Consider the following 72,089-nt stretch of genomic DNA (forward strand, 5'->3'; position numbering starts at 1 on the left):
ACGCATCGAGTAAAAGGGAGGAGCTCGGGAGCGAGCAAGGGAGGAAATCGCCAGGGAGGAGCTCGGGAGCGAGCAGGGAGGAAAACGCCGGGGAAGACCTCGGGAGCGGCAGGAGGAAATCGCCATGGAAGAGCTCGGGAGCGAGCAGGGAGGGGTGGGGAGCGAGCACGGAGGAGGTGGGTAGCGAGCGGGAGGTGGGACACGTAACGGTTCGCTGTCTCGTAGGAAGTTCACACGCGCGCGGGAGCGGGACGCGAGCGGGACGTGAGACGAGAAAATATGAAGACTCACCGGAAGTTCGCATGCAATAAGTTAGGAAGTTCATAAAGGGTTCGAGAATAGTTATTCTCGAACCGGTTCGAGAATAGCAGACCTATATATATATATATATATATATATATATATATCCAAATTGAGTGACCCATATGATTATGTAATCACTACATCCATCAGCTGCATGGATAGTTTATTTATAACTGCCAATAATATTAGTATCGAAACGTAATTCCACTTATACCAATAGGGTATGCTACATCATACTCCCTCCATTTCAATCTATAATGCCTATAGATTTTCTGAGTTTGTTTCATAATATAAGAAAAAAGTATGGCGGGGATACACGGGATGGAGGGATCGGGAGAAAATCAGGGGATTTTCTTTAACGACAGAGAGTTTTCTGAGATTTTGTTTTGACTTTCCTTATTTCTCTCCTATTTCTGGGATCGTGGATGGACTCGTTAGGGGGTTTTGTGTTAAAAAGATGACTTGCGCTAATTACCGTGCAGAAAATTTATAGGCATTATAGATTGAAACGGAGGGAGTATATTATTGATGTCGGGTCTCTGCGTGAACCCTTGTGCTACAAGCCTCGCTTTTTCACCACTTCATTGTTTTTTTTGTTGTTAACAAAAAGTTATTTGTCTTCCAGAGGGAAGATGCTTATGAGGAGTAGGTATTTCGATGGTAAATACCTATCTTGTTGAGCGAGTGCTATTCTTATTCAATCGCATCCTTCTAGTTGAACCAACATATGAGTGCATTAGGCACTCTGCCATGAACTTTGGTTCAGGGCCCTAAAAGTTTTAGCAATTTTAAGAATAAATATTTGTCGACAAAATGTAGTCTTTGTTGTATGATTCTGTTGAACCGATAAGATTTGTGAAAATATGATTAAAATATTTTAACTCCTCGTGATTTCCCATAACAATGGAGTCAAGGTGTTTCGATGTCCCAACACTTAAAAATTATGTGCACATTTGTGCTGAGTTTGGATGATGAGCATCCACTATTGAGCTACATTTACTTGTTGAGGATGTAATTACCTCTGTTCCGCGGAAGCATGTGAGAATTTATATCTCATGTGGCCAATTTTGTTCCCCTTTTGTTCTCATTTCGGGAGGCAAGTGGTTACATTAGGTACCTTCAATCTTTTGGCACATTGCTTGCATGTATAATATGATTTTGTGACATATTTGTCACGAGTAAATGTATGTGGCAGATTTGCAATGTGTTGCAAATTTATGATTGAACTTCTCGTTCAATTTTTCAAGTACGTGAATATGAGGACTGAAAGCCTATGAAATCTATATATCATTTATCGGCATTCTTTGTGGTACTAATCTCCCCCTAATGCCGAAAATGTCCTTATTGCAAATACAATCAACGTACGGGCTATCAATAACTCCCTTGTTAGGGCTTTAGGCCTTGTTTACTTCTCTCGTATTTTTCTTCCCAATGGGTATGGGGATGGGAGGGGATTTGGTGTTCACCCAATCCCCTCAAATACCCTTCCCCAAAAATACACTAGTATGATGGAGAGTTTTTGATTTAGGCAAAAAATATGGGGATGGGAGGGGATGGGAGGGGATATCTCTGGATTATGTCGTTCAAAACCGGAGAAGTAAACGGACTAGTGGGGATTTTTCGGGATACGAAATAATCCCCTCCCATCCCCATAAATACCCTAGAAGTAAACAAGGCCTTAAGGTATTTGACGGAGAAACAATTATACCTCAGTTATTTCTCACATAGATCCCAAATAAATGTGAGGGCCCATAATGTACGTTGGGGTGGTGATATCGGTATATAACCGAATTATCGCAGATGGGAAATACCTGTTTGATTTTCACGTACTTGCTGCAGGGGGAAGCAGTATGATAAGCAACTGTTGTGATCTGGATCAGATCTACGGCGTGTAATACGTACCGTATGTGTCCAACAAGATGTTGGCATGTTAAAAGTCTGACAAAGTGGTCATTTAGTTAGTTTTATTCTTTTGATAAAGAATTTAGATACACCATTCTAGGTATGTACAAGAGGTACTTAGTAAAATCACAAATGCTTGTGAAAATGATAGTTGATTTGGTTTAACCAATATGTTATGATATTTGCTCTTATTTTGATAATTTGAGCATTTAATTTAGCAAAATCATGGGTTTGTGGAGATTAGAGACTCACATAAGACCATCCATTAGGGTGTCTATGAATACCATAAAATAATTATACGACCCAGATATTTGTGGAATAGTTCACATGTATCTTCTTGAGTAAGTTCAAGAAATTTTAGCGGGGTGTGAGAGACTTAAAAAAAACATTCACATCACACAATAGGTGCTCATAAAATCTGATGATTTGAGAATTTGTGCAACTTTTAAGTTGTGACCAACAAAAGTTTTACTAATTTGTTTTTCCGCATTATCCCTATAATGGGTGATCAAGGCGATTATGAAAAATCTTAGATTCATCAAAATCTAAAAAATTAGTTTCTACGCAACAAAGTTTAGTATGAATTTAGTTCATATATTGAAATGTCATGTATGAGAAACATGATACTAATGAACAACATACCACATGTAGTAGTATAATTATAGGCAAAGTGACATATTGGGATAGTTATGAGATTGAGCGAGGTCACCAAAATGTCTTGGGAATTTTATTCCACAAGTAATTTATTATTTCGAAGGAGTAAATCTCCTACCAGACTATACTTATGGTTTCTTTCTGATGAAGATTACCAATCTGCAAATTTTGGTGCTTATTAAAGTGAGCTTCAAAGTTATCCCGTTGAACTCATATTATTTGATGAATTTGTGGCATATCCCAACCAATGATTTGGGAATTGGAAATGCATATGTATGATGATTCATACAATAAAAGATTTGATAAAACTTGATAGTTATCTTATCCCTTTTAATAAGGTCCACTTTGTTTCAATTTGTTATGTTTACATCCACTTTACATTGATTTCTTGTGGTTCATTTTTTGACCATTGAGATTCTTAGTAGTTTGAGTACTAATATGAATTTCAGGTAACGGTATATCACCCGCAGGGTGTATCATATGACTCTTCATAAGAAGATATGATATATTATTATCCTGAAATAAATATGATAATTTATTGTATTATCATCAAAAGAGAACGTAAAGTGATTTGGAAGTTTTGAATCAGATCTTTATATCAACTGTCTGATCACAAAATATCAACTTGGAATTGATTTTGTAGACACCAGAAAGAAAAAACTATAATATACTAGAAATACTCAAAAATGTTTGAGAAACTATTAACGTTGTGTTTACATCATATATCTCCTCGATGGAGATTTTAAGAGAAATGGATACTTAACCAATTTCTCTCATCTGGTGTGAATTTAGTGAATTCCATTAATGGATATTCTAGCCATGTGCTGCAATATGATATTATCATGCAACTTATTTACTATGATAGTAAATTAAAATTGATGAAAATGCTTCCAATGATTATTTGAATGGCCGAGGTAATTTCGTAATGACCATAGGGTAGACATTCAACATTGAGACATTAAATGATACTTATGTCATTGCTTTGGACTTCATCCCCAAAGTGATGGGAGATGTTACATTCACCGCCAAAACATAGATCTCTATTTTGACAATGGTTATTCATGGTGAATATAATTATCACCATATGATGTTGAACCTATAGTAGTTTTGTGAAAAACTCAATCAATATTATGTATGCTGGACTTTGTCTTGATAGACATATCACACAACAATGTTATTCCATGATGCATGCTCCATAGTTTTGTCTAATACCATGGTGAAAGAAGCAAGAATTAATCATGCATGAATTGTTTTTACTATGATAGTGAATTACATTTTCGTAAACAACAAATATGCTCTTGATGAACAATTTGAATATTAAGCTGATGCTTTTATGTCGTATAAGTGTGTGAACCTTAACTGTAAGTTAAACATTGTAGATAATCTTCACACTTATGGAGTACATCTCTCATTAATAATGGTGGATAATCAAATATTAAATTTGAAGTAGTCACATATTTTATTGGCAATTGTATCTCTTTTTTTTTAAAAAAAAAGGGTTGCTGTACGAAATTGCATGTTATACAAAAATGTTAGAGGCATATATATATATAACATTATAGAATTCCCATAGAATTTAGGGATATTCAAAATATGAGGGCTTCATGTGGTACTTTCACATGATGTAAAATGGTACGTTATTATTATATGCAATTAGTAAGACCATAGAATCTAATACGTATATTAGTTGTGAAGCTAGAGACTTGAATGCAAATCCCAGAACCTGATGGCTCGTTTGTAACATATGATAAGTTAGAGGACTAAGCTCCCAAGTTCAATTCAGTCTAAGGTTTGACCCAGGAACTACACGGATATTTTCATGAATTACCGAATCTGACTGAAAGTAAAACCTGCCGAAGAGATAGGGTTTCTATCTCTTCCACACTCTTCCAAACTGGTACAGATTGAGGAATTTTTCCCCAGCACCGCTGGGAGCGTGGGAGGAGCAAGCCATGTCGTGCTCTTACTGCTCTGGCCATTGGCCACTGGCCCGCGGATCGCCTTTGGCAGCCGCGCTTCTTGGAGCCGCGCCGGGAGGTCACTGTCGCGGCCGCCGCCGTCGGTAGCCGGTGAGCTTTACCGCGCGTGGCCAAGAGAAGGGGTGGTCGCGGGTTGCGCGCCGCCGAAGGCAGGAGCAGCGCTAGGAGTCACCTTCGTGTCGTGAGGATCCAGGCAGAGGGCAGTGGCTGCGAGCACCGCCTCGCTGCGAGGATCAAGCCGAAGGTTGCAAGGCATGCCGCCGTTGAAGGTCCTGGTCGTGCGCGCGCCGAGGGCGCATCCGCGTGGGCCACCGGCCGCTTTGGGTCGCCTTTGTCGTGCTAAGGCGGCCACCTGCCAGTAGCCGTGCCACGAGGAACCGCCGCAGGGAGGAGAGCAGCGCCGGACTTCGGTTACCTTGCCGTGCAGGTGTGTTGTCGACGAGACGACGACGCCGCCTCGCCCGCAGTGGTTTCTTCCTTTTCTCTTCTTTTCTTCAGTCGTGTGAATGTCGCTATGTACTTCCAGAGGAGACGCATGGGGATGGTGCCGGCCTCCACCACAGGCCGATGTCTATGTGATGGAGCCAGGAGGAGCAGCGCCGAGGAATGGCGTGGGGCAGGGCCGCGGGCGGCGCCGTGCTCCGAGGATTCGACCATCGTCACTCGTCCCGTGCTTTCGGTTCTTCCGTTCCTCTTCGTGCTCTCGGTAGAGGCAGTGCTGATAATGTGTTTGAGAACTAATGATTGAGAGAATCAAGTGATGTTTCATTGATGATTGTTGGGGGTATATATACCCACCGAACAGACGCCTATAAGGCGGTTACAAAGACATCCTTTCGGGATTACAGCGATTGGACAAAAGTAACTACCTACTTAGATTATGATATAAGCTAATCTTAATAACTGCCTAGTTAGTTTAGTATCAAAGCTATCCTATTTCTAACACCTTTTACGTTCTTCATATTTCTTCTTCACATCTTGTTGTTTCCTTTACCGTACATAGGTTCCTTCGTGGACACTATTGCCGAAGACCAGCGTGTTGTTGCAAGAGCCGAAATTCTTCTTCGACTTGCTCAACAAAACGATACTGACTTCTGGGCTGACACATACCGCACTCGACAAATTGTGCGATTCCAAGACCGCGCAGCCCAGGTTCGAGATTATCTTGACTTCTGCACGGCCATGGTGTACAATGCTATGTTTCCTCGGAATCCCCAGCCTGCGAATCTTCCTGACTTGATGAACAAATTCAAGAATGTCCATCGAATTCATGGCTTTGTGAAGGCTCAGCTGATGGTCGGCGCCATGTTTCCTTTGATCTGACTGAAAATTTGCCACCTGAAGCTAGATCTGGACAATGTTATCAACGTCTGCTACTCCAAGTTGAAACAAAGGAGAAAAAACGTCGACAAGCTTAACGATGCGGTGACACCATTGCTAAAAAGATGATTGAAGAGCTTCTAAGGGTGGATGCTGCTTTCTTCCAAGAATACTGAATGTACAAAGACGTCGCCTAGAGGGGGGTGAATAGGCGGGTTATAAAAACTTCTACTTGAGAGCTAAACTAGGCGGAATAAAACTACTAAGTGTTTACTAGTTTAGCTCAAAGCCTATCAACTAGGGGTTTGCCTAAGTGCACCAACAACCTATGCTAGCATGATGAGGCAAATAAGGTGATAACAAGCTAGATATAGAACATCAAGCATGATAGATATCACAATGTAAAGCGCATAGGTAAAGGAGCTCGGGTTGAGAAGTAACCGGTGTACGAGGAGACGACGATGTATCCCGAAGTTCACACCCAAGGGTGCTACGTCTCCGTTGGAGCGGTGTGGAGGCACGAGGCACTCCAATGAGCCACTAGGGCCACCGTATTCTCCTCGAGCCTTTCCACCAATGGGAAAGCCTCGATCCACTAAGGGACCCTTGAGGGTGGTCACCGAACCCGTACAAGCTTGGGCAAACTCCCAAGTATCAAGCTTGAGGCAACTCTACAACACGGAGGCTCTCAAGTACAAGGCCACAAGAGGCTACAACACGCCACACCGACAACAAAGCTACAAAGACTCCAACGCGCCACAACCAACTCCAAAACCACAAAGGCTACCACACTCCACAAAGGCAACAACGCCACAAAGGTCTATTTGCCAACACTTATTCATGTTCTATTTGCTTCAAACTATTATTGTAATTTGCAGAAAACAATGTTGTAATTAGTCGACTTATTATTTTGTGTTTGAAACTATTCTTTGCTGGTGTTTTATGATAGATAGAAGGAAAAATTTGCTACAGAACACCGTTATTTTTTGGCATTTGCTGAAACACACCGCTTGATTGTGTCTTTGCCAGGTACCATTACAATTTTGTGGCATATTTGCCACAACACACCACCTACCTAAAAACGGAAAGTTTTGCACTTTTGCCTAGGATGACTGGTTTTTATGATAAATGGCAAAACTTTTCCTTTTTGGCTAGGTGGTGTGTTATGCAAATGTGTCATAAAATTGTAATGGTACAAGGCAAAGACACAATCAGACGGTGTGTTTCAGCAAATGGCTAAAAATAACGGTGTCCTGTGACAAATTTTCCCTAGATAGAATGATTATGTGAATGTAAACTGTTATTGTGTGTTCTAGCAAATGTGTCACAAAATCCTGTTTTGAGGGTTTGAAAGCCGAGGCGCAGATCAGTGCCCTCAAACCAACTCTCAAGTTTGAGCGCACTGATCTACACCAGCTGTTTTGGGTGCTCTAAGGTTGAGGGTCCATTCCCACGAAGCAAGTAGTAGTCACCACCAGGACTCAGCGGGGCGCTAATCACCATCACCCCACGGCGGCGCAGGTAAAAAATATATGCCTCAGCCCACAGGAATTGAGCTCAAACTAAAAAGACATGCAGACCGGATCAGCCGATTTGATGTCCACAGCCCGACCCAAACAGACCAAAACAGACAACTGATGTCCGAAAAGAGGCCACTGGATATGCCTAAGTTAGAACAGGAATACAATGCAGATAAAACAGCAACGTACGATGTTCATTCACACAAAGTGTAGTGTCATATCCCAAAGTTAGAACAGGAATACAACGATCCAGCAAACCAGAGCCAAACATGTCTTTTAGACACCATCGACTCAACATCTGAATATTTGTGACAACATAGACTAGTTGACTGAACTTTTCATGACAGCATCAATAATTCGTCAACCTTGTGCTTACCACTGCCCCGAATAGAAATCCTGCAGAAGAAGACTGGACTGTCACACAGAAGTTCAAGCCTTAATAAACAGATCAACCAAATAATTTCGAAGGAAAAACGGACTGGCTAATTGGTTATAGGAGACACAATAGCAAACAGAAATACAGTTATCTAATGGAGCCATGAGTCTATTACAACAAAATCAAGTCAAATATATGTAAGTTAAAAATTGGTTGATGGCAAAGCTATATCCAACAAATTAAACTTTTGTATAACTCTACTTCACAATTATTCCAATCGAACAGTCCGCCAGAACTTAAGCTATAAACTACATGTTTATATCCATATGAGCGTAGAGGTTGAATCACAAGTGAAATGAACCTGATTACATCTTTACCAGTTAAAGTTATACCAACTAAATACACAAAGACACAACAAAAGCATAAACCCAAAAGTAGGACCTAGTTGGATCCTGGATTTTTTAAACCATCACCAAGCCGAAGTATTAATTGTCAACAAAGATCATTAAAGAATTATAGAATAGTAAATCAAAGAGTAAAAAGGTTTTTGGTTGGTAAACATCAACTTAGATTAGCACAACTATAGCCTAGGCAAGTAAAGTGGGGCCTCAGCTTGAAAAATAATTGCATTAACAACATCCGGAACATAAACAAAACCTCTATTTATAAGACCATCCAACTAGGCACAAGATATGTTCAAACGAAGAGTTTTAACCTTGATGTTTTGCCAAGACTCCTTTAAAAAAGTGTATCCTACTTTGCATGCATTGAAACAACATAATAAATAGAAATATACCTCAATTTCTTCCACTAGTCTTTTTGCTTCAGCGCAGCTTCTGAAGTGATCACGAACAGGCTGAAAGAAAATGGTAGGACCCATTAAAGATAATAGGCCCATTCAAAAATAACTTAATACGCAAAAGAAAAAGGATAGTACTAAGGGCATCTCCAGCGGCGCGACGCAAACGGATGTTACGGACGTTGAGCGACCGTTTGCGTGACCGGAAATGCGTCTGGGCCATGCTCCAGCGAGGCGACGCAAAGTGACCGGGCCATCCGCGGAGACGTAAACCTGGCCCAAATATGCGCCTCGGATGCGTATCTGCGGACGCTGCGCGGATGCAGAAAGTGTCCGCTCGCGTTTGGCGGACGTTTTGCCCGCCTAGCAGTGATCCAGAGTCGATGTGTCTTCTCCGCCAGTATTGGCGCCGAGGCGTCGCTTCAGCAGTCTGCGGCCGCGAAAATGGCGATGCTTCGCGTGGCGCGCGGCCGTCGCCTACCTCTGCGCACGTAATAATGGCGATGCCACACGTGGCGCGGCCGTCGCCCTGCCTCCGACCTATATAAACAAGGGCGCGAGCATCTCATCTCCTCCCCACTAAACCCTAGCCGCCGCATAACCTCCACCGTAGCGCCGCTGCCGCTCAGCCTCCACCATGAGCAGCGCCGGCCGCGGCCAGGCTGCCGCACCTCCACCTCCCCCCGGCCTCGAGCTCCGACGAGGAGTTCGACGACGACGACAGCATCAACGACCTCCTCGACCCGGTCAAGGACGCCGTGGCCCTGGCTCTCGCTGAGGAGGAAGCAGAGGAGGAGCGGGCGGCCCATGCGGCGGTCGACGCCGAGCTGGCGCAGGCTGGCGGCCGCCGCAGCCGCAAAGGACTCCGACTCCAAGATATCATGGTCTTCCGATGACCCTGATGCGCCTACGCAGGAGGAGAGGACGGCTGAGCAGAGGGCTATCGTCGAGTCTTCCGAGACGCTTAAGGACGACACCGCGAACGCGAGGCTGGAGCCATAGCAGCCACACGGGAGGCGGCGGAGAAGCAAGCGAGGGAGCGACGCAACGACGGGGCTGGCCCGTCAGGAAGCAAGTAGTCTAGGCTTCTAGATCTACTTTGTATAGTTTTTATGCATTTAAATGTACTACTTTTTATGTTTTTAAATATGTTGCAAATCTAAAAATGGGTCGCCCCGGTGGGAGCACACCCAGACGCAAACGGACGCGCGGACAAAATATGTCCGCGGGGCGACGCAAACGGACGCTCTCGACCACTTTTGGGCGTCCGAAATGCATCACCCCGTTGGAGATGCCCTTAGCTACTTGTCCTGAATGCACTCATCTATACCTAATATAAGAATAAAAACAATAAGGTTTCTCGTCCGATTTTTCTTGCCCGTCACCATCCACCGGAGCTCCTTCACTACGCCGGAGGCAAGCTGGTCGAACAGGTTCTACTACATGGTCCCGGGCGCATGGATCTGCTCTTATTATCTTGGATTTGGTGGGATACGGATCCATTGAAGATGCTATTTTCCCTATAGATCAGGACCTCCACCTATTCTATTTAGTTCATGCAGCAAAGATTGGGGCCTCCTGTGTTTAAGATCCACTCTAAATACATGTGTGGTACTACCTATTTTCCCGTTAATAGGTGCCAGGTACTAATAACTTTCTCAAACACAAAATGAATTATTTTCTTATGACGCAAAGATAGTTTTGCTGAGCTTGGTTTTTCTAGCACATCAATCATTTATGACCGATATATGAAAACTGCTAGCAGAAGGTGCCTAGAAGAAATTGCTGTATTTATCCACTAGATTAAAGGATGGGTACAAATGTACAATCACATCAGCTATTTTCTCACTAGGATTATGGTTCATTGAGAATTTGCATGGCAATGGTTGGTCGGATGGTTAGTTGAGGGATTTCAAACTAAAAGGGAGTATTAAGTTTATTCTATCATATTCTGCAAGACTAATGCGGTCCGACCCCTCCCTAGACCCGCGCAAAGCGGGAGCTTCATGCACCGGGCTGCCCTTTTTTATTCTGCAAGACTAATGCGGTCCAACCCCTCCCCAGACCCGCGCAAAGCGGGAGCTTCATGCACCGGGCTGCCCTTTTTTTATTCTGTAAGACTAATGCGGTCCGACCCCTCCCAGACCCGCGCAAAGCGGGAGCTTCATGCACCGGGCTGCCCTTTTTTATTCTGCAAGACTAATGCGGTCCTGGGTTCGCAGCTGCCCTTTTCTTACATTCGTTATATTCTATGTTTTACAATATTTGTAGGATCATGAACACCATATCGATTGATTTTACATCCATTGAAACGCACGGGCAGTTTTTGCTAATGTAACTAAATAAATTAGTTATTTGACAGACGGATCTATTCACTGTTTCCTGCTTCCATGTATCTCTTCCCTACCACAGCACGCATTTTTCCAAGAGTACGACCAAGACATACCACATTTTTATAGAAGGCAGAATTTGAGTACAAGAAGACTACGACTCACTACGAACAACGAATGTAGTGCGAACTCCACAATAGGGCTAGTCGGAAGACAGCCACCACCAACACAACTACACAGCAGAACAAGCTTGTCCTAGACTCACGTCCAAAGATCAACCGTTACCCTGTCTTCCCTTATCGACTTACCATCCACCCTTGATGTCGTAAAGGAGGTGGCGAGTAGATGAAGGGACTTGACAAGACCCGACAAAGGCACCATCTTGGACTCACCAGCGATAACGTACATTGCGTTGCTGAAGATAAATCTTGGACAACAGTGATCACCGAAGGAACGCAGCATGGGACCTCCAAGCCGTGTCTCAAAGCCCAATGCTCCAAATAGAGGAACGACGCCAAGGACACTGCCATCATGACCTAACTCCAAATCTAGGCTTTCGCCTGGAGACAACTACCAACACTAAGAGAGAGTGAGGGGATACCGACAAAACTCGGCGATGCCTCCAAGGAGGGGGGACAAGATTTTCATCTCCATTGCCGTTCATCCCATGCCTCTAAGGATTGGAACAACACCATCCATGTAGCCTCACACCGCCGCCACTGCAGCTCCATGCTTCACGAATTGGGACAACACCATCCATGTAGCATCCCATCGCCACCAAGCTTCCGTAGCCGCGAAGTCACGGTCTACCGACACAACAGCAAGGCTGAGCAACGAGGTCCATCTTCCACCTCCATCCTGAACGAGGATCCACAAGCCTCTTACCACCTCCAGCTCGAACCAGGCTGACCCACAGCGGTTGTCACCAGCTCCAAGTGACACCCACGCAGCGCAGCAGCCACACCCCCTCCGGCCTAGATCAGGCATGTGTAGGCCTAGCCTTACCTGTGCCTTCCCCTCCTGCTCACGCTCCAGCACCAACGTGACGGCATCACCGCACTATCGCTCCGCCGCTGCTCGCAAAGGGCTCCTCCCTAGCAGAGAATCCTCGTCATCGCCTCCAAGACAGAGGACTCGCGCCACCACCTTCCAGACTGCACCGTCGCTCTACCCCGCCGCTGACCACCTCCGGCTCAAACCAGGCCGACCCACAGCGGTTGTCACCAGCTCCAAGTGACACCCACGCAGCGCAGCAGCCACACCCCCTCCGGCCCAGATCAGGCATGTGTAGGCCTAGACCTGACCTGTGCCTTCCCCTCTTGCTCCCGCTCCGGCGCCAATGGGAGGGCATCACCGCACTCCCGCTCCGCCGCTGCTCGCCAGGGGCTCCTCCCTAGCAGAGACTCCTCATCGCCTCCAAGACCGAGGACTCGCACCACCGCCTTCCAGACTATACAGTCGCTCTACCCCGCCACCTCACCTCCACTGCATAGTGCATACCACGCCAAGATCCGCCTTTCCTCCAGGCCCCTGCCATGCGCTAATGAAGAGCACCGATCCCTACCACCGCCATCCACTTCCCCACCTGCGCCACCCAAGAGTGGCCTAGGAGAGGAGGTCCATGCTGCTTTTCCTAGGGTTCTGGGGTCCTCCGGAGCAGCCTCGCGCGAGCGGCCCGGGAGGAAGTTTCATAGAGTTGGTTGTGAGCAACACGCTTTTCAATTCTATCTAAAAAGTCATTCTACATCCACTAGCTTCACAATATTTTGTAGAGATTTACTATTAATTTATGCTTCGTATATATCTCAATAAGAGTACAGATTATTTTGGTATACGCACTCCTTTCAATATGCGAATTTCTGGAAAAATGGTGTTCCAAATATTAATCTGACTGTAGCTGAGTATAAAAATGACAAAGATCAATATCAGCATATATTGTGTGCATTATGCAAAAGGGTAACAGATGAACAATAATATGTCACTTCTATAAAACCTAAAAGAGACTGCTTGGAAGAAAAGAAAGATGAGATTAATTAAAAGAAACAAGTTACCTCCAACATCATGTTTATTGCCTTTGCAAGGGCCTGCTTCACATCAGAAGGATGCAGAACTCCGCTTTCATAATCAGAAGTGAACTCTTCCATGTTCACAAATGTCCTGCACAAGTAGTCATCATGAACGCAATAAGTTTATACAATACTATCTTGAATAGTCGGCTAATGAATATTGGATAGATGACGACACTGAATTGATGAAATATTTGATCAGCGTACCGCTCACTTAGATAATACCAACATTTGTTAAGAAAAAGGAAGTATGCCTATGCAGCAACATAACTTACTTGCTGCCACCATTATCTCCCATCTGAACCACCTCAAACTTTCCAAACCGAGGTAATACAATATACTTTATGTAATCCAAACATGGGTTACCCTCGGCGGATTCTGGAGGGCAGAATCCATCACTTATTTTACTAATGATGTCTTCCTGAAGCAAAGAAAAGGCAACAAATGAACAACTCCTTGTAGAAAAAAATACAGAACACAAAAACAAATGGTTGCCTTAATAGGCCTACTGCAAAATATCATTAGTATTAAACAGCTTTTATTTTTACACGGGCGATGAATATACATTTTTAGTTTTTCCATTCTCGGTCAAGGTGAGTTTCCCCAGCATTTATGATTCATGTCAGTAGAATAGCAAAGCAAATAGTTTCAGTATCGCCAAACAAATATGAAACCAATAGACTGCAAATAAGTGGTTTTAGCATCATAAAGGTCAAAATGTTTACAAAATGAGCACAAACCTCATCATCTTCCATGAAGATGGCCCAGTTTGGATCGTCAACCGCCCATCTCTCAGGGTGTTCTAATAAATTACAGGGCATATCTGTTTTTGAAGTTAAGGGTGTATGTGTGTGCAAGCAAATGCTAGCGAAAATGTGCCTGCTTATGAGAAATACAACAGTGAAAAAATACAGAATATAAAGATACTGCTGAACAGTGCAATTGGTTTATTTTCCATCGCCATGTGAGTGCAGAAGTTTCGAGCTAACATGTGGGCTCCACTCTGATCCTGGCCCAGCAACCATATGTCTGCCTGCTGTCAACCAAATTATAACATATATATAAGCTGAAAGACTTGTGCATAAAAAAGTAAGAGCAGTCAAGGGGATGCAAACAAGATTGCAAGAGTGGAAAATAAATACTCCCTCCAATCAAAATTAATTGTCACAGATTTACGCAAAATGTTGCCTTAAATATGTCTAGGATCACTGAACCTGCGACAACTAATTTGGATCAGAGGTAGTAATTGAAACATGGTTTTGATTCTATTGATGCACAAATGAACTTATCACATGAACATTATTTCAGAGCAGACAAGTTAACATCATGTCAAAAGTAGGTATCAATTGCTAGGTTACAGTAAATATGTCAAAACCCAGAAGACTTCTCAGCTATTCTCAGCTATCTAGCCCACCGCAACTTTCTTGGGATAAAGACTTTGATGTTGTTGTCGTCGTCTATTCTCTACTATAAAAGAGCATATAGAATAGACTCCTGCACAAGTCCAGCAGTAGACACATGTTTTCCCTTCGTTTTCTCTTAACATTTTATATAAGTAGTTAGAAAAGCAGAGCATATGAAGAACATTATAACCTGGCAAACACTACATCTGAATATGAATGTGTTAATTTCAATAATTTTGCTCAAGATAACATCATAGACACATGGTGGTACCTGTGTTAAAATCAGCCAATCAACAACCTTGTCAATGAGGAATCTACTAAATATCGAGACTCAATCTCATGCCATGTTAACATACTCTGATATTACTTACCTACTGGTTATGGTAAAGCATTTATTTGCCCCTGATTTGATAAACAGTAAACTCATTGATTTCTGATGTGGCATTATAGTTAATGAGGAAAGAAAGTAATGTTGTATCTTAGCTAACACATGGCTCATGCACACATTCATGGGCAAAAACATTACTGCCCAATTACACCCAATTACGTGTGCAGTGCAAACATGACCCCTAAATCGATTCAAATGGATTGGGGAGGTTGTCTCAGGTTGTTTTTAAGGCGTCCACCTTAGGACGCTTAGGCGATAGAAAAAATGACCTCAGCTTAGGTTGTTTTTAAGGCATTTCCCCCAGCTTTCGGAATTATATACCTAATAATAAAGGAGCTAAGGCTTCTGCCCAAAAAAATCGTCAACAAAATTATTTTGGACAGTTTTGCCATCAACCAAATCACATAATACGGCAAAATGCCATGTACCGGTTCGTTTTCTCCCTTGTTTGTCCTGCCCCAGCCTCCCAAGACAAACTCCTGCTCCCGAACAGAACAAGGAGAGGACGCGCGACCGGATGCGGCCGATCCGGCGGAGAACGCAGCCTCGCTGGTCTTCGAGAAGACCGGGCAGAGCTTGGAGCGTACATAGCGGCACGACAGCCGCAGCTGCCAGGGTGCGTGGATGGAGGAGATGGCACGAGATCCACCTCCGGGGCCTCTGCTCCAGCACCCGGCCCAAACTTGACCAGTGTGTTGCCGCCGTACAGCTCCGCCGGCACGACACCACCACACTCACAGTTGATTTTTACAGCGAGCGGAGACGCCGGTGTCGTAAGCGCTTCATGCGCTCACAGTTGATTTTTACAGCGAGCGGAGACGCCGGTGTCGTAAGCGCTTCATGCGTGGGTTGTCTTCGTCCGCAACCCTTCACCTTGCCATCCATGAATTAAAATAACGGTTCATCGCAGAGAAAAAGAAACGTCGCTCGCCCACCTCCGCAGCCTTTTGCCTCTCCTGCGCCCGCGCTAAGCTCTGCTACGAAATCCTCTACGTTCAGCCTAGCGAGCTCCCTTGCCCGCCACCGCGGGGAATGGCTCCCTTCACCGCTTCCCTTGTATCCTCCGGCCAGCGTGCCTCCGGCTTCTGCCTCCCCACGCCAAGCTCTGTTGCGAACTCCTCTGCGCCCCGCCTCGCGAGCTTCCCTGCACGCCGGTGGGCATAGCTCCCTCCAAGGCTGCTCATGTTTCCTTAGGCCGGCGTGATTTCTCCAGCCGTTCTTTTTCAAGGCCACTCTGTGCAGAAAAGAAGAGATTTGGACATTTGGTTAGCCTCGTACAGGCTCTTGGTTCATCGCTCCGAACTGGGCCACCGCTGGGCTTCTTTGGTCAAAATATCGCGGGGCTGGCTCACGCACAGACATTTAGTGTAAATAGTCCCACCTCGCTCGCATATAACAATTTCCACCGGTTTATATGCCTAAATATACTGGATTATAGCAAGCTGATTTGGAACAAGCATCAGCGGGTGTGGAGCGCATGAATTGAACACTGCTGGGGACCAGATTACAGGAGGGCCTTGAACGAAGGAAAGGAGTCCTGTACGGAGAATTTGGTAAAGGAGGGGAATTAAAGTTGGAAATTAAAGAAGCAGATTAAAAGGAGCAGACTAAAAGGAGCAAATTGCCGGAGATCCTGGCGTGAGCGCGTGGGACAGAAAGAGAGATCCCAGCATCGGGGAGGCGGCTTGTGCAGCCAGCTTCAGTCGCGGTCTTGGCAGGCAGTGGATCGATTGATCCTGGAGTCAGGTCGCGTGCGTGCCGGTGCGTGTCTAGCGGCAGAGTCGGAACTGAGAGATAGGGGAGATGAGATGAGATAATTCGGGGATGTTTGGGAGCTCAGCTAGGCCTTGGGGGGGGGGGGGGGGGGAGGGGGGCTTGCAGGTTGGATTTCTGGACATGCCTTGGTTTTTTTCCTTTTCATTTTTAAAACTTTTCCCTAAAATCAGTTTTCAAAAAAATAAAATCGAGTTTAATTAATTAAAATAAAATTAGAGGGAATTTTTATTATATAAAAATATCAAACTAAATTTTATTTTATTTTTTAAGTTGTTAAGTAGCTTTACACCTTCAGTTTTTCAAACATGTAGAGACACATGTTGTATCTTTTGGCTGAAGATGTTATTAATTAGCTGAAATTCAAAGTATTCAAGGTGCTGGTCCATCTGCATAGATGATCAAAGTAAGAACGTTCACTGAACCAAGCATGCTTACAAAACGTGCACAAAGCTAGGCAGTAATTGACATACATGATGAATTTGTCAGAGAAACCAACCTTTTGAAATAATATACAAGCACTCTGTAAACAAGGATAAAATATCTCAGCAGCAGTAAAATCTCTCATCCTATAGGGACTAATACTCCCGTGGCCCCTGCTTGGTAAACATAATAAAGTGACTTGCTTGTTCCAGAGCAATAGATAATTTTACAATTCAAAAGTTCTCAAGTGAAATGAACATAACACATTTAAATAATCTAGACAAGAAGATACCTTGTATTAATTGTTGAATAAACACGAAGCCAGCTTTTTATTGCACTTGGATTGCTTTTCCTTGCAATATCCATAGCAAGTGGCCAGTATTCATCTGCATTCCTAGATATCAAATCCGACAACCACACAAACTCTACTCCATCAAGATCCATGCCAGTTGCTTTCCACGTCTCAACATTATACAAGCCAATAGGGTGCACTTTACTTAGAACGCCACCAGCAATGAAACCAATCTTATTGTCCATCTGAGCAAACCAATCTGCCATTAAAATTTTAACTTTGCAACCAGCTTTAATCATCTTATTGACATTGATTGTCATTAAGATACCCTGCACGATCAACAGATGATGTAAAATTCATGGTGTAAATCGTATGGAGGCCCAAATAGGCTCACATGAACCACTGAATCATCAGTGTGATCAACTCATAACCAAAACTTGCTGAAATAAATTAAAATAACGGCACAGCAATGAACTGAGTAGCACATAAATAATAGATAATACTTTCAAATCATACAGAACCAACCATATGAGCATATGTTCTTCAATCATAAACAAAGAAAAATTAACCAAGTGAATTTTAACTTGATCTAGGCATTGTATAAGATACCATTTGAGCAAAGGTTTTAAGCAATTCTATAGAATTTACAAAGGTTCCAAAAGGCGCTCTTCCTCGCTCAGCTAAGCTAAGCAGAAGATATCATGAGGGAGGAGCGTGAGACAATGGAGGCTAGTGCTGCTGCTGTTCAGGTAATGGGGCAAGGATTCAGATTTTCTAGGTTTCTAAATGGGCCTTATTAGGCAACCTGAGTCATCTACAAATCAAGTCAGCACCCCTTTACAGAATTATAAATTGTTTGTATGTTGAACTCCTGCGGATTACAAAATATTCTAAATTACCTGGGTTATATGCATCCACGGGGAGGGATCACACCAAACATAGCAAATGGGGGCAGTTTTGTCCTTTAAGAGCAGACTGAGCTCACACTCGTTGACACAGTTCCCGATGCTCCTCAGTGTCGCAAATCTTTGTTCAAAGCTCCTGCCAACATGAGCGCCAAAAACAAAGGCCATATTAACATGTCACAAATCTTAGGTCAATAATTAATAAGTTTTCAAATGAGTAAGGTTACATTATATAGTCAAGAGTGTCATTTGAATTCTTCGCAGTTGAAAAACTATGCTGCAAGGTCCAGTTTGATTCGAAGGTACAGGTAGGAGGAGCTCCCCTGTATTAACACAAACAAATACAAAAAAAAAATACAAGATCAGAAACTCAAATTTGACTTCTTTTTTAAGCAACTTCATGATAATCCAAATACGATGATACCAAATGCATTATATACAAAGTACTAGTTAAATTTATAGGAATAGAAGTTACAGAACCATACTTGATGTGCAAAAACTACCAAAGAACTGCAATTATTCGGTTGCCATATTCAGTGGGTGCCAACAGTTGTATGTAGGTCACCAACACAAGCTGTACCTTTGTGATTTACAGCAAAATAGGTGTGGTTTGCGAACTATACAACATAAGGAGGGGTTATTTAGTGGTCTTCTGGAAAATGCATGTCATTCTCGAAATCTACACATACTCTACAAAAATAAAAGATACTCCCTTCGTCCCAAAATGTAAGTCACCTAAGGATTGGTTAGAAGTCAAATCTTACTAACTTTGACTAAATATATAGGAAAAAATACTACTACATCTACGATACTGAATGGACACATTAAGAAAATATACTTTATGGTGAATCTATTGATATTGATTCAGTATTGTAATTGTTCATATTTTTTTGTATAACCTTGGTCAAACTTAGAAAATGTTGACTTTTGAGTAAGCCATAGACGCCTTACATTTTGGGACAGGGGAAGTACTTCAAAACTCAAATGATTCTGAAAACAAATACGGTATACAGGTATCTATACATGTCTAGTATGTAGATATCTTTTGTGATCTGATCTACGCAAAGAAGTAACTGTGTGGAGCCAAGCCAAGTTTCTTTTTGCCATTTTGCAGAAACAGTCGTCCTTTTTTGTGTGGCCACCTTCGTCCCATAATAATATTGGTCGTAATAACATCTTATATCATGGGACGGAGTACATACTAACCCTTCCTCTATTTTATGGGTTTACTATACTCCCTCCGTCTCATGAAAGTTATCTTAGATTTCTACAAATTTGGATGTATCTGAATAGTGAGTAGATGCATCCAAATTTGACCCAACTTAAGACATCTTTCATTGGATGGAGGGAGTATGACCGTTCCCAACATTCGTATCGGCGTATCTGCCTCTGGGAGAGGAGAAGAACTACAAATGTACTTACCTGTTGTTATTTTGCAGCGGGTGCTGTTTGGGGGGGAAACCGTCAGCTGGATCTGGTTGACGAAGGAGGTGGTGAAGATGCCGTGGCATGTTGGAACCGAAGCCAACAACGGCAGATGCATGGACGAACAGATCTAGCGGGGATTTGTACCCCTTACCCAGCACCTGAGAAAACGCCCGCGATATCATTGTTTCGACGGCGAACAGGTCTATGGATAGCCGTGGACGCTGTTACACGGTGGTAGCATAACCCGGCTCAAAATCCGATCGGCTCGGCCAACCCCAGCCGCCGCCGCCGACGACGAAGTGATAGGAAGGACAAGGTTTTTAGGGTTATTATTAGGAAGAACTATGCGCGACAACGGGCTGGGTTCGTTTCCTTTTCAGAGACGGCGACTTCTAGGGTTGGGAAGAAACCGTATCAGCTGGAGAGTTTGGTCCTTCGCCGCGCCAACGGCTCAGACTGGGCTTTCTTTTAGCAGGCTCAGACTGGGCTTTTCGGGCGCCCCTATTTGACGCTTCACGCGTCGGGGGTGCAGCATTCGCGTCGAAGCTCTCCCGCATGGGCCGGCCCAATTCAGGAGTCGCCCCGTTCGAGCTTGTTCTTGGTTCCACTTCTTGGTCTTACCTTCCATCAACACGACCTGTGTCGTGCATGTGCGACACGCACAATGTAGCAACTCCCACCGGAAACCAACAGAGTTGATTTTTATGCGTTCCTATGGAATACTCAAGTATTTTTTCTTGACGCACATCTCCCCTACTTTAAAAGAGCGAGAGCGTCCCATCCAACAAATCTCAGCCTTCCAAAGCATATATCGGGCATCGCTAGGAATCGGAAGCCGATATGTGCTTCCGATCGGCCCGGGTATGGCCGCACGATTAGAAGCACCTCCTCCATTAGATCTTCAACCAGCCCCGCAGGTTAATTACCGTGAATCGAGGACTGATTTGCATGCTTCCATCAAAAATAGATCCCGTAATGTACGCCCATTATAATTCATCCGCGAGAAGCTAGGAATCGGTTATCCAGAGTTTCCAAACTGCTTCCTATAACTACTCCTCATTTTCTATTTTTGGGAAAGTAAATTAGCATTAAGGAAACTAATAATTTAAGCAAAGTAAGTCTCCATGACATGTGATTTGTTTCCGTGTAAAACAAATGTTGTTTCCAATGCTATTTGTATTTGATTCTGATCGATCAAAAAATGTGTTTCCAATGCTACGAAAATCAGCTTCTAATGGAATCCAAATTTGTTTCGATCTGAAAATAGCTTTAACATCTTTTTTTCGAAAATATGAAAATCATTCTTATACCGACTACCGACCAGATAACACTTCGTTCTCTGCCACTGTAATTTGCTTCAATTTAACATAACTTGTACTGTACTATAGAATGGAGTATCACATGTAATGAAGTAGTATTGTTTTCCAAAAGGATCAGAAGTATTGTTCATAGACCATGACCTATAGAATGGATTCTAACAAAAAAAGAAATATGCTTCCACATAAAAGAGTACTGTATTACAAGTGCTTCAAACGAATTCTGGACGTGCTACCAACGAAATGAAACTTTGCTACCAATGAATGCCAGATTTGCTCTTGTAAACCTATGTTTCAAATGGTAATGGATCACGAACTAAGTGCTTCCTATTACAGACCAAAGCTTCAGATCAACTGTATGTTGTGAGTACAAATAATCAACTAAGTGGCAAAGACACGAGCACGTTGTTGGCAAATGAGATCGTCGTCGTGCGCCTGCTGGTCATCGCTGTATTGAAGATTTGGACTCCATCGGCATGGCTACCGCAATTCACGGTGTCGCAACCATCACCATTCCCATGCCTAAGATCAGCAGCAAAGCGGACACTGTTAACGACATCGGACGCCCTTGATGGAGCATGGAGTCACCAGCTCGTCGGACTTGTAGAGTGTGTGCTTATCTGAAATCAGCAATCTTGTGGATCTCAATGCTGAGGAATCCATGTGCGAGGGTGCATCTTCTAGGTCCCGACGCCGGCTAGTGTGGAGGTGTTGTGGAACTGCATCACGCGCAGACATTTCTCAAGAAATTATGACTTGCTTCCAAAGAGATGAAACATGCTTCCGCCAATCCCTTGCACCCGCAGGATGGCCGCAATGGTGTGAGATCTTTGATTTCAGGTATTTATTCATTTATAGAACATAAGCATACACCAAATGGGACCACATTAGCTTGCGCGTAATCACCAAGGATGGTCGATCTTCTCCTGCAGGTAAATAATGAGACCATAAAAATTCAAGTAAGGAAGCGCAGTTATGAATTACATTGATATAGATGGGCATGAAGCATGTATGCAGTATATATGTATGGCGCAAGTATAAAGCATGTATGCAGCTTGGAACATCTGGGCACTTAATTTGTCAATGCTTCAATGCTACTCTTTAGAGCTCCGAGGAAACAGCAAGCATTCAACATGTAGGAAGTTACATTGACAAAAATGGGCACGAAGCATATATGCAGTCTGTACAACACAGGTACGAAGCATGTACAGCTTGAAACAATGTATTTAATTTGTTAAACTGGAAGCATGGCAAGAATACTGATGAAGCTGTAATATATAGTGTTGCAAGCACTTTGGATGCATGGTGTTAAGCCAGACCTCTAAAGAGTAGCAACGAAGCATTAAGAAATTTGGATGGTAGCACATAGGAAGCATGGATAAAAAACAAGAATTCACACAACATATGGAGCACTAATTAAATACGGAGTATATTCATCATATATGATAAATTTAGGAAGCACAAGGCCAAGTTTCAACCAAAAATAGTTAAATACTGGAAACAGATACACTAACTAAATCAAGAAGCATGGATTTGAAGTGACACTCAGTTTGGAAATATGAGAAAAAAAGAGCATGGTCGACAATGGATGTAGCCAATATTCTCTACAATATATAGGAGCATCGGTAAGAAACAAAGAACCATCACTAGTATTGTGTGCGCCCAAACTTTTGTACACTAGCTACATGAATAAGAAGCAAGAGACAATGTGTTTACCAGATCCATCGAATCAACACCGTATCAGCATAAATCAACAACGTATCAGCATCTTGCAATCTTGCATACCAATTGGAGCTCTTGGAACAACCCTTCAGATTGAATCTTCAAACTTGCAGGAAAATACCAGTTCTAGCACAAGAATTTACATCACATTACAGCACAAAGAATATAGAAGGATATATTATTTAGAGACCGGAAATCCCATGGCTACCTTAGAGAAGAAAGCACGCTACAAGGGTGAAGTAAGGTGGGTGGAGACGTGCGCTGGCGTCGCTGCCGAGAAGGGCCGGTGAACAAGGTGAGCTGCAGCTGGCGCCTCCAATCATGGATGCCCCAACGAGGATTTCCCACGGTGAAACGGCATGGTGCCGGTGCAGGACTCGATCCAGCTGGATCTCGGCTGGGATGGAACCATGGGAGGGCGTGTCGCAGTGGGAAGAGAAGTGGCGGCGCGGCTCGGCGCCATGGAGATTAGAGGCAGCGAGGAACCTATCAATTTGGGGAGGAGCACGACCGGGGATTTGGGATCCCATCTGGGCGACGTGCAAGGATAGTGGACCCATTTTTTTCTTTTCGTTAGAAGCAAATATGCGCGGACCGTCGGATCGAACAAAGATTTGACGGCATCAGAAGGGTCCGATGATTTGTTTCGTGTCGGACCCCGACATATAGTATTTACCTATATCCAACGCCTGAAATCGCTCACATCTTTGAAGGGAGCAGACCAGGGGATCACAACCGTCTCTACCGATCCAGGAAAAAATAATCACTCAAAGAGAAGCAGTTCCACTCCCGAGAGAACAGTGGATCACCACCGCCGCCATACAGCATCCCCACGACCCTATCCTTCGGCGTCGCCGCCCGAGAGAAACAGGGGATTTACGCTGCCGCATCCGTACCCCATCTGCACGGCCCTCTCCATGGCGCCACCGCGCGGGAGGAACAGGGAATCGCCTCTGCCTAGGAGAAACGGGGAATCGCCGCCGCCGGACACAATCCCCACGGGTCACGGTCCTCTCCGCCAGCGTCGCCGTGACCCACCATCCGGACTGCGACGTGCGTCTGCCGCATCCTTCCCGCGCTTCCGGTCCTCGACTGTCGTCACGCGCCTCCGTCTGCTGTGGAGGACGCAAGCGCCACAGCCGCTGAAGCCCGTCCTGAAGACGTGAAGGAGACCTGAAGACGTGATTACATGATGCCAATTTCAGGGTTGTGCATCTATTATTCTTCATATTGGCAACGTGAATTTTCCAATGGTAAAGAAATTAATTCTATACTGATACGAGAACTCATCCATACAGTTTGAAACTAGGTTGTGTTATATAGTGAGCTGAAACCTGGGGACTGAATAGATTGAACTCGGCGACATATGATCCCGCCCCAACTTGATGTTTCATTGGTCCAGCAAAACATGTCCGGGCCCACCACTGGAGTTGGGCTTTACGTATACAGGTGGTATACAAGTGGTGAAAAGTAGGCACAATACATGTCTGTGGGCCCGCTTTGTTAAGAGAGTTGAATTTTGGTTGATATTTTACAGCTGCAAGCCTGCAACGAAAGTGGTGGGGCAGTGCTTCATGAATGCAGCAGCTCAGGCCATTGTGAGACGTCTGCACTAGATATGCAGCTGCGACATTGTTGAGTCGCAGCGCAAAAGCCTCCACCGCGCCCTGGCTGGGGCCGAGCTTATCCTCGCTGCCCGCCCGCCTCTGGTCGGAGCTCACTAGCGCTGTCTGTCAGTCACTGCTCGTGCAGTCGTACGTGCACCGTGCCGTCGTGGCATCCTGAGCTCGCCGATGCAGCTCGCGGTCGCTGGACTTGGGACGGAGATGAGGAGCTGGTTGGCGCCATAATCCTATCTGCGCTCGCCGCCATAGCCATTAGCCACAGGGAACTGCCCGTACCCGCGTTCGCCCGCGGCCGCCGCTAGCAGGAGCTCGCCCAGCCGCGCCATGGCCAAGCTCATTGAGACGTGGACGAGCTGGTGGCCGCACTGGTGACCGAGGATGCTAGCATGATAGTTGTTGCTCATGCGGTGGCGTGCAGGATACTTATTCGTGTGGCGCGCACAGCTTCGAGCTGTTGTCGCCATGTTCTAGCACCTGCAGCGAGCCCGAGCCTGCGCATGCGCCTGCGCCTGCAGCGGAGATGAACTCGGCCCACGCCCGCGCGCCGTCCGCGTTGGCGTTGGTGCAGCGCTTAACGACCACCATGACGGCCGTGTACGGCCGCGTCTGGGGAGAAGGTCACCGACACTTCTTCACTAGAAATGACGCCATCGTACGCGCATGCCGCCGCCCGCGCCTATCCTCCCCGGCGTGCTGCAGCATCTGCACAGCGGCAGGGACGCCGCAGGGGCGTGCTCCAGGCCTCCAGCATTTGCTGCCTCCGTGGGCGAGGTCGACGTGGCATCCGTGAGCAACCGAACGCGGCCGCACCCAACGCCTCCTCGTCCCCCCGCGATGTCGCCGGTAGCTCCTCCGCAACTGCCTGAATGTCGACGACGGTGCCGGAGACGGACGAAGGCGCCACGCCGCCTGTCGCCACCACTCTACCTGCTGCGCACCCTCCGGCTCGCCGCCCATCTCCGACCACGGCCACGCGCCATCGGGCTGCGGCCGTGCTGCCTCTGCTCCCGCGCGTCCGCGCGCGCCACGCCTCCGGCCGCGCCTCCGTCCGCAGCGCGCGGACGCCTCCATCGCTTGTGTAGCTCTGGCCGCCGCCGTACGCTGCCAGTTCGCATAGAGAAAAAGAGTGTTCGTGAGAGAGTAGATGCTTTAATTGCTGGTCCCTCGGTGCTGTAATTCTACTCGTATTTTCCATCGGCTAGAAAACGATAGCTGCTGTTGTGGTCCCATCCTCAAAAGCTAGGGCCAATGGAAATTTGCCATCTGCCCGGTTCATATGCCGCCGAGTTCAACTGAGAGTTTCCCGCTGAAACCTGATTGATACGATAGTTTGATCTGCTTTTCACATATAAGATGCCAACCAGATTGTTATAATACCCAAGTTATTTTGTTTCCACTAAAATCAAATTATAAAATATTAGATTTAGATTTGCACATTAATTTTTCTCTATCCCGTCGCTCAGTTATTGCAAGACATGCTTATTACAAGAATTGCAATTCAGTTGGCTGCATACATTTGCAATTGTACTGCTATCAGTTCAAAGTATGGGTGTAGTTATAGTTCATTCCTGTATTAAAGTTTGTGCAATTGTACCGTCCTCAATCCCTGTTGGGTATATGGTTTTTCAATCCGGTTATAAATGTACCCAATTAATACAATGCTCTCCATGATTTTACATTAAACATTTTCCATCGCAGTCAATGCACATGAAGAAAATTCATCCAGCCTTGTTCCCATCAGTATCATGGGAGTGTTCCTCGTTTAAAGATCTAATGGACACACCTATAGAGAGGAATACCAATACCATGAGAGAAGATGGCGAAGAGCCTAGGAGGGGACAATTGTCAAAGTCACACCCGATAGTGAAGGAGTAGGTATCATATGCACTCTTGTTCTAAGGCATCTTGATCCTTCTAGGAGGAAGGTTAATAATAGCCTTTAATTTAGTTGAAGGGATCTTCGAGAGAAGGAGGGAAAGCCTCTTACTGAAGTGCAACCATTTGAATTGCATGTAGATGAGAGGGCAATTCAGGATACCAAGGTCAGTGATTTCGCCACAGCTTTCATGAGATGATTTCAGTCTACAGCTGATCTTTATGCAAGATTACATTGTGAATTATTTAATAGGATTGTTTCATCATATCACCTGCAGCAGATAACCATTTATGCAAGATTACATTGCGAATTATTTTGTAGGATTACTGTTATCTGGGTTCATTTGTGATGTTCCAGTTGGCCTTTTCTTCCAAGCAAGGCTCAGGTGTAGGTCTAAAGGATATATCAGATTAAACTGCCTTAATCTAGCATTTTGTTCATACAGTAGTTTCTTCTCGCGAAGTAGCATGTGTGGTTTCTAGAAAGGAAGGATAAGTAAGCAAACTAGAGTGCTTTTTTTTTCCTTTTGATGTTGCTCTACACAGTTATATAGAAATTATTGCACTACACACTTCTTTCAATGTTGAATAAACAATACAACACTATATACAAGTTAAGTAAGTATAGTTTGACTTTACTTTTCTCATGCAATAGTGATTTTGTTCAAAAAATAACTATAGATCGCATATGGAGAAATTATGTTGGATCAGTCATCCTAAGAATGAATACAACGTTCAGGTTGTAGAATGATGGAAATGGAGTCATGCACTCTTGCCTTATGAACTTTTGATCAGAAAGACTTCACTCTCTCCATCTTCCACATACATTTAGGTAGTTTTTTATAAACCCAAAGAGAAGGCATATTCTACAGATTCACCATATTGTTGGAGCTATTGTCATTTATAATGTACTTGAGAGGTAAATCTGGTGTGCATATTGAGCCATTTATAAATTTTTGTGTGAAAGCAATATATACTACTCAGTTTTTAGTGATTGGTGGCAAATTCTGCTAATTTCATCCGATTTAGCAGCTTCATGTTGGAACTTTGTTAAAGATCAAAATCGTGGGAATGTGATATAATTACTGTGTAAAATTGTGATCTTCATGTGATACAATTTGCTGGAATGTTGTAATACAAAAAATGATTTCTAGCTAACCATTATGGTGAAGAAATTATTTAGGCCGCCTAAACTTACTTTCTCGCTCACGTCCCCTTCAAAATCACCCTCTAAATTATTATGCATGATCTAAACAATGGGACTATAAATATAGCATTATTTAATATATGAGTTATCACTTAGCCACAATTCACCCAGCTTGTATTGCTGTTGCATTATATTCTCGAGAAATCAGCTTTCAGTGGCCATGAATTGAGTTCCAAACAGCACACAGCTAGACATTTGGTTCCAGGAATATTTTTGTGCTTTACTTTGAGTGACCATTATCTAAGAGCTCTTTTACGGTGATTGGCGTGGAACCGAGGTTCCGTCTAATCGAATCTAGGTTCCGTCTAATATAAATTTTCGTAGCCGTTGATTAAATCGGTGTGTAACTTCTATAGCACTATAACAATTCCAAACGGACATTTTGAAAGTCAACAACGTCTTGCCTAGATCCGTTTCCACAGAAAATCTTCCCAGCCGTGATCCTGTCGCTGCCGTAGGACATCCCCGTCGTGATCTTATCTCCTTGATCGCTGCGGCAGGGACCTGAGAACCCGGCCGCGATCTCCACTTGATGGCTGCTGCAATACAAGGAAATCAACGTCCAGCGATCACCCGGCCGCTATCTTTGCCTTGATCGCCATCCCAGCTGCCAGCCGCCGCCGCCGCCTCCTCCCTCGAGCCGCCGCCACCCTCTCCGTCGCAGCCCCCTCCCCTCCGTCACGGGGATCGCCGGCAGAGTCACGGACCCGTCCCCTCCGTCGCGGGGATCGGCCGGAATGTCGGTAGGATCGCCGGGAGCATCCAGCCCCTACCCCCTACCTGACGAGCGCCGCCCGAGATCACGGCGGATGCGTTTCTGCCTCCCCGTCCACGTCGCCTCCTTCGATCGCCTCTGTTGCCGTCGGTAAGCTCCGATTCATCATTGGCCCCCGTCCTGCTCTTCGCATTGATTGTCACAGCAAACAGCGAACAGGACAGAGCAGATATTTATCATTTTAGTTTGTTCAATCTAGTTTTTCATTAGGTTTAAATTTGCATCACAGCTATGCACCAGCACTACCATATTACGTTCTTGCACATGTTTCAATTTTGTACAGAGAATTTGCTAATCTTGGTGTTAACTATTTAAAGTGGTTAGCTTAATCCCGAAGGATGCGGACAACATTCAGTCAACAAACTCTAGAATTTTTTTTATTTATGTTATAATCACATTGCAAAGGGCATGCTATTACATGTTCAACACTAGATACAATATTGCTGGTAGGGCTAGTTATATATTTATGAAAGTGCATGGCCTCGGATCCTTTGTTTGACTGGTACAATTATAGGATGAAAGCAAGCCTATTCACTTATAGGAGTTATGCCACAGGGGGCTTTTCATCCCAACAGATCACAAAGTCCTGTTGTATGGTTGTGACGAGTAGTACCATCTGCTTGCAATATTCGTTTTGTTGAAACGCCCACCGGAGTGCCTGCGGTTACTATAGACCAAGCACATATGTTATATATCCACAACTAAAACAGCCACCGCAGTGGTTGCTGTTACTTTAGGGCATTCCATGTACAGTTTCCCCTATGCTAATCAATGAAATGGCACATTGATCTTTCAAAAAAAGAAAGATAATTCACTGCTGCTTGTATTGGTTTAGTCATAACCAGCAGCTAGCTCTAACATATAGTTTTTGTGTTTGAAGGTCAGATTTACAGTTTGTGGTAGTTAAATCCTTTACAGTATTCTGTGAATATATACACATGAATGACATCAATGCAGGTAAGTGCTAATGATCGGTTGCTTTCAGTCCATATGCATCAGATTAATACTAGACGATATTATGATTTTATTCTCCGCTGGGGTTGATGCTCAGTTTTGTATTGATATCTTCCTTTATTTTGTGAAACAGCTGCCAGAATGAGGTCGGCAGTCAATGAAAAAACTGAAGCAGAGAAGATTCTTCACATCAAGAGAGCTGAAGGAGAAACTGAGTCCAAGTAGCTTGTTGATGGGTTGAGAGACAGCGTCCTCGCAATCTTAGAGAATGTGCACGGTACCACTGCAAAGGACATCACGGATATGGTTCTGGTGACCTGGTACTTCGACGCCATGGAGGAGATTGGGGCCTCGTCCAAATCCTCTTCAGTGTTTATCCCCCATGGTCCTGGAGCCGTCAAGGATGTCGCCCAACAGATCAGAGATGGTCTCCTACAGGACAATACTCTTTAAGCGAACCTGGAAAAGGATGCTTTCTGTTTTCCAAGAGTTTTGAAGTCCTTCATCCTTATCCTAAAACGATAGTATGCGAACAATGTTGGGCAACGCCGTTAGTACTTTATCTACGAGCATGAATTAGTGTGCTAAGCTATGAATTTCACATGGTGTTTTTACCTAGACAAACACAGTGTAGAAGAATATTCTTGAGAATGGATGTGCTTTGATGTCCAGTCTTGTCATTTCATTTGATAGTAGTCTACTATGATATGTCTTATGTGTTGACTCTGCCTCGATCAGATTGAGCTTAATTGCTTTTGAGCATTTTGTTCTTGTGGACGATCTAATGTTGTGGCTTGAGCAGGCAAGTCATACACCGCTAAGGGCTATTACTTGTCGGCCTCGTGTAAATAAACTTCAGGCATAATACTGCTGAAGTATTACGAATGTGTGAAGACATGAAGAAGCAAAGATTAACTGAAAGTGAGAAGTAGACATGCCATAGAGGCTACTAGGCATCGCACTCTGTTTTGAAAAGCATATGCATTGTCAGTACGAAATTTTCCCAGTTTTCATGAGTTTTCCATTAGATTGAGTATCCCAGACCAATGAGTAATGGTTGTGTCATATCACCAATAATGAGATCGAGTGCATTCTCTTTGAAGAAAATATTTATACGTATATAAGAAAAACGGTCCCTAAACAGCGGTGTATCACACCAACTATGGCTGGTGGCGGTGGTGGTCTCCATCTCTACGAGTAAAACATCAGTCAAAATACGTAAGAGAATCATCCGCTTCAGCAACTTCGGTATCAACAAGAAAGAACCAGTAAAACCTTGTAGACTTGTAGCCATTCCATCTCATTATTATCAGTCAAACCTTGTCCCCGGCCGTCACCTGCCGCGACGAGCAGACTGTCCGCTTGCCACGGCACCTCGATGTGGTGCTGACACTCCCACCTCTCCTTTCCACTGGCGGCAACGCCAGTGTAGCTGCTGAGCGTACATAGGTGAGATGGCCCAGCTCGCACCATGAGCGACCCATCCACGACGAGCAGGTTCGAGTTCTACTTCCAAGTCACGGGCGGAGGAGGCATTCGCCGGAATTTCTCGGCCGGCCACGGTGTCGAACGCCACCATCTTGCCAGTGAGCCCAGAATCCGTGTGCTGCAGCCACTGCAACTCTGCAAGTGTCCGTGGAGCCAGCATCATAAGGTTGTAGAAGCTTCCAAATTCATGGTGGGGTCTCCGCCAGGTATGCGACGATCTGCTCTATGGGCGTGACATGCACGCTCAGCCTCCGTGGCACGTCGCTACCAGCCGACAAGGCAAGACGTAGTAGTACGGTGTTTGGCCGCTGATGAACAACTCAATCGTGGCATAGTACAGGAGCCAGTATTTGCCTGAGGGCTCGTGGATGTTGAAGACGGAGGCAGTACTTGCCGGAGGGCCGCAGGAGGTTGCTCCACTCACGTGTAAGGTTGCAGATGAGGTACTGCCCAACGCTGTGGCCGGCGGCGCGGCCGATGCCGAGCAAGCGGAGGCCGTCGCACGAGGCCAGCAGGGGGCAGTACGTGGCAGTGCCGGGTAGCGCGCGACAGGCCACCGCCGCTGATCCTTGCCTCGCCTGCCATCGCCCATCGGAATCGGGAGAAAGATACGAGAGTTCATCCGTGAGAGATGCGAGAGATGGGTGAGGAAAAAAGGGTAAATAGACTTGGGTGACTTTAAGATCGGTGCAGACTAATCCAATAGTTTGGCGGATCTAAAGGTTGTTCGGTTTTTACGATCTTAGTAAAATATATTATTGGTTCCGGTCCTACAGATTTTGGTTCCGGTCCTACGATTTTGGTTCCGTCTGTTTGGTTCCATCTATTTACCACCATCAGATCAGGGCAGATGAACGGCTATTAAAAATGCCAATCACTGTAAAACTTGTAATTATCTAAACCATGATACATTTGTCCTTTTTAAAATTACATGTTTCCTGAATGTATAGTAACAATTTTGGTAGAATAATTTGACACTAATGAAAACATGCTTCATAAGTTTTCACATTTTTATCGCATATACAAATCCTTTTTTGATGTACATTAACTTTAATTGAAAATTCAAGTTCATAAACTTATTCAGTGTTATCTTTAAATAGGACAAAGTGAACAGGCCATGATAGGAGAAACGTCAAGTGTAGCCCAGTTTTTTTTTTCAAACTTCAAAACTTTGAATTTCAAAGCTTAAAAAAATCGAAAAATACGTAGACATAGATATGTTGTATTATATTAATTTGTAAATTTTCAGAACAAAATACATTGTACTTTGTCCTTTATAAAAATGACAGAAATCTTACAAATCTTACAAAATGACAAAATCTAGATTACAGTGTACTATTCACTACGGTTCATCTAGGTTTGTTATTTTTACCGAGCCCAAAAATACAACTTTTTTTTTGAAAATTTACAATGATAGATAACAATATTATCTATATCCTGATATTGTTTTTGATTTCTTTTGAAACGTCTGAATTGAAATTTTTAGAGGTCTAAAAGACGGGCTCCATGTAACCCGACCTACAAAAATCCACTCTCGCCATGATAGAATTCATCAACAATTTTGTTGTTGAGCTTCAATGTTGTACTCCATCCCTCATGCTCAAATATCCGATGATGTTTCCGTAAAATATACAAATATTTATTCCTCATTTTTTACTGCCTTATTTGTGTTGCATTTTTCTTTGAGGTTTACCTCTCCATTGGTGCAGCGAGAACAAGGCCGGTCTCCATGTTGAAGTTGTCTTCCAATGTTTGTATCTTCGTTATCCTTTCACTAAATGTACTTTTGTCCTAGATTAAGGAGTTGTGGCGGGTTGTCGCTTGTAAAATCAAAAATTGTGAGAATGGATGACACATGATAACGGTTAATTTATTTTATATTTTGTTGTACTAATATAAATCAAGGAAAATATTGAGCTTAGAGCTAGGTGCTTTCTCCACATTCATTTACTAATAGGCATATAATTATTTTTTGTTGAATCTATATTGGCTTAGACGCGCATTGAGCGTGCACGTTTACTAGTATATATAAAGTCACATAATATTTCAAAACAATAAAAAATTTCTTCAAATAAAATTTAATTTGATAAAAAAAATACTGCAATTGAACATCATATCTATCTATCTATACTCCTATATAGTGTACCAGTTTTAAAATTTTGAATCGTGAGCAGAAGACGCAATTTCAACCGCTGATGAGGGTATATCCTACGGTCCAGAGGGACGGGATTCGCTTCTACAGTACTGGCAAGTCACGTTAGATTATTCTGGAAATATCGAGAACCTCCCAGGTTAATCTCGCACTTGCACCACCTGTTGAATGTGCACATGGACATGAGGTTTATTCTGGAAACATCGAGAACCTGGGAACCTGCCTGCAAGATTTGCCTAGGAACAATATGACGCGGCGTGGCCGGTTGGTCCCAGTCTCCATCGTGGATTGGTCTAATGAGAGGATGGGTAGACTGGGATGATTAAAAGGTTACATGAACCCGGCGAGAGTCATGAATAATTCATCAGATTTTGTGTGGCCAAACTTTAGTACGCCCTCCGATTCATATTAATTGACTCTAATATGGATGTATCTAGAATAGGGCGGACCTTGACACTACTTTTTTCGTTCTTAAATAAGTGTATGGTTAGATATATTTTAAATAAAAATTTATTAATTATGACATTTTTTATAAAAATAAGCAACATTTATGACATGAAATTAATATTTCTAGATTTATCTTGATATGGGACTACATTCTTTTGCCTCCTTGTGATTAGAGTTTAACACATGCCCACCACGTGTATGTATTTATAATCAATATGAAATCTTTTGATGTATATTTTTTTTAAGGTTTGCATCCAACAAATGTGATATTCAAACAAAAAATCTGACTAGAGAGAATTCTTTCTGGCACATATTTGTGAACATAATTTACGTTGCATGAAACGACCCATTATGTAATACGTACATCGCAGTAGCTTTATATACAAATAGAAAACTTCAAAATTGGTTTATTTAATTGGTTTCTTAAGGGTCTATGTTTTATTAAATGCATGCACCGAATTGACGTGATGTGCACGTACCGATGTACTAGTATACTATTATATTGGAGTTGATCGTAGGTCATACAACGCGTTTGTGAAGAAGATTCGGAGCATCTGAACTGTTCGATCCAATCTAAGGTCTATGCTTTGTTCGATCGTTTTCTCACTCCTCCCCGCATATGATAGAATCAATGATTCCCATTTAATTAACCATAATGGCATTTTCTTCATCTACATTCAATTAGCCATAATATGGCAAGTAATACAAATAAATGAATCAATCACATATTAGTTGCCAGAATCAAGATGTTTACTCTCCGCCCACAACCACCATTGCCTCCTACAAGCTCTCAGCCCACGATCGCTGCCTTGGAGTGTCACCACGTCCGCCGTCGCACCATTGAGGTGCCCCGCGCCAGCCATCGCACCAGCTCCTTGCCGTCATGGTCCTGGAGTTCCTCGTCGCTTCTCGGCGTCGTTGTTGCCTCGTCTCCCCGGACGCCACCACCATCTCTTCATCTCCCAATCATCAGCCCACGCCAGCACATCGCGCAAGACGATGCGGTCTTATCCTCCCCGCTGCACGCCGCCTCTTCCGTCATATATCTCTATGGGAAAAGAGGGTCAGGGAAGGGCGAGTGGACTAGCTTGTTTGTTACAATTTTGTTCTGTTGCGCCTCCGATGCTTCATGCGATGTTGGCACCTCGTCGCCCAACTAGTAGCTTGTTTGTTTCAATTTTTGCCGACTCTCGTTTTGAGCTCTGAGAATTTCAGGTGTTATTATAGGACGTTTAGGTTGTAGAAGAACATGTGACAAAATGAATTATGGTTAGCTTAGTCGTGGGAGAATTATCAACATACTAGATGTTTGTGTACTAAATGTTAATCAGAGTACTACCCCCTAACCCCTAAACTCTGTCTTATGAAGTCTAGCATGAAGAGAAGTGGTTTTGGGTTTCAAACATGGAAATTTCAAAAACACTCCCAAAAACTTCATTTTACAGTGACTAAGAAGGATACAAGGTTCCCTTTTCATTTTCATGTTTTAAACTTGTTTAAATCATGGTCAAACCTAGGATTTGACCAAAAGGTTCAAATGGGCATAAAAATTCAAAAAAAAAATCAAAATAATGAAAAACCTAGAATTTGACCAAGATTCAAATGGGCATAAAATTTAAAAAAAAATAAAAAATGAAAAACCAAGGCACATAGTCTTCTTATGTCATATAGTAAGCATTCAATTAAGTTGATAAACAAGGTCTAGACATATTCAAACCAGGAAAATCATGTATCTACCCCCTAACCGTAGCTAAACTCTGTCTTATGAAGTCAAGCATGCATGAAGAGAAGTGGTTTTTGGTTTCAAACATGGAAATTTCAAAAACCTCCCAAAAACCTTCATTTTGGAGTGACTAAGAAGGATCCATAGGAAACTATGTAGTAATACAGTATAATAATCACCCGAGTTATTAGAGCAACAAGTCTGTCACTTACGTGTGATTCCCATGCGTGAGGTCCCACACTTCAGTGAGCACAAGTCACGTACGCTAGGTAGGCAAACTCCCAGCCATCTTCTTTGTCAAGAGAGATGCATCAAGACTCTCTCTCTCCATCTCTCCAATTATCCACCTCCGTTGGCTGCCGGTTTTGGCAGGGCGTTTCTAGCTCAGCTCGGAGGCCATGGTGTCCAGGCTCTTTAGCCATGGCGATTTGGTCGCGGCAAGTGGTTCGTGCCCGGTTGCGACGAGGATCAATCCGGACGGTGGCTGCTAAGGACCCGATCGCATTTCTTGCTTTCAGCCTGGGGTCTACCATGTAAATCTTAGGGATTTAGACGTAATTTCCTATTTATTTTGTGTCATGCTGTAAACTGCTCTCTGATGCGTATTGGAAATCTGGGTCCTTCAGGATCGTTCGGTTGTCCCTCTAACAAAAAAAAAAACAGCTCTCTCATGCTCGGCCTCGCTCGCTCGCACCCCCTGCGCACTGACAACCCTGCACAACAGTTAAATCACCCGAAAAAATCTAGACACCATAAATAAGTGGGGCCCCATGACTGCTCACCCTTCGTCTCCTCCCGTGTGATCCCTCTTCCTCCGATTTTCGACCTTGCGGAAAATAAAAATGAAATGAAAGAGTTTCACTGGACGGGCAAACACATGTGCTGCCTAGTAATAATAATAAAAACGTAAAAAAATCGACCTACGAATCTATTAGTATTAAATAAGTTAAACTAGGGTTCTGCCCAGTACTACGGATCAATTTCAGAAAATGCAACTACGGGGTTCGATTTTGGCCTGCTAATATAAAATTAAATAATCTGAACTAGTATTCCTCTAAAAAATCATTTTGGTATGCATCGTTTGGTACTTTTGATAGCAAGAGTGCTTACTCCCTCCGTTAGCAAATAGTCTTCCTTTTCATGTTTATGAAGTCAAGCATGAAGAGAGGTGGTTTTGGGTTTCAAACATGGAAATTTTAAAAACCTACCAAAAAACTTCATTTTCGAGTGACTAAGAAGGATACAAGCTTCCCTTTTCATTTTCATGTTTTAAACTTGTTTAAATTATCTTGGTCAAATCACATAGTCTTCTTATGTCATATAGTAAGCAAAGCACATAGTCTTCTTATGTCATATAGTAAGCATTAAAATTGATAAACAAGGTCTAGACATATTCAAACTAGACAAATCATGTATCTACCCCTAACCCCTAAACTCTATCTTATGAAGTCAAGCATGAAGAGAAGTCGTTTTGGGTTTCAAACATGGAAATTTCAAGAACATCCCAAAAGCTTCATTTTAGAGTGACTAAGAAGGATCCATGATTACCTTTTCATTTTCTTGTTTTAAACTTGTTTAAATATTGGTCAAACCTAGGATTTGGCCAAAAGATTCAAATGGGCACAAAAATTCAGAAAAAAATCAAGAGAATGAAAAAAAACAAAGGACATAGCATTCTTATGTCATATATATAGTAAGCATTCAAGTTGATAAACAAGGTCTAGACATATTCAAACCAGAAAATCGTGTATATATCTACCCCTAACCCTAAACTCTGTCTTATGAAGTCAAGCATGCATGAAGAGCATTGGTTTTTGGTTTCAAACATGGAAATTTCAAAAACCCTCCCAAGAGTTTTGGAGTGACTAAGAAGGATAGATGCTTAATTTTTCATATTCATGATTTAAACTTGTTCAAATCTTGGCCAAACCTAGAATTTGACCAAGATTCAAATGGGCATAAAAATTCAAAAAAATCAAAAAAAATGAAAAACCAAGGTCTTATTATGTCATATAGTAAGCATTCAATTAAGTTGATAAACAAGGTCTAGACATATTCAAACAAGAAAAATCATGTATCTACCCCTAACCCTAAACTCTGTCTCATGAAGTCAAGCATGCATAAAGATATGTGGTTTTTGGTTTCGAACATGGAAATTTCAAAAACCCTCCCAAGAGCTTCATTTTGAAGTGACTAAGAAGAATACAAGCTTCCCTTTTCATTTTCATGTTTTAAACTTTTGTTTAAATTATCTTGGTCAAATCACATAGCTAGTCTTCTTATGGCATATAGTAAGCAAAGCACATAGTCTTCTTATGTCATATATTAAGCATTCAATTAAGTTGATAAACAAGGTCTACACATATTCAAACTAGGAAAATCATGTATCTACCCCCTAACCCTAGCTAAACTCTGTCTTATGAAGTCAAGCATGCATGAAGAGAAGTGGTTTTTGGTTTCAAACATAGAAATTTCAAAAACCCTCCCAAGAGCTACATTTTGGAGTGACTAAGAAGGATAGATGCTTAATTTTTCAGATTCATGATTTAAACTAGGGTGCTTATTATATTGTATAAGTACAAAGTTTCCTATGGTTCCAAGGGTAGGGAAGCCAAGTTAACTCATTTACATGATAGTATTTTTTCCATGAAGCCAAGTTAACTCATCTATCAATTGGTACATTTTGGTTATATTCAAAATTTTACTTGAAACTTGTTGGTCATGCCATTCTACTGCTTGGCTAACACATTTTTCAGCTCGGGAAGGTAGGGGAGGTGGGCATGATGCTACCCTGAATTTGTGGGACCCAAAAAACTTGCAAATACGAGCGATGCATCCAAAAGAAACACTCGTCCCCTCCCCGCATGATTTTGCCCTACCTAAATTTGAAGTCAAGCCAAAGGTGGTTCAAAAAAGGCAATCAAAAGGCATGGATTGTTCATCATTTTCTACATAGCTAGGGAAAATACCATACTGCCATACTAGTGTTTTAGAAAATAGCCCTTCAAATAGTTTGGCAACATGTTTATCAACTTTAATGCTTACTATATGACATAAGAAAACTATTTGATTTGGTTTTTCATTTTTCTGTTTTTTGTATTTTTCTGCCCATTTGAATCTTGGTCAAATCCTAGGTTTGACCAAGATTTAGACAAGTTTAACATGTGAAAACGAATAAGTAAGGATGGATCCTTCTTAGTCACTCCAAAATGTACCAATTGATAGATGTGTTAACTTTGCTTCATGGAAAAAATAATGTCATGTAAATGAGTTAACTTGGATTTCCTACCCTTTGAATCCATAGGAAACTTTGTTCTAATGCACTATAATAATCAATCGAGTTTTTACACCAACAGGTCTGTCACTTACGTGTGGTTCCCACGCGTGAGGTCCCACACTTCAGTGAGCACAAGTCACGTGCAATAGGTACGCAAACTCCTAGCCATCTTCTTTGTCAAGAGAAGACGCATCAGGATGCGTACTGGACGTCTCTGGGTCCTTCAGGATCCTTCGGTTGTCCCTCTAAAAAAACAAATCTCTCTCATTCTCGGCCTCGCTCGACTCGCTCTCTCGCTCGCACCTCCTGCTCACTACAAACCCTACACAACGGTCAACATCATCACCCGAAAAAGGGGAGACACCATAATGCTCTCCCTTCTTCTCTCCTTCCGAGCGATCCCTCTTCCTCCGAGTTTCACTCAACGGGCAAACACACATGTGCTGCATAGTAATAATAAAAAGGTACTGTAGAAAAATCGATATACGAATCTATAATTAAATAGGTTAAACTAGGGTTTTGCCCAGTTCTACAGATCAAGGTTCAAAAAAAATCCAACTACGGGGTTCGAACAACACGATTCTAATCCAAGAATTTTTTCGACCTCACCCAAATGGCTTCAAACTATAGGGTTAACATCTAGTGCAGTATGTGTGAAAATGTATGCACTATGTGTGCTATAAGATGTATGTCTTTCAAATTTGAACCAAATTTGAATAAGTTTGAAATATTTGAAAAGGGGCTTTTGGCTTAAACGTTTGAAACCAAAAACCACTTCTCTTCATGCATGCTTAACTTCATAAGACAGAGTTTAGCTAGGGTTAGGGGGTAGATACATGATTTTCCTAGTTTGAATATGTCTAGACCTTGTTTATCAACTTGAATGCTTACTACATGACATAAGAAGACTATATACTTTGGTTTTTCATTTTTCAGATTTTTTTAAATTTTCTACCCATTTGAATCTTGGTCAAATCCTAGGTGTTTGACCATGATTTAAACAAGTTTAAAACATGAATATGAAAAATTAAGCATATATCCTTCTTAAGTCACTCCAAAATGTAACTCTTGGGAGGTTTTTTGAAATTTCCATGTTTGAAACCAAAAACCACTTCTCTTCATGCTAGACTTTCATAAAATCGACCGAGTTTAGGGTTAGGTGGTCCATACATGATTTGTCTGGTTTGAATATATCCAAACCAGGTTTATCAACTTAAATGCTTACTATATGACATAAGAATGCTTACCATATGTTTGAATTTTAAAAGCATATAGTCTTCTTATGTCATATAGTAAGCATTCAAGTTGATAAACAATGTTTGGACGTATTCAAACCAGACAAATCATGTATCTACCCCCTAACCCTAATCTCGGTAGATTTTATGAAAGTCAAGCATGAAGAGAAGTGGTTTTTGGTTTCAAACATGGAAATTTCAAAAACCCTCCCAAGAGTTACATTTTGGAGTGACTTAAGAATGATAGATGCTTAATTTTTCATATTCATGTTTTAAACATGTTTAAATCATGGTCAAACCTAGGATTTGACCAAGATTCAAATGGGCAGAAAATAAAAAAACAGAAAATGAAAAACCAAAGTACATAGTCTTCTTATGTCATGTAGTAAGCATTGAATTTGATAAACAAGGTCTAGACATATTCAAACTAGACAAATCATGTATCTACCCCTAACCCCTAAATTATGTCTTATGAAGTCAAGCATGAAGAGAAGTCGTTTTGGGATTCAAACATGGAAATTTCAAGAACATCCCAAAAGCTTCATTTTAGAGTGACTAAGAAGGATCCATGATTACATTTTCATTTTCTTGTTTTAAACTTGTTTAAATATTGGCAAACCTAGGATTTGACCAAAATATTCAAATGGGCATAAAAATTCAGAAAAAATCAAGAGAATGAAAAAACAAAGGACATAGCATTCTTATGTCATATATATAGTAAGAATTCAAGTTGATAAACAAGGTCTAGACATATTCAAACCAGAAAATCATGTATATATCAACCCTAACCCTAAACTCTGTCTTATGAAGTCAAGCATACATGAAGAGAAGTGGTTTTTGGTTTCAAACATGGAAATTTCAAAAACCCTCCCAAGAGTTTTGGAGTGACTAAGAAGGATAGATGCTTAATTTTTCATATTCATGATTTAAAATTGTTCAAATCTTGGTCAAACCTAGAATTTGACCAAGATTGAAATGGGCATAAAAATTCAAAAAAATAAAAAAAATGAAAAACCAAGGTCTTTTTATGTCATATAGTAAGCATTCAATTAAGTTGATAAACAAGGTCTAGACATATTCAAACAAGAAAAATCATGTATCTACCCCTAACCCTAAACTTTGTCTCATGAAGTCAAGCATGCATGAAGATATGTGGTTTTTGGTTTCGAACATGGAAATTTCAAAAACCCTCCCAAGAGCTTCATTTTGAAGTGACTAAGAAGTATACAAGCTTCCCTTTTCATTTTCATGTTTTAAACTTGTTTAAATTATCTTGGTCAAATCACATAGCTAGTCTTCTTATGTCATATAGTAAGCAAAGCACATAGTCTTCTTATGTCATATAGTAAGCATTAAATTAAGTTGATAAACAAGGTCTAGACATATTCAAACTAGACAAATCATGTATCTACCCCTAACCCCTAAACTCTGTCTTATGAAGTCAAGCATGAAGAGAAGTCGTTTTGGGTTTCAAACATGGAAATTTGAAGAACGTCCCAAAAGCTTCATTTAGAGTGACTAAGAAGGATCCATGATTACCTTTTCATTTTCATGTTTTAAACTTGTTTAAATCTTGGTCAAACCTAGGATTTGACCAAAAGATTCAAATGTGCATAAAAATTCAGAAAAAAATCAATAGAATGAAAAAACAAAGGACATAGCATTCTTATGTCATATATATAGTAAGCATTCAAGTTGATAAACAAGGTCTAGACATACTCAAACTAGACAAATCATGTATCTACCCCTAACCCCTAAACTTTGTCTTATGAAGTCAAGCATGAAAAGAAGTCGTTTTGGGTTTCAAACATGGAAATTTCAAGAACATCCCAAAAGCTTCATTTTAGAGTGACTAAGAAGGATCCATGATTACGCTTTCATTTTCATGTTTTAAACTTGTTTAAATCTTGGTCAAACCTAGGATTTGACCAAGATTCAAACGGACACAAAATTAAAAAAATCAGAAAAATGAAAAAACAAAGTACATTGTCTTCTGATGTCATATCGTAAGCATTCAAGTTGAGATCATAAACAAGGTCTCTAGACATATTCAAAACATACAAATCATGTATCCACCCCCTAACCCTAAACTCTGTCTTATGAACTCAAGCATGAAGAGAAGTGGTTTTGGGTTTCAAACATGGAAATTTCAAAAACCTCCGAAAAACTTCATTTTAGAGTGACTAAGAAGGATACAAGCTTCCCTTTTCATTTTCATGTTTTAAACTTGTTTAAATCTTGGTCAAACCTAGCTAGGATTTGACCAAAAGATTCAAATGGGCATAAAAATTCAGAAAAAAATCAAAAAGAATGAAAAAACAAAGGACATAGCATTCTTATGTCATATATATAGTAAGCATTCAAGTTGATAAACAAGGTCTAGACATATTCAAACCATAAAATCATGTATATATCTACCCCTAACCCTAAAATCTGTCTTATGAAGGCAAGCATGCAGGAAGAGAAGTGGTTTTTGGTTGCAAACATGGAAATTTCAAAAACCCTCCCAAGAGCTACATTTTAGAGTGACTAAGAAGCATACATGCTTACTTTTTCATATTCATGTTTTAAACTTATTCAAATCTTGGTGAAACCTAGGATTTGACCAAGATTCAAATGGGCATAAAAATTCAAAAAAAACAAGGTCTTCTGATGTTATATAGTAAGCATTCAATTAAGTTGATAAACAAGGTCTACACATATTCAAACCAGGAAAATCATGTATCTACCCCCTAACCCTAAACTCTGTCCTATGAAGTCAAGCATGCATGAAGAGAAGTGGTTTTTTTGTTTCAAACATGGAAATTTCAAAAACCCTCCCAAGAGCTACATTTTGGAGTGACTAAGAAGGATAGATGCTTAATTTTTCAGATTAATGATTTAAAGTGGGGTGCTTATTATATTGTATAAGTACAAAATTTCCTATGGTTCAAAGGGTAGGGAAGCCAAGTTAACTCATTTACATGATAGTATTTTTTCCATGAAGCCAAGTTAACTCATCTATCAATTGGTACATTTTGGTTATATTCAAAATTTTACTTGAAACTCGTACCAATTGATAGATGTGTTAACTTTGCTTCATGGAAAAAATAATGTCATGTAAATGAGTTAACTTGGATTTCCTACCCTTGAATCCATATGAAACTTTGTTCTAATGCACTATAATAATCAATCGAGTTTTTACACCAACAGGTCTGTCACTTACGTGTGGTGCCCACGCGTGAGGTCCCACACTTCAGTGAGCACAAGTCACGTGCAATAGGTACGCAAACTCCCAGCCATCTTCTTTGTCAAGAGAAGACGCATCAGGATGCGTACTGGACGTCTCTGGGTCCTTCAGGATCCTTCGGGTGTCCCTCTCACAAAAAAAACAAATCTCTCTCATTCTCGGCCTCGCTCGACTCGCTCGCTCGCACCTCCTGCTCACTGACAAACCCTGCACAACAGTCAACATCATCACCCGAAAAAGGGGAGACACCATAATGCTCTCCCTTCTTCTCTCCTTCCGAGCGATCCCTCTTCCTCCGAGTTTCACTCGACGGGCAAACACACATGTGATGCATAGTAATAATAAAAAGGTACTGTAGAAAAATCGATATATGAATCTATAATTAAATAGGTTAAACTAGGGTTTTGCCCAGTTCTACAGATCAAGGTTGAAAAAAAATCCAACTACGGAGTTCGAACAACACGATTCTAATCCAAGAATTTTTTCGACCTCATCCAAATGGCCTCAAACTATAGGGTTAGCATCTAGTGCAGTATGTGTGAAAATGTATGCACTATGTGTGATATAACATGTATGTCTTTCAAATTTGAACCAAATTTGAATAAGTTTGAAATATTTGAAAAGGGGCTTTTGGCTTAAACGTTTGAAACCAAAAACCACTTCTCTTCATGCATGCTTGACTTCATAAGACAGAGTTTAGCTAGGGTTAGGGGGTAGATACATGATTTTCCTGGTTTGAATATGTCAAGACCTTGTTTATCAACTTGAATGCTTACTACATGACAGAAGAAGACTATATACTTTGGTTTTTCATCTTTCTGATTTTTTTTTAAATTTTCTACCCATTTGAATCTTGGTCAAATCCTATGTGTTTGACCATGATTTAAACAAGTTTAAAACATGAATATGAAAAATTAAGGATCTATCCTTCTTAAGTCACTCCAAAATGTAACTCTTGGGAGGGTTTTTTGAAATTTCCATGTTTAAAACCAAAAACCACTTCTCTTCATGCTAGACTTTCATAAAATCGACCGAGTTTAGGGTTAGGTGGTAGATACATGATTTGTCTGGTTTGGATATGTTCAAACCTTGTTTATCAACTTGAATGCTTACTATATGACATAAGAATGCTTACCATATGTTTGAATTTAAAAGCATATAGTCTTCTTATGTCATATAGTAAGCATTCAAGTTGATAAACAATGTTTCGACGTATTCAAACCAGACAAATCATGTATCTACCCCCAAACCCTAATCTCTGTCGATTTTATGAAAGTCAAGCATGAAGAGAAGTGGTTTTTGGTTTCAAACATAGAAATTTCAAAAACCCTCCCAAGAGTTACATTTTGGAGTGACTTAAGAATGATAGATGCTTATTTTTTCATATTCATGTTTTAAACTTGTTTAAACCATGGTCAAACCTAGGATTTGACCAAGATTCAAATGGGAAGAAAATAAAAAAAAACAGAAAATGAAAAACCAAAGTACATAGTCTTCTTATGTCATGTAGTAAGCATTCAATTTGATAAACAAGGTCTAGACATATTCAAACTAGACAAATCATGTATCTACCCCTAACCCCTAAATTCTGTCTTATGAAGTCAAGCATGAAGAGAAGTCGTTTTGGGTTTCAAACATGAAAATTTCAAGAACATCCCAAAAGCTTCATTTTAGAGTGACTAAGAAGGATCCATGATTACCTTTTCATTTTCTTGTTTTAAACTTGTTTAAATATTGGTCAAACCTAGGATTTGACCAAAAGATTCAAATGGGCATAAAAATTCAGAGAAAAATCAAGAGAATGAAAAAACAAAGGACATAGCATTCTTATGTCATATATATAGTAAGCATTCAAGTTGATAAACAAGGTCTAGACATATTCAAACCAGAAAATCATGTATATATCTACCCTAACCCTAAACTTTGTCTTATGAAGTCAAGCATGCATGAAGAGAAGTGGTTTTGGTTTCAAACATGGAAATTTCAAAAACCCTCCCAAGAGTTTTGGAGTGACTAAGAAGGATAGATGCTTAATTTTTCATATTCATGATTTAAACTTGTTCAAATTTTGGTCAAACCTAGAATTTGACCAAGATTCAAATGGGCATAAAAATTCAAAAAAATCAAAAAATATATGAAAAACCAAGGTCTTATTATGTCATATAGTAAGCATTCAATTAAGTTGATAAACAAGGTCTAGACATATTCAAACAAGAAAAATCATGTATCTACCCCTAACCCTAAACTCTGTCTCATGAAGTCAAGCATGCATGAAGATATGTGGTTTTTGGTTTCGAACATGGAAATTTCAAAAACCCTCCCAAGAGCTTCATTTTGAAGTGACTAAGAAGTATACAAGCTACCCTTTTAATTTTCATGTTTTAAACTTGTTTAAATTATCTTGGTCAAATCACATAGCTAGTCTTCCTATCTCATATAGTAAGCAAAGCACATAGTCTTCTTATGTCATATAGTAAGCATTAAATTAAGTTGATAAACAAGGTCTAGACATATTCAAACTAGACAAATCATGTATCTACCCCTAACCCCTAAACTCTGTCTTATGAAGTCAATCATGAAGAGAAGTCGTTTTGGGTTTCAAACATGGAAATTTCAAGAACATCCCAAAAGCTTCATTTTAGAGTGACTAAGAAGGATCCATGATTAACTTTTCATTTTCATGTTTTAAACTTATTTAAATCTTGATCAAACCTAGGATTTGACCAAAATACACTACAAGAGGAATAGCCCTACAACAACAGATAACTTGCAACGATGCCGATATGTGTATCTAAATTGATAAAGGCCATGTCTTCACGCATAAGCCTTTTTACAACCCCCTCTAAAAATGACGATCTCCCACCTCCACATCCCCATCGTAACTCCTCACCCACATTCTCCTCTATCCCACATTAACCCTAGCAGCGCCAGCATGAATCAAGCCATCGAAGCCTCCCTTCCTCTCCGGCCGCCCACCTCGCCTCGGCCCTCTCTCCCAATTCTCCATTACTCAGATCTTGGATCTCCTCTAACTTCGTTCCTCTGTCCCTCAGATCAAGCCATTGCGACTCAGGCTGCACCTCCACGGCCATGCATGATGCAGTCAAGATCCGCCCTGGGTATGCCGTGTGTGCAGCAATTCCACGGCAGCCCACAGCTCCCGACGTTGAGGTCGACGAGCCATGGTAGTCCAACATCCGGCTGCACCTCTGCATCATGCGCACTGCGGCCACCCAGGTTTGTTTCCCCGGTCGCCTCACTTGCTCACAATAGAAAATCAATAGGCCATGTTCAATCGTTTATCCTAGGATCCCAATCAATGAATGCAACATCGCCAAGTCTCCCGGCAAGGCTGCTACTTAAGATTACTAATTCGTGGTGCTATGCCACATTGATAATTAAATGGGAACTTTGCATCTAACCGATGTAGTGTTTTGCAGAGTTGTACTCGTTGTATTTTCTGATTCGTACTTTGTTGTTGGCTAAAAGTATGCAACATCTATATTTGGAAACACACGACTCCCCACACAAGTTTTCATCTTTGCAATTTGCAGCTTATGATTTGTAGATTAGTAAAAGCAGGTTCCTTGTCTACTAAGCTGCTGTTTCTTGCCACCTGCCCAATCTTTTCTTATATGTTAATTATTTTGAGAACTAGGTCTCTTACTACATAGTTTTGTTCAGACCGGGTATGAAGAAAATGATTCTTCTTAACTCCCCACTTTGATAATGGGTACCTTTTAAGCATGTTCATTCTCTGTTACTAAATTGGCCATTTGAGAGTCATCAGACTTCTAATAGGAATTGATCCAAAAACTGAAACATGCTGGTTTTCTAGGTTTGGCTTGGTATTTTTCTAATAAGTCCATGTTTGAACCTTATCAAGCTCTTGATCTTTTCTACTATTATTTTTCTAAAGTTTCTGTAGCTGATTGTAGTAACATGAATCCAGACTGTTATAGCATATTTTATGCATCATAGATGACAAATGACACTGCAGTTTTTCTCAGGATATTAAGATTTAATCCAGTATGCACTAAAACATCTATCCTTTCTTAAGAATAACATGAAGCATTGTATCAGTATATGTTCCCTTTATTATGGCAGTACACTTAGTAACTGACCGCCAAGCAACGTGTGATGTGTCCTTGTTATATTATTTTGATATGCTCATATTGGTGCACCTTGACTCTCCTTTCGGCAAATGGTAGCCCATAAATGACTGAATATCTTTGAGCTAGTGGGTAAGATATAATGCTCCCAGATGGTTTTCTATAGTTGTGTTAATGTTTACTGAGTTGCTCCTTAGATATATGCGAACTTTTGCTTGTGCTCATGGATAGTTTAGCTTTGTGGTATTGTGTCTGACCATTGTCTAGATCTACTTATTTAAATGATTCTAATCAGCTGCTAAATCAATCCTTTCATATCTTTATTATATTATAGTTACTTATTTTTATGTATTTCCTTTGTCTTTTGATCTGCTGGTACCGACTTGACATGTAGGTGTCATGGGCTGTTTTAAATGCATGGGATAGCGCACAAATTATCTTGCATGACTTGGCTTTGGCATGCTACTGAGGTGTTCAAAGAAATTCCAGGAAATATGTGGATGTGAATTTAAAGGTATTATAAACAAAGATGCATAGTATACATTTTACTTTCATTTTTCATTTAACTGTACTCTATATGTGCATATATCTTGAAAACAAACACGCAGATTAGTGCTTGCATTGTGAAGATATCCCAAGTTCTCAGATATATTTATGTATTTTGATATTTTCAAATGGTGGGTACTAGAGCAAGTAGATAATAGAATTTACTATACCCTTGCCTATTGTTTTTTGCCACATCTGTCCTGAAGTGGGTGATACGTCTCCGACGTATCGATAATTTCTTATGTTCCATGCCACATTATTGATGATATCTACATGTTTTATACATATTATATGTCGTATTTATGCATTTTCCGGCACTAACCTATTAACGAGATGCCGAAGAGCCAGTTGTTGTTTTCTGCTGTTTTTGGTTTCAGAAATCCTACAAAGGAAATATTCTCGGAATTGGACGAAATCAACGCCGAGGGTCCTATTTTTGCACGAAGCTTCCAAAAGACCGAAGGGGAAAGGAAGTGGGGCCACGAGGCGCCGCCACAACAGGGCGGCGCGGCCCAGCCCTAGGCCGCGCGGCCCTGGCGTGTGGGGCCCTCGTGTGGCCCCCCGCGTTGCCCTTCCGCCTACTTAAAGCCTTCGTCGCGAAACTCCCAGTACCGAGAGCCACGATACGGAAAACCTTACTGAGACGCCGCCGCCGCCAATCCCATCTCGGGGGATTCTGGAGATCACCTCCGGCACCCTGCCGGAGAGGGGAATCATCTCCCGGAGGATTCTTCACCGCCATGGTCGCCTCCGGAGTGATGAGTGAGTAGTTCACCCCTGGATTATGGGTCCATAGCAGTAGCTAGATGGTCGTCTTCTCCTTATGTGCTTCATTGTTGGATCTTGTGAGCTGCCTAACATGATCAAGATCATCTATCTGTAATGCTATATGTTGTGTTTATCGGGATCCGATGGATAGAGAATACTATGTTATGTTAATTATCAATCTATTACCTATGTGTTGTTTATGATCTTGCATGCTCTCCGTTATTAGTAGAGTCTCTGGCCAAGTTTTTGCTCTTAACTCCAAGTGGGAGTATTTATGCTCGATAGTGGGTTCATGCCTCCATTAAATCTGGGACAGTGACAGAAAGTTCTAAGGTTGTGGATGTGCTGTTGCCACTAGGGATAAAACATTGATGCTATGTCCGAGGATGTAGTTATTGATTACATTACGCACCATACTTAATGCAATTGTCTGTTGTTTGCAACTTAATACTGGAAGGGGTTCGGATGATAACCTGAAGGTGGACTTTTTAGGCATAGATGCATGCTGGATAACGGTCTATGTACTTTGTCTTAATGCCCAATTAAATCTCACAATACTTATCATATCATGTATGTGCATTGTCATGCCCTCTCTATTTGTTAATTGCCCGACTGTAATTTGTTCACCCAACATGCTATTTATCTTATGGGAGAGACACCTCTAGTGAACTGTGGACCCCGGTCCATTCTTTTACATCGAATACAATCTGCAATACTTGTTCTACTGTTTTCTGCAAACAATCATCTTCCACACAATACGGTTAATCCTTTGTTACAGCAAGCCGGTGAGATTGACAACCTCACTGTTTCGTTGGGGCAAAGTACTTTGGTTGTGTTGTGCAGGTTTCACGTTGGCGCCGGAATCCCTGGTGTTGCGCCGCACTACATCCCGCCACCAACAACCTTCAACGTGCTTCTTGGCTCCTCCTGGTTCGATAAACCTTGGTTTCTTTCTGAGGGAAAACTTGCTGCTGTGCGCATCATACCTTCCTCTTGGGGTTCCCAACGGACGTGTGTGTTTCACGCGCATCAAGACTGTTTTCTGGCGCCGTTGCCGGGGAGATCAAGACACGCTGCAAGGGGAGTCTCCACAATCCAATCTCTTTACTTTGTTTTTGTCTTGCTTTACTTTACTTTATTTACTGTCTTGTTTGCTTTCTTATATCAAAAACACAAAAAAATTAGTTACTTGCATTTAATTTATTTTGTTATCATGTCTAGTCCTGTACTTGTTTTTATTTTCACTAGTTAGGCTTAATGGAAAACAACAAAAAAATTAGAGATCTTTATAGTATTTATCTTGAGTTAGGACATGAGGTGTTTGAAGAGAAAATTAAAAAACCTATGAAACTTTATATGCATGCTAATGGTAATGTTATTTGTATAAATGCTTTGAACACCATTGTTGCTAATGCTATGGAAGAATTTAAGCTTGGGGAAGCTAGTTGTGATATTTTTAATCCCCCAAGCATGGAGGAGAAATTTTACTTTGATGATACTTTACCTCCTATATATGATGTTTGCAATGATGAATATGATATTTTCAGTCCACCTACTATTGAGGAGAAAATTAATTATGATTATAATATACCTCCTACATATGATGATTATGGTGATGAGAATAATAATGATAGCTATCTTATTGAATTTGCTCCCACTACAACTAATAAAATTGATTATGCTTATGTGGAGAGTAATAAGTTTATGCATGTGGCTCATGACAAGAATGTTTTATGTGATACTTATATTGTTGAGTTTGTTCATGATGCTACTGAAAGTTATTATGAGAGAGGGAAACATGGTTATATGCATCTTAATAATATTAAGTTTTCCCTCTTTATGTTGAGAATCTTGAAGTTGCGCTTGTGTTGCCTTTCTATGCTTGTCACTTTGTTCTTCATGAATTTATTTGTGTACAAGATTCCTTTTCATAGGAAGTGGGTTAGACTTAAAAGTGTTTCTTATTTTCTTCTCTTTTGCTTCAACTCTTATTTCTTGCGAGAGTATCATTGAAATTACTGAGCCCATCTTAATGGCTATAAAGAAAGAACTTCTTGGGAGATAACCCATGTGTTTATTTTACTACAGCACCTTTGTTTTATATTTGAGTCTTGGAAGTTGTTTACTACTGTAGCAACCTCTCCTTATCATGTTTTTGTGCCAAGTAAAGTCTCTATGGTAAAGTTGATGCTAGATTTGGATTGCTGCACAGAAACAGCATTGCTGTTTGTCACGAATTCGCGCAGAAGTCTCTGTACAAAAATCAAAAAAATCTGCAAATTTACGTGCGTGATCCTCAGATATGTACGCAACTTTCATTAGTTTTGAGTTTTTCCGTTTGAGCAAGTTAAGTGCCCCTTTCAGGTTCGTCTTTACGGACTGTTCTGTTTTTGACAGATTCTGCCTTTTTATTTCGCATTGCCTCTTTTGCTATGTTGGATGAATTTCTTTGATCCATTAATGTCCAGTAGCTTTGTGCAATGTCCAGAAGTATTAATAATGATTGTGTCACCTCTGAACATGTGAATTTTTTATTATGCACTAACCCTCTAATGAGTTTGCTTGAAGTTTGGTGTGAAGGAAGTTTTCAAGGGTCAAGAGAGGAGTATGATATACTAAGATCAAGAGGAGTGAAAGCTCTAAGCTTGGGGATGCCCCCGTGGTTCACCCCTGCATATTTTAAGAAGACTCAAGCGTCTAAGCTTGGGGATGCCCAAGGCATCTTGGGGATGCCCAAGGCATCCCCTTCTTCATCGACAACATCATCAGGTTCCTCCCCTGAAACTATATTTTTATTCCGTCACATCTTATGTACTTTGCTTGGAGCGTCTGTTTGTTTTTGTTTTTATTTTTGTTTGAATAAAATGGATCCTAGCATTCATTGTGTGGGAGAGAGACATGCTCCGCTGTTGCATATGGACAAATATGTCCTTAGGCTTTACTCATAGTATTCAAAGCGAAGGTTGAATCTTCTTCATTAAATTGTTATATGGTTGGAATCGGGGAATGCTACATGTAGTAATTCTAAAATGTCTTGGATAATTTGATACTTGGCAATTGTTGTGCTCATGTTTAAGCTCTTGCATCATATACTTTGCACCCATTAATGAAGAAATACATAGAGCTTGCTAAAATTTGGTTTGCATATTTGGTCTCTCTAAAAGTCTAGATAATTTCTAGTATTGAGTTTTGAACAACAAGGAAGACGGTGTAGAGTCTTATAATGTTTACAATATGTCTTTTATGTGAGTTTTGCTGCACCGGTTCATCCTTGTGTTTGTTTCAAATAAACCTTGCTAGCCTAAACCTTGTATCGAGAGGGAATACTTTCATGCATCCAAAATCCTTGAGCCAACCACTATGCCATTTGTGTCCACCATACCTACCTACTACATGGTATTTCTCCGCCATTCCAAAGTAAATTGCTTGAGTGCTACCTTTAAAATTTCCATCATTCGCCTTTGCAATATATAGCTCATAGGACAAAATAATCTTAAAAACTATTGTGATATTGAATATGTACTTATGCACTTTATCTCTTATTAAGTTGCTTGTTGTGCGATAACCATGTTCCTGGGGACGCCATCAACTACTCTTTGTTGAATATCATGTGAGTTGCTATGCATGTCCGTCTTGTCTGAAGTAAGGGAGATCTACCACTTAATGGTTAGAGCATGCATCTCTATCGCTACTACTATTAAAAGAGCCCGGCAGATCCAGACGATCTAGACCATCTGATCATGAAAACCTGCGGTTCAGATTTACCTTAAAACAAGTGTTAGACGCCCACCTCTCCCACGTCTAATCAAGTCAACCGCAGTTAAAACACAGTAGTCGACGCCCGTTTTCCCCAACAATCCCTGCCCAACGCGAGCCTGCCGTCGCCCTGCCCAACGCGAGCCTGTCGTCGCCCTGCCAACGTGCGAGCGCGGCGCCTCCCTGCTCAGGCCGCCGCCCAGCCCGACAAAAGCCCGCCGCTGCGCTACCTGCGTGCGAGCGCGACGCCGTCCTGCTATTACCGCCGTCCAGCCCACCCCTACCTGCCCGACTCGAGCACGCCGCCGCCCTGCAGACCGCCGTTTTGTATCAGTCCCCTCTTAAGCAAGAAAATCGTGCCCTACCGCCGCCCTCGAGGCCGCCTGCGACACCGTGTTCCCTGCCACCGCCTGCGACGCTGCCGCATCCCGCTACTCCACAGATCTCTACCACTGCCTGTGATGCCGTAGCTCTCTACGCAGCTTGCCACATGACGGCGTCGTCGGCCGTGAAAGCCGTTGTTCCCAGCGAACACCGCGGCCGTTTCTTCAGGTTTGGATTGCTTCTGTACCTCGGAGTCCTCGGTAGGATTCAGTTATTACCGAATTTAGCTCTCGTATCTCCTGCAAGCTTTGTAATTCCAAGTGTATATTTAAATTGATTGAACTATCTGATTAGATTGGGGTGCATATATGGTCCTTTCCAACAGTAGTATTAGTTGTGAAAAAACTATAGTGAATATTTCATATGATACAAAAGATAATTGATATTTCTAATGTTCTCACTGTGTATTCTGTTCGAGTGTTTGAGATGAGATATTTTTAATTTTTGTCTGATAATTAAGATAACAAAGATAGCCATCATTTATTTCAGGAGATGGTGCTTTACTTTGCTATGGTTCACGAAAATCGTTTGTTGTCCATCTGTGGCCTAATTGATGTTTTCTATTTGATACTATAGTATTATTATGTTTTGGCACATGTGGATAAGTGCTATATCGCATTAGTGAATAGCAATGTTTTTTGATTCATGATATTGTAGCTGAAACTGTCCCTATCTTTTCTCTTGAGATGCAATTAATTGATCATTAACAAATGTCGTATGAAGAGAAATTGCATTGGCTGCGCATATTTATTTGAGCTGAATGGTGCATGTTAGCCAGGGGTGAAAGTAAAATCTTGGACTATCTGCAAAATTTAGGAGGTAATTTATGATTATTACTACTATATGTGCCCTCTAATGTTTAATCACAGATTTGGCTACTCCTTATGCTGAACTGTCAATACTTATATGTACTGCATGCCCACAAGGACCTGGTCTAATATCTTAATGACAGGGTTGTTTCATTCCTCACAGAATGTAGATGCCTTTTAGTTGTAAATGGACAATAGAAATGTTTAACGTAACAAGGTTCACATGGACATATATTTTCCTCTCATTGGTCATTGCGCATGAATATGTTTATTCAAGTCAGGTCTACCATGTGCTCTGCTTCCTGTCGAAGTTAAGTATACATCCATCTGCTTGTCTTTTGCCTTCTGAACCTTTGAACCTTCAAAATTTGATTTTTTTTTTCTCATGACCAATAGATTCAGGTGGATTATATAGCCATAGCAACACATCTTTTGTTTCATACAGATATGGGGTTGGCATGCCCAAACTTGTATTGTGAAAATATTACTGAATTGTTGGAGCATTTATTTAATGTCGACCTCTCCAATGATTCAAGATGGGGATGTCACAAACATCTCTAACAATTGTTATTAAAATTCACAGGTTGTTAAAATTCATTTGAGGAGTCCAACCCCAATATCATTTGTTAGCCTGCAAGTTCTTATACGTGTGTTTTGCACACAGAGTGAGCATCCGGTGAAGTGTGAAGCCATTCCTTGGTCTATGGCACGATGGCACCACCATCTTGGGTGTTTCTTGATTGCCCCTAGAGGCGTAGCAGCTCAGTCGCCAAGGTTCGAGTTTGTTGGTTGTTCTCCCAAACAGAAAGATTCGTGTAGGCACCGCCACCGGTATGTTGCTATCACCTGACAGCGAGATGGGCACGATATGAGCTTTTTGCTGGAGACGTTGTAAATCCTATGACTAAATAATTATTAAGTGTATTGTTGCATTACTTGCTTACATTGTCTTTAAAATTGTTGCAGTGCAGTCGATCAACTTCGGACCCTCATTGCTCAACCATTTCTTCAAAGTTTAGGTCAATGCAAATAAACTGTATTACATTTCATATTTTTATGTCTGTGATTTTTCTCACAACACAATTATTTCTCAAACTGATAGGCATTTCAAATTTTGATTTGAAAGATTCAGCTTTGTTAATATGATTTTGGAACAAAATTATCTCTTTGCCTCCAGCATCATGTCCCTGACAAGATACTGGATATGAACAAAGGGAGACAATTGGTGAAGGCAAGTCATTCATTAACTGTCCTGCATTGCTGTGAATGTGGAAGTTGATTGAACGACTACTTCATGTAGCAGCATAGCACACAAGCACAATTGGCCAACCGATAGAATGTGTATGTGGAAGTTGCTGGAACATCTGGTACCTCTGTACCATGGGGTAAAGCACATAGTATGGCTCTTTCAGTTTGTAGGTATGAACTTGATCGTTTACTGGTTTATTTGTCGGTTTTATAGACATGTCATTTCACATAGTTTCCCCACTTAGCTATTAATCTTATATGCATTTCTGATATAAAAAGATCCCTGAAGTTGTTTACTGTCAAGTGCATAACAGGTTGGGAGCATCATCTAATGATGTTAATTTGTTAGTAGTCTCACATGAAAATTTGAGTTACATATCTTCAGAACCATCTATTACACTCAAACATTCAAATGAGTTCTCTTTACCGTTGACTACGGACAGTGTTACATATTTGAGTTCCGGTGTTATTCTTTATCATTAATACAAATATTGTAAAAATGCATGTCTCCTATTTGTAAAATTCTTCCTTATAAGAGACCTGATATATTGTCATTGAGTATACTGTTGCCTCTTAGCAATGTATCCTCATAAGGGGTTGAGAGTATTTATTCTCAGGATGAGGCAATAATTGGATTTAGGTTTCATGCTAGAACATTACTATCTTGGATTTTTGTACAAAAAACCTGACTGATGTTACTATTTGTTCTATTATAATAAATACATTGGGAGTGTATTTTAGAAAACTCAAAATACACTACAATGATCTATGATTACGACAGTGTAATGCTACCTTGTGTACCACTTTAATCAACAGATGTGGTTTTTAGCTTTGCTATTTTTCTGAGAACCGACTGCAGGGGTTGTGTGCACTGTGGTGCAAGCCATTATTTGGTACTTGTACACTTGGTTTCTAACGGATAAAAAGTATCAAACTTTGGAGAGGTATATTTATCTTTTTTCATGTGCAGATTGCAAAACTGAGAGGGTCCTTTTGATGAGAGAGATTGTAGCGATATGAGGATTACAATCGTTGATATGAGGATTTGTAAACATGTTTCTTCCATATGAATTTCGAGGCCTTAACATGTATGAGTGATCTTGCCAAATGATGTTCGCTGAATTTTTTTTTTGTAAATTCAAGGGTCATTCATCATACTACATAAGTAATAAGAACTATATAAGATTTCGTTACACTTTTTGCTATTTGTGCACCACACAATTGTCGTATTTCTGGTTGATGACGGCTATCAATGCGGCATTCTTATACTCCATGTAAAACCATTCTATTATGTGAGTTTTGTCTTTGTGAAGGATTGCAATATTTTATTGCTATGTTTTAAACAAATAAAGAAGGTATTTTCATAAGTTCTAGAGACAATGTTACAGTACATATAACTTCAGAATATAGGAAAAATAGCTTATTCAATGTATATATTTCTTTAATTGAGTCGTGCGTTGCACGTGCAAACTTACTATATATATATAGAAGTTATCGGTTGATGTTAGAACGCCCATAAAAAAAACTGTAGGTGAAGGTTCCTCTCAATTATCATTACTCTCGAGTCTCGAGTGGAACTTTTTCATGCTAAAAAGTCTGTCCTTGTTAAATTGTAATATGATTCAGTTGTAGTTTTTAAGTTGAAATTTGTAAATTTGTATTATGATTGATTTGTAGTTTTTAAATAACAATTTATAATAGTTGAGACGTGCATTGCACGTGCAAACTTACTAGTATTGTTAGAGAAGAACATTTGGCCGCTAACTAAAGCCATGAATCATGGTGGATGTTTCAGTTTTGGACATATATCCTCAATCTCATATGAGAACGCTAATTGTTGCTACATGCTTATGCATTAAAGAGGAGTCCATTATCTGTTGTCCATGTTTTCCCGGTATGGATGTCTAAGTTGAGAATAATCAAAAGCGAGAAATCCAAAATGCGAGCTTTCTCCTTAGACCTTTGTACAGGCGGCATGGAGGTACCCCTTTGTGACACTTGGTTAAAACATGTGTATTGCGATGATCCCGGTAGTCCAAGCTAATTAGGACAAGGTGCGGGCACTATTAGTATACTATGCATGAGGCTTGCAACTTGTAAGATATAATTTACATAATACATATGCTTTATTACTACCGTTGACAAAATTGTTTCATGTTTTCAAAATAAAAGCTCTAGCACAAATATAGCAATCGATGCTTTCCTCTTTGAAGGACCTTTCTTTTACTTTTATGTTGAGTCAGTTCACCTATCTCTCTCCACCTCAAGAAGCAAACACTTGTGTGAACTGTGCATTGATTCCTACATACTTGCATATTGCACTTGTTATATTACTCTATGTTGACAATATCCATGAGATATACATGTTATAAGTTGAAAGCAACCGCTGAAACTTAATCTTCCTTTGTGTTGCTTCAATACCTTTACTTTAATTTATTGCTTTATGAGTTAACTCTTATGCAAGACTTATTGATGCTTGTCTTGAAGTACTATTCATGAAAAGTCTTTGCTTTATGATTCATTTGTTTACTCATGTCATTACCATTGTTTTGATCGCTGCATTCATTACATATGCTTACAATAGTATGATCAAGGTTATGATGGCATGTCACTCCAGAAATTATCTTTGTTATCGTTTACCTGCTCGGGACGAGCAGGAACTAAGCTTGGGGATGCTGATACGTCTCCGACGTATCGATAATTTCTTATGTTCCATGCCACATTATTGATGATATCTACATGTTTTATACACATTATATGTCGTATTTATGCATTTTCCGGCACTAACCTATTAACGAGATGCCGAAGAGCCAGTTGCTGTTTTCTACTGTTATTGGTTTCAGAAATCCTACAAAGGAAATATTCTCGGAATTGGACGAAATCAACGCCCAGGGTCCTATTTTTGCACGAAGCTTCCAGAAGACCGAGGGGGAAAGGAAGTGGGGCCACGAGGCGCCGCCACAACAGGGCGGCGCGGCCCTGGCGTGTGGGGCCCTCGTGTGGCCCCTCGCGTTGCCCTTCCGCCTACTTAAAGCCTTCGTCGCGAAACCCCCAGTACCGAGAGCCACGATACGGAAAACCTTACTGAGACGCCGCCGCCGCCAATCCCATCTCGGGGGATTCTGGAGATCACCTCCGGCACCCTGCCGGAGAGGGGAATCATCTCCCGGAGGACTCTTCACCGCCATGGTCGCCTCCGGAGTGATGAGTGAGTAGTTCACCCCTGGACTATGGGTCCATAGCAGTAGCTAGATGGTCGTCTTCTCCTTATGTGCTTCATTGTTGGATCTTGTGAGCTGCCTAACATGATCAAGATCATCTATCTGTAATGCTATATGTTGTGTTTGTCGGGATCCGATGGATAGAGAATACTATGTTATGTTAATTATCAATCTATTACCTATGTGTTGTTTATGATCTTGCATGCTCTCTGTTATTAGTAGAGGCTCTGGCCAAGTTTTTACTCTTAACTCCAAGAGGGAGTATTTATGCTCGATAGTGGGTTCATGCCTCCATTAAATCTGGGACAGTGACAGAAAGTTCTGAGGTTGTGGATGTGCTGTTGCCACTAGGGATAAAACATTGATGCTATGTCCGAGGATGTAGTTATTGATTACATTACGCACCATACTTAATGCAATTGTCTATTGTTTGCAACTTAATACCGGAAGGGGTTCGGATGATAACCTGAAGGTGGACTTTTTAGGCATAGATGCATGCTGGATAGCGGTCTATGTACTTTGTCGTAATGCCCAATTAAATCTCACAATACTTATCATATCATGTATGTGCATTGTCATGCCCTCTCTATTTGTCAATTGCCCAACTGTAATTTGTTCACCCAACATGCTATTTATCTTATGGGAGAGACACCTCTAGTGAACTGTGGACCCCGATCCTATTCTTTACATCGCATACAATCTACTGCAATACTTGTTTTACTGTTTTCTGCAAACAATCATCTTCCACACAATACGGTTAATCCTTTGTTACAGCAAGCCGGTGAGATTGACAACCTCACTGTTTCGTTGGGGCAAAGTACTTTGGTTGTGTTGTGCAGGTTCCACGTTGGCGCCGGAATCCCTGGTGTTGCGCCGCACTACATCCCGCCACCAACAACCTTCAACGTGCTTCTTGGCTCCTCCTGGTTCGATAAACCTTGGTTTCTTTCTGAGGGAAAACTTGCTGCTGTGCGCATCATACCTTCCTCTTGGGGTTTCCAACGGACGTGTGTGTTTCACGCGCATCAAGACTGTTTTCTGGCGCCGTTGCCGGGGAGATCAAGACACGCTGCAAGGGGAGTCTCCACAATCCAATCTCTTTACTTTGTTTTTGTCTTGCTTTATTTTATTTATTACTTTGTTTGCTACATTAAAACAAAACACAAAAAAATTAGTTGCTAGCTTTACTTTATTTACTGTCTTGCTCTCTATATCAAAAACACAAAAAAATTAGTTACTTGCATTTACTTTATCTAGTTTGTTTTATTTACTGTTGCTAAAATGAATACCCCTGAAAATACTAAGTTGTGTGACTTCACAAACACTAATAATAATGATTTCCTATGCACACCTATTGCTCCACCTGCTACTACAGCAGAATTCTTTGAAATTAAACCTGCTTTACTGAATCTTGTTATGAGAGAGCAATTTTCTGGTGTTAGTTCTGATGATGCTGCTGCCCATCTCAATAATTTTGTTGAATTGTGTGAAATGCAAAAGTATAAAGATGTAGATGGTGACATTATAAAATTAAAATTGTTTCCTTTCTCATTAAGAGGAAGAGCTAAAGATTGGTTGCTATCTCTGCCTAAGAATAGTATTGATTCATGGACTAAATGTAAGGATGCTTTTATTGGTAGATATTATCCTCCCGCTAAAATTATATCTTTGAGAAGTAGCATAATGAATTTTAAGCAATTAGATAATGAACATGTTGCTCAAGCATGGGAGAGAATGAAATCTTTGGTAAAGAATTGCCCAACCCATGGACTGACTACTTGGATGATCATCCAAACCTTCTATGCAGGACTAAATTTTTCTTCGCGGAACCTATTGGATTCAGCTACTGGAGGTACCTTTATGTCCATCACTTTGGGGGCGGCGACAAAGCTTCTTGATGATATGATGATAAATTACTCTGAATGGCACACGGAAAGAGCTCCACAAGGTAAGAAGGTAAATTCTGTCGAAGAATCCTCTTCCTTGAGTGATAAGATTGATGCTATTATGTCTATGCTTGTGAATGATAGGACTAATGTTGATCCTAATAATGTTCCGTTAGCTTCATTGGTTGCCCAAGAAGAACATGTTGATGTGAACTTCATTAAAAAAAATAATTTCAACAACAATGCTTATCGGAACAATTCTAGTAATAACTATAGGCCATATCCTTATAATAATGGTAACGGTTATGCTAATTCTTATGGGAATTCTTACAACAATAATAGGAACATACCCCCTGGTCTTGAAGCTATGCTTAAAGAATTTATTAGTACACAAACTGCTTTTAACAAATCTGTTGAGGAAAAGCTCAATAAAATTGATATTCTCGCTTCTAAGGTTGATAGTCTTGCCTCTGATGTTGATCTTTTGAAGTCGAAAGTTATGCCTAATATGGATATTTAAAATAAAATTGTTACTACAGCAAATGCCATCCAAGTTAGAATTAATGAGAATATAAGATTAATGGCTGAATTGCGTGCTAGGTGGGATAGAGAAGAAAATGAAAAACTAGCTAAAGAGAATAATGTAGCTAAAGTTTGGACTATTACCACCACTAGTAATGATAATGATTCACATGTTGCTAAACCTCCTACTATCAATGGTAAAATAATTGGTGTTGGCAATGTTTCTACTCCTAGTGCAAAGCGTACAAAACTGCCTGAAATTGCTAAAACTGCTGAAACTGCCTGTGATAAAACTGCTGAAATTTTTTCCAACATTGGGGATGATGATCCCATTGCTGTAGCTCATAATGATTTAGATTTTGATGATTTTCACATCTCTGAAGTTATAAAGTTCTTGCAAAAACTTGCTAAGAGTCCCAACGCTAGTGCTATAAACTTGGCTTTCACAAAACATATTACAAATGCTCTCATAAAAGCTAGAGAAGAGAAACTAAAACTTGAAACTTCTATTCCTGGGAAGTTAGAAGATGGTTGGGAGCCTATCATTAAGATGAGGGTCAATGATTTTGATTGTAATGCTTTATGTGATCTTGGTGCAAGTATTTCTGTTATGCCTAAGAAAATCTATGATATGCTTTACTTGCCACCATTGAAAAATTGTTGTTTGGATGTTAATCTTGCTGATAATGCTAAAAAGAAACCTTTGGGGAGAGTTGATAATGTTCACATTATGGTTAACAATAACCTTGTCCCCGTTGATTTTGTTGTCTTGGATATTGAATGCAATGCATCTTGTCCCATTATATTGGGAAGACCTTTTCTTCGAACTGTTGGTGCTACCATTGATATGAAGGAAGGTAATATTAAATATCAATTTCCTCTCAAGAAAGGTATGGAACACTTTCCTAGAAAGAGAATGAAGTTACCTTATGATTCTATTATTAGAACAAATTATGATGTCGATGCTTCATCTCTTGATAATACTTGATATACACTTTCTGCGCCTAGCTGAAAGGCGTTAAAGAAAAGTGCTTATGGGAGACAACCCATGTTTTTACTACAGTATTTTTGTTTTATATTTGAGTCTTGGAAGTTGTTTACTACTATAGCAACCTCTCCTTATCTTAGTTTTGTGTTTTGTTGTGCCAAGTAAAGTCTTTGATAGTAAGGTTCATACTAGATTTGGATTACTGCGCAGTTACAGATTTCTTTGCTGTCACGAATTTCGACCTGCCTCTCTGTAGGTAGCTCATAAAAATATGCCAATTTAAGTGCGTGATCCTCAGATATGTACGCAACTTTCATTCAATTTGAGCATTTTCATTTGAGCAAGTCTGGTGCCATTTTAAAATTCGTCTTTACGAACTGTTCTGTTTTGACAGATTCTGCCTTTTATTTCGCATTGCCTCTTTTGCTATGTTGGATGAATTTCTTTGATCCATTAATATCCAGTAGCTTTATGCAATGTCCAGAAGTGTTAAGAATGATTATGTCACCTCTGAACATGTTAATTTTTATTGTGCACTAACCCTCTAATGAGTTGTTTCGAGTTTGGTGTGGAGGAAGTTTTCAAGGATCAAGAGAGGGAAATGATGCAATATGATCAAGGAGAGTGAAAGCTCTAAGCTTGGGGATGCCCCGGTGGTTCACCCCTGCATATTTTAAGAAGACTCAAGCGTCTAAGCTTGGGGATGCCCAAGGCATCCCCTTCTTCATCGACAACATCATCGATCAGGTTCCTCCCATGAAACTATATTTTTATTCAGTCACATCTTATGTGCTTTGCTTGGAGCGTCGGTTTGTTTTTGTTTTTGTTTTGTTTGAATAAAATGGATCCTAGCATTCATTGTGTGGGAGAGAGACACGCTCCGCTGTTGCATATGGACAAATATGTCCTTAGGCTTTACTCATAGTATTCATGGCGAAGGTTGAATCTTCTTCGTTAAATTATTATATGGTTGGAATTGGGAAATGCTACATGTAGTAATTCTAAAATGTCTTGGATAATTTGATACTTGGCAATTGTTGTGCTCATGTTTAAGCTCTTGCATCATATACTTTGCACCCATTAATGAAGAAATACATAGAGCTTGCTAAAATTTGGTTTGCATATTTGGTCTCTCTAAAGTCTAGATAATTTCTAGTATTGAGTTTTGAACAACAAGGAAGACGGTGTAGAGTCTTATAATGTTTACAATATGTCCTTTATGTGAGTTTTGCTGCACCGGTTCATCCTTGTGTATGTTTCAAATAACCTTGCTAGCCTAAACCTTGTATCGAGAGGGAATACTTCTCATGCATCCAAAATCCTTGAGCCAACCACTATGCCATTTGTGTCCACCATACCTACCTACTACATGGTATTTCTCCGCCATTCCAAAGTAAATTGCTTGAGTGCTACCTTTAAATTTCCATCATTCACCTTTACAATATATAGCTCATGGGACAAAATAGCCTTAAAAACTATTGTGGTATTGAATATGTACTTATGCACTTTATCTCTTATTAAGTTGCTTGTTGTGCGATAACCATGTTCCTGGGGACGCCATCAACTCTTTGTTGAATATCATGTGAGTTGCTATGCATGTCCGTCTTGTCTGAAGTAAGAGAGATCTACCACCTTAATGGTTAGAGCATGCATATTGTTAGAGAAGAACATTGGGCCGCTAACTAAAGCCATGAATCATGGTGGAAGTTTCAGTTTTGGACATATATCCTCAATCTCATATGAGAACACTAATTGTTGCCACATGCTTATGCATTAAAGAGGAGTCCATTATCTGTTGTCCATGTTGTCCCGGTATGGATGTCTAAGTTGAGAATAATCAAAAGCGAGAAATCCAAAATGCGAGCTTTCTCCTTAGACCTTTGTACAGGTGGCATGGAGGTACCCCTTTGTGACACTTGGTTAAAACATGTGTATTGCGATGATCCGGTAGTCCAAGCTAATTAGGACAAGGTGCGGGCACTATTAGTATACTATGCATGAGGCTTGCAACTTGTAAGATATAACTTACATAATAGATATGCTTTATTACTACCGTTGACAAAATTGTTTCATGTTTTCAAAATAAAAGCTCTAGCACAAATATAGCAATCGATGCTTTCCTCTTTGAAGGACCTTTCCTTTACTTTTATGTTGAGTCAGTTCACATATTTCTCTCCACCTCAAGAAGCAAACACTTGTGTGAACTGTGCATTAATTCCTACATACTTGCATATTGCACTTGTTATATTACTCTATGTTGACAATATCCATGAGATATACATGTTATAAGTTGAAAGCAACCGCTGAAACTTAATCTTCCTTTATGTTGCTTCAATACCTTTACTTTAATTTATTGCTTTATGAGTTAACTCTTATGCAAGACTTATTGATGCTTGTCTTGAAGTACTATTCATGAAAAGTCTTTGCTTTATGATTCATTTGTTTACTCATGTCATTACCATTGTTTTGATCGCTGCATTCATTACATATGCTTACAATAGTATGATCAAGGTTATGATGGCATGTCACTCCAGAAATTATCTTTGTTATCGTTTACCTGCTCGGGACGAGCATGAACTAAGCTTGGGGATGCTGATACGTCTCCGACGTATCGATAATTTCTTATGTTCCATGCCACATTATTGATGATATCTACATGTTTTATACACATTATATGTCGTATTTATGCATTTTCCGGCACTAACCTATTAACGAGATGCCGAAGAGCCAGTTGCTGTTTTCTGCTGTTTTTGGTTTCAGAAATCCTAAAAAGGAAATATTCTCGGAATTGGACGAAATCAACGCCGAGGGTCCTATTTTTGCACGAAGCTTCCAGAAGACCGAAGGGGAAAGGAAGTGGGGCCACGAGGCGCCTCCACAACAGGGCGGCGCGGCCCAGCCCTAGGCCGCGCGGCCCTGGCGTGTGGGGCCCTCGTGTGGCCCCCCCGCGTTGCCCTTCCGCCTACTTAAAGCCTTCATCGCGAAACTCCCAGTACCGAGAGCCACGATACGGAAAACCTTACTGAGACGCCGCCACCGCCAATCCCATCTCGGGGGATTCTGGAGATCACCTCCGGCACCCTGCCGGAGAGGGGAATCATTTCCCGGAGGACTCTTCACCGCCATGGTCGCCTCCGGAGTGATGAGTGAGTAGTTCACCCCTGGACTATGGGTCCATAGCAGTAGCTAGATGGTCGTCTTCTCCTTATGTGCTTCATTGTTGGATCTTGTGAGCTGCCTAACATGATCAAGATCATCTATCTGTAATGCTATATGTTTTGTTTGTCGGGATCCGATGGATAGAGAATACTATGTTATGTTAATTATCAATCTATTACCTATGTGTTGTTTATGATCTTGCATGCTCTCCGTTATTAGTAGAGGCTCTGGCCAAGTTTTTGCTCTTAACTCCAAGAGGGAGTATTTATGCTCGATAGTGGGTTCATGCCTCCATTAAATGCAGGACGATGTGAGAAAGTTCTAAGGTTGTGGATGTGCTGTTGCCACTAGGGATAAAACATTGATGCTATGTCCGAGGATGTAGTTATTGATTACATTACGCACCATACTTAATGCAATTGTCTGTTGTTTGCAACTTAATACTGGAAGGGGTTCGGATGATAACCTGAAGGTGGACTTTTTAGGCATAGATGCATGCTGGATAGCGGTCTATGTACTTTGTCGTAATGCCCAATTAAATCTCACAATACTTATCATATCATGTATGTGCATTGTCATGCCCTCTCTATTTGTCAATTGCCCGACTGTAATTTGTTCACCCAACATGCTATTTATCTTATGAGAGACACCTCTAGTGAACTGTGGACCCCGGTCCATTCTTTTACATCGAATACAATCTGCAATACTTGTTCTACTGTTTTCTGCAAACAATCATCTTCCACACAATACGGTTAATCCTTTGTTATAGCAAGCCGGTGAGATTGACAACCTCACTGTTTCGTTGGGGCAAAGTACTTTGGTTGTGTTGTGCAGGTTCCACGTTGGCGCCGGAATCCCTGGTGTTGCACCGCACTACATCCCGCCACCAACAACCTTCAACGTGCTTCTTGGCTCCTCCTGGTTCGATAAACCTTGGTTTCTTTCTGAGGGAAAACTTGCTGCTGTGCGCATCATACCTTCCTCTTGGGGTTCCCAACGGACGTGTGTGTTTCACGCGCATCACTGGGTACTTTCTTTTTGCAGGCCCAAAAGATCAACAAGGACCACCACATTCAACTGCGACATTAGAAGGCAAATCACGAGAAGAAATAGGATATATAGGATTAGTTAGAATATCATATTATGATGGAAGATTGTAAGATGTGTACTCTTACGATAATTTTCATGTATGGATAGTGATTTTAAGTATAAAAATAATATAAATGTTTCTGCTTGCAATGTGTTCATATTCCGCAAGTTCTGTATTGTCGTATGTATGTATTAAGTATGAGGGAAACAAATATTGCAATATTTGAAGCTACAAAGCCACCCAAACGTAAAAATATTTTCTTTCAAAATAAATTATTCAATTCGCATGTATTATGTACTAACGCATACTGCAGTTGCTTCATATCCGTTGCCATTTTGCAACGCTCTATACAATGGTTACCAACGGACCTATATGCGTTGCATAGTACCCTTGCAACACCCAAAAACGCAACGCATCATTATCCATTGGTAGACGTGCTAGCAATGCCTATATTGGTATTTAGATACAGATAAATACGTTGTTGTAGGGAGGGTTTTGTTGTAGTGAGATTCAAATGTGCATAAAAATTCAGAAAAAATCAATAGAATGAAAAATAAAAGGACATAGCATTCTTATGTCATATATATAGTAAGCATTCAAGTTGATAAACAAGGTCTAGACATATTCAAACTAGACAAATCATGTATCTACCCCTAACCCCTAAACTCTGTCTTATGAAGTCAAGCATGAAAAGAAGTCGTTTTGGGTTTCAAACATGGAAATTTCAAGAACATCCCAAAAGCTTCATTTTAGAGTTACTAAGAAGGATCCATGATTACGTTTTCATTTTCATGTTTTAAACTTGTTTAAATCTTGGTCAAACCTAGGATTTGACCAAGATTCAAATGGAAACAAAATTAAAAAATCAGAAAAATGAAAAAAAAGTACATAGTCTTCTTATGTCATATCGTAAGCATTCAAGTTGAGATCATAAACAAGGTCTCTAGACATATTCAAAACATACAAATCATGTATCCACCCCTAACCCTAAACTCTGTCTTATGAACTCAAGCATGAAGAGAAGTGGTTTTGGGTTTCAAACATGGAAATTTCAAAAACCTCCCAAAAACTTCATTTTAGAGTGACTAAGAAGGATACAAGCTTCCCTTTTCATTTTCATGTTTTAAACTTGTTTAAATCTTGGTAAAACCTAGCTAGGATTTGACCAAAAGATTCAAATGGGCATAAAAATTCAGAAAAAAATCAAAAGAATGAAAAAACAAAGGACATAGCATTCTTATGTTATATATATAGTAATCATTCAAGTTGATAAACAAGGTCTAGACATATTCAAACCATAAAATCATGTATATATCTACCCCTAACCCTATACTCTGTCTTATGAAGGCAAGCATGCAGGAAGAGAAGTGGTTTTTGGTTTCAAACATGGAAATTTCAAAACCCCTCCCAAGAGCTACATTTTAGAGTGACTAAGAAGCATACATGCTTACTTTTTCATATTCATGTTTTAAACTGATTCAAATCTTGGTGAAACCTAGGATTTTACCAAGACTCAAATGGGTATAAAAATTCAAAAAAATAAAAAATTAAAAAACCAAGGTCTTCTTATGTTATATAGTAAGCATTCAATTAAGTTGATAAACAAGGTCTACACATATTCAAACCAGGAAAATCATGTATCTACCCCCTAACCCTAAACTCTGTCTTATGAAGTCAAGCATGCATGAAGAGAAGTGGTTTTTGGTTTCAAACATGGAAATTTCAAAAACCCTCCCAAGAGCTACATTTTGGAGTGGCTAAGAAGGATAGATGCTTAATTTTTCAGATTAATGATTTAAACTGGGTTGCTTATTATATTGTATAAGTACAAAGTTTCCTATGGTTCCAAGGGTAGGGAAGCCAAGTTAACTCATTTACATGATAGTATTTTTTCCATGAAGCCAAGTTAACTCATCTATCAATTGGTACATTTTGGTTATTTTAAAAAAATTACTTGAAACTTGTACCAATTAATAGATGTGTTAACTTTGCTTCATGGAAAAAATAATGTCATGTAAATGAGTTAACTTGGATTTCCTACCCTTGAATCCATAGTAAACTTTGTTCTAATGCACTATAATAATCAATCGAGTTTTTACACCAACAGGTCTGTCACTTACTGTAGGATAACGTTGCATAGAAAACAAAAAATTTCCTACCGCGAACACGCAATCCAAGCCAAGATGCAATCTAGAAGACGGTAGCAACGAGGGGGTATCGAGTCTTACCCTTGAAGAGATTCCAAAGCCTATAAGAGGAGGCTCTTGTTGCTGCGGTAGACGTTCACTTGCCGCTTGTAAAAGCGCGTAGAAGATCTTGATCACGATCGGTTCCGGCGCCACGAACGGGCAGCACCTCCGTACTCGGTCACACGTTCGGTTGTTGATGAAGAGGACGTCCACCTCCCCGTTCCAGCGGGCAGTGGAAGTAGTAGCTCCTCTTGAATCCGACAGCACGACGGCGTGGTGTCGGTGGCGGTGGAGAAGTCCGGCGGAGCTTCGCTAAAGCTACGCGGGAGATATAGAGGAGAGGGGGGCGGCTAGGGTTTGGGAGGGGGTGGCCGGCCTCAAGGGGGTGCGGCCAACTTGTGGCTTTGTGGTGACCGGCCCCCTCCCCTATGCCCCTCATTATATAGGTGGATCCCCAAGTGTTGGTGTCCAAGTCTTCGAATAAGACCCGAACCAAAAACCTTCCATATGAGGGGGAAACCTAGCCAAGCTAGGACTCCCACTAGAGGTGGGAGTTCCACCTCCCATATGGGGGGGGGGGGTGGCCGGCCCCCTAAGGGGGAGTCCACTTGGGACTCCTCCCCCACTAGGGTTGGCCGGCCATGGAGGTGGAGTCCCATGTGGACTCCACCTTCCTTGGTGGTTTCTTCCGGACTTTTCTAGAACCTTCCATAGAACCTTCCGCGACATTGTAATTCACATAAAATGACATCCTATATATGAATCTTATTCTCCGGACCATTCCGGAACTCCTCGTGATGTCCGGGATCTCATCCGGGACTCCGAACAAATATTCGAACTCCATTCCATATTCAAGTTCTACCATTTCAACATCCAACTTTAAGTGTGTCACCCTACGGTTCGTGAACTATGCGGACATGGTTGAGTACTCACTCCGACCAATAACCAATAGCGGGATCTGGAGATCCATAATGGCTCCCACATATTCAATGATGACTTTAGTGATCGAATGAACCATTCACATACGATACCAATTCCCTTTGTCTCGCGATATTTTACTTGTCCGAGGTTTGATCTTCGGTATCACTCTATACCTTGTTCAACCTCGTCTCCTGACAAGTAATCTTTACTCGTACCGTGGTATGTGGTCTCTTATGAACTCATTCATATGCTTGCAAGACATTAGACGACATTCCACCGAGAGGGCCCAGAGTATATATATCCGTCATCGGGATGGACAAATCCCACTGTTGATCCATATGCCTCAACTCATACTTTCCGGATACTTAATCCCACCTTTATAGCCACCCATTTACGCAGTGGTGTTTGGTGTAATCAAAGTACCTTTCCGGTATAAGTGATTTACATGATCTCATGGTCATAAGGACTAGGTAACTATGTATCGAAAGCTTATAGCAAATAACTTAATGACGAGATCTTATGCTACGCTTAATATGGGTGTGTCCATTACATCATTCATATAATGATATAACCTTGTTATTAATAACATCCAATGTTCATGATTGTGAAACTAATCATCCATTAATAAACAAGCTAGTTTAAGAGGCATACTAGGGACTTCTTGTTTGTCTACATATCACACATGTACTAATGTTTCGGTTAATACAATTATAGCATGATATATAAACATTTATCATAAACATAAAGATATAAATAATAACCACTTTATTATTGCCTCTAGGGCATATCTCCTTCAGTCTCCCACTTGCACTAGAGTCAATAATCTAGTTTACATTTGTAAAGATATAACACCTTGGCTTTATGGTGCTTTATCATGTATTGCTCACGGGAGAGGTTTTTTAGTCAACGGATCTGACACGCTCAGAAACGTATGTATTTTGTAATTCATTTGCGTCTCAACGCATCACTCATTTCCAAATGAGTCGGTATTTAAATATGTTTGGTCTTCTGGTGGAACCTTAATTCCGCGGTCTGAAATATGTCACTAATATTGTCACACACAATATAGCTTCAAAGTTCTGACTCTGTCGGAACTATACCAAGTTCTCAAAGAACCTCTTGACTTAACATCCTTTGTCATTGTCAAAACAATGACATACTCTGCCTTCTTTTGTAGAATCCATCACAATATTTAGAACTCTTCTAAATCTAGCATAGACAACTTCTAGCTCATTGTGCTACCTTTTAAACAACACTTAGTCTATATTGAGATTGAAATTATATTTTATATGTGACAAAAACAATATTGGTGTAACATCTTACAGCGATTTGTTTGTCATTTCTTCATACAAAAAAAAATATCCTTAGTTCTTCTAAAGTACTCAAGGATATTCTTACTGTCGTCCAATGATCATCATATGAATCATTCTGGTAAATGCTCATAACACTTTATAGCACATGATATCTGATTGTGTACATATTATTCGTGATCTATAATCACTCATGTGTTTTTACTCTTTGAGTGTCAGATACACTCAAGTCTTGTTAAAACTTTACATGACAAGAACATCTTCTTAATATTTCTATATTGAACTATTTCAATATCCATTCTATGTACTTTGACTTAAACTTATTTTGTGTTTCAATCTATCTTCATAAATCTTGACACTAAATTTGTTTCAGTCATTATCTTTTCATTGAAGTTAATTTCTCAATGAAACCTTTTAATCAAGTATATAATTACATCATTTATAACCAACTATATGTCTTCTACATAAGTATTATAAATATGTCTCAGCGCTCCCACTTAATTTCTTGCAAACGCAAGCCTCTTCATCGTCTCTGATGAAATCAAAAACTCTTTGACTATTTCATCTGGTGAAGATTCCAACTCCGTAATACTCACTTCATCCAATTGAAGTTCGTATACCTATCTAGTATTCTACGGACTAGCAAAACAATTGGTTGTATCTTGTATACATACTTCTGTTAAGTAGTGTATTTTGCCATCCTACTATCATATCTCATAAAAGAAATATGTAGTGATTACTAGAATAATCCACATAGACTATAAGCATTGCTACGGAAGATCTAATCTTATCGCAGTCAACTCTTTGAACTTTGTCGTAAACAATTTTTCGACAAGTCGAGCTTCTTTAATGATATTTCATCCAAGTCTATAGATCCATTTACTTTCAAAAAAGTATTCATCTATTATGGATTTCATGGCGTATGGCCATTTTAACGGAGTTAGGGCCCATCATAACTTCTTTGTTTGTAGTTGGTTTATCATTGTTCAAAATCAATCCTTTGTCCTCAAATCATTTATTTGATCACAAAGTAAACCATACCTACAAGGTTCAATATGTATTTCGATCTCCATGGCTAAAACACTTTGTAGTCATGGGAGCCATGATCGTCGTGGTCACTTCCGAAACCAATTCCGATGCTACGCTACTCTGATCATTATGCTCAGGTTCATAAACCTTATCAAATTATATTGTCCTCCCACTCAAATACTTCACTAGAAACAATTTCTTGGAAATAAGAAACATTGACAAACACTTTTGTCTTTGTCTCCATAGTGGGAAGAATTCCCAATCAATTCTCTGGGATAACCAACAAAGACATTCATCCGATTTTGGTTGTTAACTTTTAGACCAAAATTTAAAGAAAGGACTATTAGGGTTTATACCCATGCCATAACTCGTATGGTGTCATTTCTACGGATCATGATGATGCTCTATTCAGTGTAAAAGCGGTAGTCACTAAAGCATAATCCACAAAAATATAATGGCATCAATATTTTATCTCATCATTGATCCAACAAAGTTTGGATATATCTCTTGGATACTTCATCATCACTATGATACTCTAAGAAACGTAAGTTGTAGAACAATTTCATAACTCTCTTAGATGTTCGCTAAAACTCGTAACTCAAATATTTTCACCATGATCCAATCATAGATATTTGACTTTTCTATTACGATGATTTCCACTTCATGCTGAAATTTATTTGAATCCATTCAAATGTTTCAAACTTCTTCCTTATTGAATATATCCACATATATATACTCAATTCATTGTTGAAAGTTTTCATGAAGTAGAAGAATCTCCCGCACACAACCATGCCCAGTGAACCACATACATCATCATGTATTTTTCCACTAAGTTAGTTGCCCGTTCAACTTTTGGCCTATGAACGGTATTTTAATCATTCTCTTTAGAAAAGATTTGCAAGCGCCAAATGATTCAAAAAATCAAATGACTCCAAAAATCCATTTGCATGGAGTTCCTTCATGCAGTTCCTTTCTAACATGACCTAAATGGCGGTTCCACAAATAAGTGGAATTCAAATCATTTGCCTTATGGCATTTTAGCGTCAGTGTTATGTATGTGTGTTTCACCATTAAGATTTATAATAACTTATCCATCGTACATGGAGTAATGTCATAATTTGAACAACTCATTGTTTTCATTTGACCAGAGCAAAACAACAATTATTAAGTTCTTTATTATAAATTCTAAGGGCTAGATAGAAATGCCAACGACGAACATAATAACACTTTATTTTTGTTCCAGACGTGCATTCTTATCATATTCC

The 72,089-nt window shown here is 40.7% G+C and overlaps 2 protein-coding genes and 2 long non-coding RNA genes across 7 annotated transcripts; 2 read left to right on the forward strand and 2 right to left on the reverse strand.

The window, feature by feature from the left end:
• The first annotated feature begins 4,595 nt into the window (after positions 1 to 4,595).
• On the forward strand, positions 4,596 to 5,680 carry LOC127306068 (uncharacterized). Its single transcript, XR_007854349.1, has 2 exons — positions 4,596 to 5,265; positions 5,365 to 5,680. It is a non-coding gene; the product is annotated as an uncharacterized lncRNA (long non-coding RNA).
• A 2,171-nt stretch (positions 5,681 to 7,851) lies between these two features.
• LOC127306067 (tyrosine--tRNA ligase 1, cytoplasmic-like) lies at positions 7,852 to 20,246 on the reverse strand. 3 transcript variants are annotated; one of them, XM_071822860.1, is made up of 11 exons: positions 19,856 to 20,246; positions 18,661 to 18,756; positions 18,428 to 18,569; positions 17,529 to 17,857; positions 17,313 to 17,409; positions 14,177 to 14,282; positions 13,990 to 14,072; positions 13,525 to 13,670; positions 13,235 to 13,340; positions 8,851 to 8,910; positions 7,852 to 8,092 (listed from the first exon to the last, which is right to left on the reverse strand). In XM_071822860.1, the coding sequence occupies exons 1-11, from the start codon at positions 20,041 to 20,043 to the stop codon at positions 8,051 to 8,053; spliced, it is 1,395 nt and encodes a 464-aa protein (XP_071678961.1). In that variant the 5' UTR covers positions 20,044 to 20,246; the 3' UTR covers positions 7,852 to 8,050. The 3 variants fall into 3 exon arrangements, with proteins under 3 accessions (XP_071678961.1, XP_071678960.1, XP_051192636.1); XM_071822859.1 differs by having other exon boundaries at positions 14,177 to 14,285; XM_051336676.1 differs by having other exon boundaries at positions 7,852 to 8,074; positions 14,177 to 14,285; positions 19,856 to 20,245.
• A 1,095-nt stretch (positions 20,247 to 21,341) lies between these two features.
• Positions 21,342 to 23,465, reverse strand: LOC127306069 (uncharacterized). Its single transcript, XR_007854350.2, has 3 exons — positions 23,108 to 23,465; positions 22,894 to 23,025; positions 21,342 to 22,103 (listed from the first exon to the last, which is right to left on the reverse strand). It is a non-coding gene; the product is annotated as an uncharacterized lncRNA (long non-coding RNA).
• Positions 23,466 to 27,902: 4,437 nt separating this feature from the next.
• LOC127306070 (uncharacterized) lies at positions 27,903 to 29,642 on the forward strand. 2 transcript variants are annotated; one of them, XM_051336678.2, is made up of 3 exons: positions 27,993 to 28,471; positions 29,262 to 29,338; positions 29,469 to 29,642. In XM_051336678.2, the coding sequence occupies exons 1-3, from the start codon at positions 28,344 to 28,346 to the stop codon at positions 29,558 to 29,560; spliced, it is 297 nt and encodes a 98-aa protein (XP_051192638.1). In that variant the 5' UTR covers positions 27,993 to 28,343; the 3' UTR covers positions 29,561 to 29,642. The 2 variants fall into 2 exon arrangements, 1 of the variants encoding a protein (XP_051192638.1); XR_007854351.2 differs by lacking the exon at positions 29,262 to 29,338 and having other exon boundaries at positions 27,903 to 28,471.
• The last annotated feature ends 42,447 nt before the right edge of the window (positions 29,643 to 72,089 follow it).

This window comes from Lolium perenne, chromosome 6 (assembly GCF_019359855.2).
Source record: "Lolium perenne isolate Kyuss_39 chromosome 6, Kyuss_2.0, whole genome shotgun sequence".
In the NCBI taxonomy this organism is placed as follows: Eukaryota; Viridiplantae; Streptophyta; class Magnoliopsida; order Poales; family Poaceae; genus Lolium; species Lolium perenne.

Coding starts and splice junctions, on each gene's coding strand:
- LOC127306067 (XM_071822859.1), bottom strand. CDS start 20,043: ATGATATCGCGGGCGTTTTCTCAGGTGCTGGGTAAGGGGTACAAATCC. Junction 17,410..17,528: donor TATTCAACAATTAATACAAG/GTATCTTCTTGT, acceptor TTTACCAAGCAG/GGGCCACGGGAGTATTAGTC. Junction 13,671..13,989: donor TCTTCATGGAAGATGATGAG/GTTTGTGCTCAT, acceptor TCTTTGCTTCAG/GAAGACATCATTAGTAAAAT.
- LOC127306070 (XM_051336678.2), top strand. CDS start 28,344: ATGTCGGTAGGATCGCCGGGAGCATCCAGCCCCTACCCCCTACCTGAC. Junction 28,472..29,261: donor GATCGCCTCTGTTGCCGTCG/GTAAGCTCCGAT, acceptor TTGTGTTTGAAG/GTCAGATTTACAGTTTGTGG. Junction 29,339..29,468: donor CATGAATGACATCAATGCAG/GTAAGTGCTAAT, acceptor TTTGTGAAACAG/CTGCCAGAATGAGGTCGGCA.